Source organism: Folsomia candida, unplaced genomic scaffold (genome assembly GCF_002217175.1).
Source record: "Folsomia candida strain VU population unplaced genomic scaffold, ASM221717v1 Fcan01_Sc011, whole genome shotgun sequence".
Lineage (NCBI taxonomy): Eukaryota > Metazoa > Arthropoda > Collembola > Entomobryomorpha > Isotomidae > Folsomia > Folsomia candida.
This window is the reverse complement of record NW_019091203.1, coordinates 1,222,744-1,274,911: the sequence shown is the minus strand read 5'-3', so window position 1 is coordinate 1,274,911 and position 52,168 is coordinate 1,222,744. Positions and strand designations below refer to the sequence as shown.

Genomic DNA, 52,168 nt, shown 5'->3' with positions numbered 1-52,168 from the left:
GTTGCATTATAATAAATAACTTCCACGAGAAGTATTAATAAAAAAGACATTCGCAATTGAAAAATAAATAAAAATGCTTTTAAGGTTAGTTTCAAGTTTTACTCCTGTCAATTTTTTTGTTTCATCTGTATCGTCATCCAAATCATGTTGTGAGTTATTGTGTGACATCTGCTTGACCAGGTTTCGTTGAATGGTTATTTTATTCCTGTTCGTATACCATCTTGTCATATTCTCATACCAGATAAATTTGTTCAACAATCCAAACTGAAAAATATCTTGAATTCTTTTTGAAACACTTCTATCCAAAATATTATAAAATTTCCAACCCTTGATTTGGGTGAATAAATATTCTTTCCCAATCGTCCACTCATTCCGCAATTTGAACTCAGTTTTTAGCTTTACTTTAATACTTTCCAGCTTGCTAATCCACCCCAATATTGCTACACTTGGGCAAGTACTATCTGTCGATTTACTTATTTCATCAAAAAATTCGTAAGTATAGCTCACACCTCGATCTCTTAACTTAGAAAGCACCGCGTCATAACGCTTCACTGAGATATCTGATGCAAACGTCGTCGTTGGACCTAGAGTACCTGCTTGGAGGGCACCAAACTCTGAATCTCTATGCGGGAACGGGAAGCTTATGTCAATTAATTCACTATATATTTTATAACTCTTCTCAAATACTTGACCAAAGTACAAAAACGGTTTACTTGAGGTAGCGGCAACTATATTTTTAACGTTATCTCCTCTAAATGCGTTCGTCAGAACCATAGAGCCTAAAACTACGCCAGCTGTTACAATTTTTGTTTCTAAACTTGACTGGGTTAATATATTCGAACTTTGTTCAATTTGCAATTGAAATGCGAAAAATATATAAAAATATGAAGCTCTTTTTCTGCATATGAAGAGAAATACACCAACCAATGTGTTTAGAATTAAAATGGCTATCCAGCTTACTACATCAAAAGCGAGAAAGAATTTCAACAGTGAAATTTTCATATTATAATCTCTGCCACAGGAAATAAAGCTATATTTCTTTACATCCCTTACAATTTTATAATCTTCTGTGGACGCAGTATCCATTAGTGGACCTACGGCGTTACCAATTTCATTGCCCCACTCTCTAGTATACTGGGCACTCGCATTTACATCTCGGAGTAAGATAGACAGTATAAAATCACTCATTGTAGCGCGACCAGGAATAGCGATATATTCCGACGCAGTGATATCTGATAATCTTTCATCCTTTAAAACTGGTACAATTTTAGGTAGTTTGGGTTTATATGTTCCGAACGGCATATGTATATTAATAGTTGTCTGCTTCTGAATTCTACTAAATTTGCTTTCGATTTCATAGTTCAGACTAGTTAAGCTAGGAACTAATGAATCGTCATCAAACTTTACTAATATTCTACGAGATGGATTACAGTATCTACAGCAAAGTAATAGTCCAATTACAGCTATTCTGTTTTCAAGTGGGTCAGTTTTCGCAGAGATGATTTTGCTGTTTAGGACGATTAGGTCCAACATGTCAAGGAAATAATTCATTTTTAAATTCCATGCTGACTCCAGGTTGTCTGCGTCCATCAATTTTACAAGGATTTGATATCCATTCCTTGGATAAGAGTTTAACACGTACTGATTTGTCTTACCGTACGTCGCAAATGTTTCCTCCTTAAGTTTTGGGTAATCCCAGTATGTTGAATTTGGCAATAAATAAAATCTTGTGAAACAATTCCAATTCTTCCGTTGTGTTTTAAATATTATGGGAAATGACGGTTTGCCTGCCATTTCGGAATGACTTGCACCAGTTTCCTGATATTGGAAAGGCGTAGAGCCGTTAATTGCTAGAAAGAATTGAAACTCCACATCGCCTAATCCACCTGCCCAACTGCCAGAGTTATACTGCACAGGTTCATGCCGGGATAATATTACTGGGGTGGAAGAGGATTTAATGTGGTTGTAGTGGTAATTAATTAAGTGAACGACGCAAGGTTGAAAAATATCTATGTACAAATCCAAATTGGTGAAAGGTATTCTAGTCAAACCGTTTTCTACATGTGATGCTCCGGAAACATGGTTAATAATTTGGAATATGAAGCATAACTTCAATGTTTTAAGATTTTGTTGCACGAAGCGATTAAAATTAAACCCCATCTTAGCTTGACAGGAAACTTTCAAAGCATCTCAGTCTTAGAAATAACTTGAAAGATCTTAGAAAGCTAGCGCTTTAACTAGTTGCGTAAAGTATTTGCTTTATAGTAATTTTTGAAATTGGGGTATATTCATGCTACGTATGTACATACTAGCTAGTGAAATGGTACAAAGGCACTCAGCTAAATAATACTAATAGTTGATTAAAAAATCGTGTGATTAGGAAAATACCGATGCATTATCATGTTCCATGATAATAGATTGACAATAATGGCGTGTTGCATAAATATACCTAATGTTTTCTCGGGTAATTAACTACAATCCGGTATTTTATGTCTTGTGCAAACTATAAGTCAGGTATCCCTGCCCGGAGCCAAGCCAGAAGTTAATTTTCCAAATAGTTCTTAATTGATTAGAACTTTTAAATTCACCCAGTTCTGTGATGCCCTTTTAAAATTTTCTAATACCTATTTTAGTGAATTGAATGAGCCAAGGACACGCAATTAAATATCCTTCTTATCGATTGCCCACTCGAATTTCTAATGAAATATTCAGGAATTGTCCAATTCTTTAAATTAATTAAGTAAAACAAACTAAAACACTTTTACAAATCAGGTAATAACACAATACCGAGAGATATCCATGCGTACATATGTATATATGTACACTATCACTGTTGCTGAAATAAATATTATAATGCGGGGTTAATCGATTAAACATTGGGTTTCGCCTTGTTTCAACTGAAAAAAAAATCCCGTGCCCTTTTCGGTCAAGTGTTTCAAAGTCAGATTTCTTACGACTTTCGAACAATGTAGGGTGGGGCCGTATGTACAGTGGAAATTTGGATTATCAAATACCTCAACAAGATCTCTGAATGACATCAGTTGAAAAAATATTTCATCTTCCAAAATTCCTTTAAGTGGAAAAATTTAATAGATGAGCATGATTTATTCCTTATTCATTTACTCAAAATCGGAAATGAGTACGTGTTTATGCATTATTCATTTATTAAATTTATTATATCCTTATTACATACATATATGAATATCTCAATACATCATGCATAATGGTATCATGTCGATCAAAGTTTTTACCTTTCCATAAATAACAGATTCTCCCGTCTTGTTCATGAAAAGACTCAGGAAACGTGCAATTTTCGTATTTCCATGAGTTTTGCAGCCGGAATATTAATTAAATTGTACAAAATTGTAAATAATTTGATAAATGTTCCAACCAATTTATTGACAATTTCTGACTAAATGACCAGAATTTAGAAATTTATTTAGAAGTAGAATAGTATTCCCTTTATGACCAATATGACCTTGCATGGATCGGAACAAGTTTTGGAATATCACTGTATCACCAACACAGGAAGCAAAACCGATTGTCCGGATCCTCATCAGCAGGATTGACTTCCACCAAATTGGTATCATTTGACAGCGGCGTGTCTCCGTCAGTTATGGTCCGGCCGAGGACACCGCCCTGAAATTCGGTTAGTTTTCATGATATTAATAATTTCGTATTCAAATATTTGCAATCTTAAAGGGTAACTATTGTCGAGATAGATTTAAGGTTTTCGATATTTCCAAATTTTTTAACTTAGACCTCCCTAAAACTGTAACCAAATCGATATATGTATACTTAGATGATGTTGGTTTTCGAAATCTCTGCCTCAAAACGACCACAATTTAAAAAATCTACAATATGATTCACGTTTTAACTATCACCTAGTTAACCTCTTTTGTACTACACTTCTTTGGAAGTACTAATTTTTAAATTTAATTCCCCCCATAAACTAGATTGATTTCATAATTTCACCTGATAGAAACAAGTTTATGTTTTCAACTATATACATAGGTTCCAATTTTTATTTTTTCACCAGAAACTTGACAAATCCTCTTTTTAGCATATCCTGCCCAAGGATATGTCAATCCATAGCAAATTTTTCTCGGTATAAGGTGTGGATTTTGCATGGTTTACTTAACTTAGGATTTAGAGTAAATCTACGCTTCAAAACGGTAACATATACATATTTGAAGAGTGTACATATAAAGTGAAAAAATTTTACCAGAAAAAGGACGAAGAGGAGGACGACATGGAGCAGGAGTACCTTCATTGTTGCTTCCGAAGTATCCCAAAGGTTTTCAAAATTCGAGAAAAGGTTGTAGCTTACAATTTGATAATTGTATCAAAGATTATGTTTCGATCGCTTACTGATGACAACGTCTGAAATTGGTTCTATTTTATAGTCGACTGAAGAAAAGAATTTCATATGTATGGATTTAATTTGTAAACGAAAAATAGAACAACATGTTGTTTACCGGAAATATTACAATTCATGAGTTCTCATGACCTACATACATACACATATTGATTTGAAATGTTCTCACTACGAAAACAAATCAAAATATTGTAAGCACAAATATAAATATTTGTTATTCTCCTACATAACAAAAAATCTCAAAATGTAGCAAACACTTGATTGCAAATATATATTTATAATGCAACAACAAGATATTCATAGTCACACATAAAATTTCATAACGCGAATTACCACTTGAAGAAATAATGGTTATAGCGCCATCGACGAGTTCATGAGCTTGTCGATACTGTTATGTAAAAATATGATTTGAAAAATAAGTGCAATCTAAATACTAAGTGAATTACTTATGTTCTTAAGGATAGTTTACTTTTCTGATTTTCTTGAGTAAAATCAAGGGGGATGATAACTTGTAAGGAAGAAAGTTTGCTGCGAGGCTGGCACTTTACTTAATTTAGACTACAGACTGCATTTACTCGTCAACAGGGTTACGTTATTTTTAAGAGTTAATGACCCAACCACCATCATTCATGAGACTCTTGTGTTCAAATATTAAATTATGGATGGAATTTGTCCATTTCGATTTCGATGAAAATTTTTTGTTGATTCTGATAATTTGTTATGCAATCTAATCTAAAAATTTCCGTATTTCAGACAAAACAACGTCTGGCATCTTATTTTAAATTACATATGCAGTCCACATATGATCCTCATCAAAGTATAAAAACAGACTATTTTCCGACTACTCTATCATAGCTACATAACTCGTTAATTTCAAATTTAACTCAGAAACTTTGCTCTATCTGGGATCGAATTGAAATAAACCGTACTAACGTTAGAAGTAGCTCACCCTGCAATATAAATTAGGATGTATATAATTTTGCATCAATGGTGCCGAATAAGTGCACAAAATAAGTATAAAACTCTATAATTTGGTTCCAATGGTGCATTACAATCGGAATATGTAGGTGTAGAGTTTTAAGATTTTTTGCATCAATAGTGTAGAATAACGCCACAAAATAAGGTTCATAATGATTTAGACAAATTTGCACCAAAGGTGCGGAATAAGCCTACAAAAGAGATCATAATTTTTATATATTCTTGCACCAAGGGTGCCATATAAACGGAAAAATGATGGAAAGGCCGAATTAGTATGCATCACCTGCGCAGCATGAGCGACCAAAATTGTATGACTCGATCTCCCGGAGATTCTGCACTATTGGTGCGTAGTAGATCGCGTCCATCAATTATTTCGCATCATTTTGTGTTAGCGATTGTTAGATACCACCGGTGCTATTAATTTATTAAAAAATGGACCTGGTACATTTTAATTAGCATCAATTGATGCAAAAAGGTCGTTAACAGACAGACGGACGGACAGACGGGCAGACGGACAGACGGACGGACGGACAAGAGGAATTCAATAGCTCCCCACTCTTAAAAAAGATGACCAGATTCGGTGTTAAAACTAACAAAGTGGCGAGTTATAGTTGCTCCCACACTGAATCTAGTCACTCACAGTGTAACGTTGGAAAAGTACCTCAAGTGACTCTGGGAAAGTATGTGAGTTGCTCGGGTAGGGTTCCACATTTACTTTGAGGTATTACACTGATTTGAGTCACATTTAACACCAGAAACATTAGCAGCATACTTAGCATCGTGTTACTATTTAACTTTATGGGTGGTCAAATAAACTACACTGTATTTAGCTTACCATATTATTAGCTCACCCTGCATAGCACGAAAGCTATTGAATTCCTCTTGTCTGTCCGTCCGTCCGTCCGTCCGTTGACGAGTTTTTTGCATCAATTGATGCTGATTAAAAATCCCCTTGTCCATTATAGACTTGTTTGGTCCCACCATTGATATAGAACAATCCGAGCGCAAATGGTGCAAGTTAATTCAGCAAATAGATCGAGATAGGACTATAATTTTGGAATAAGTAGCACCGTTAGTACCGAGCAATTGGTTATTAAAAATGATGCGTAACAATTGGGCCGTCTGTTTCCCCCCAAAAATCAATGATGCGTAACAAGTGGGCCATCTATTTCCCCCCAAAAATCATGTCAGAATTCTGTTCTATTTGTTCGATTATCCTGCACCATTAATGCAAAATTATTTGAAAATTCTATTCTAATCTATTTGCTCCATTATTCTGTACCATTGACGCTAAAATATATAAATTTTATACTTGCGGTTATTCAGCACATTTGGTCTAAAGTTAAATGAAAGTAATTCCGACATTTTATATATTTTCCCGTTTGTATTGCACCATCGGTGCAAGAATGTATAAGAGTCATGATCTATTTTGTCGGCTTATTTTGCACCTTCAGTGCTAACTTCTGTCTAAATAATTATGACAGGCTGAGCTACTTCTAACGTTACTACGGTTTATTAGCTCGCCCTGCGTAGCACGAGAGCTATTGAATTCCTCGTGTCCGTCCGTCCGTCCGTTGACGAGTTTTTTGCATTAATTGATGCGATTTAAAAAGTCCCTGGTCCATTTTTTCATAAATTAATAGCACCGTTAGCATCTGACAATCGGAAAAACCAAGTGATGCGAAAGAATTGGAGGATCTGATTCATAAAGCACTAATAATGCATACTAGACGGCGGATTGTATTAGACAATTTTGACATAAATTTTTCAAAATTATCGTTGATCGTTGGTAGGTAATTCTGCACCAGTGATGCACAATTTTTGGACTTTCCTCGATGCATAATAATTATTGATCTATTTTGTTTAATTTTTCTGCACCATTGGTGAAATATTGCATAAACATTATTTATCTATTTTGTTGGATTTTTCTGCACCTTTGGGGCAAGTTATAACCAAATCATTATTACAGGGTGAGCTACTTCTAACGTTACTACGTCAGACTAGCTGAAAACCGCACTAATGTTGCAGATTAACCGATACACACAAGTTGTTGGATCTGCCATCCCTTACCCTTGAAATCATGTCAAATTGGTGTAAAAATTTCCCCATTTTTTCTGCGTCATTAATGCAAAATCTAATCAAAATTATATTTCTATTTTCTCCGCTTATCGTGTACCATCGGTGTGAAGAATCTGCCACAGAATTTTTGAAAATTCAGAAATGATAAATTCAGAATAAGTTTTCTTGGCCTGATGTTTGTTTCGTCTGCCACATGACGTGATCATAGTTACAAGTGTTTTAAATTAAATGACGTAATTTCTATGCATTTCTAAATGACACTTTTTGACATGATCCCATATACATGTAATATCGGATAAACGCGACTATATCGACGTGAATATATAAGGCGAATATGCAAATATATCGTTAGACTCATTCTGTCGTAGCATTGCAGGGTGAGCTACTTTTAACGTTACGACGGTTTATTTTAATTTGTAATATAGTGTCATAAATAAAATACACAAATAATTATGGCGAAACGTAAGTAAATATTTAAATTGATTTCTGTAAATATTTAAATATGGCTTCCTATAAATACAAATAGATAAATTTGCTCAATGTGTGTAGCTGTTAAGACCGTCAAAACCCAATAATCACTTGAGTTTGTCAATGACAAAATATCCAACGGATTGAGTTTTTATATTTTAACCAATTTTTAATATATAACAGATTACTTTGTAATTCAGGAAAATACTTTTTAATCCGATGAGAGAAGAATAGAAACTTTGTGTGACTAACTCAAAAACAATACTGGTTGCGGTGATGCAGCCCGCCCAAGTCAGAAAAGTAAAAATTGACACTCGCCATTGTTACATTGACACTAATTTAGTACACTGAATTGAGCAGCTCACTGTCTTACACCATGGTTAGTCACGCCAACACGACGACGGGATATATTCACCATTGTGACTCACTAACGTGTATTTTGATGGTTTACTCTAATACGAGTATGCAAAATGACCCGTTGCACACTCAAATTTTACACTGATAAAGTAGGTTCGATTTTTACAACTCATAAAGTAACCAAGATTTTTAACAGTGCCGTGCTACGCAGGGTGAGCTAATAAAGAATGAAGTTATTAAAGCCGTTTATGATTTTGGTTTTATTCATCGTTATGGTAAACACAGAAATTTCTTAAATTAGTAAATTTACTTTTTTTATGCTACATATTTAATCCGTACCAACGAAATACAGGGAGACGCACTTGGCCATGGAAATATGGATGGTGCCGAGACGCAGCTGCGCAGGCACGAATCTACCCAAGAATACCCACGAAATGGAAACAGGGGCCCCAACCCACCCCTAAATCTGGACATGATGAGATGCAGCAAAATGACACAGATTTTGTGGAACTGGAGAACACCTTCATGACCGAGGTAAAAAGTCGCTCGTGCTTGGGTCTTATTTGTCTCGGGTAGAAATTCAGGAACGAAACGAAATACATACATAAACACAAATCTTACTTTCGAAATGTTAATTTAACCTCTAATTTTCGTTCGACGAATTTAGTCAAGCCAATTTGATGTAAAATAAAGAACAAATTTTGAATCTTAAGTTTTTTAATTATTCATATTCTATTCAATTCTTTATTGGAGTAATACATACAGGTTGTAAAACGGAAGCTTAAAATCTTAAGGATAAATAAAAAGTTGCAATTCTGTATCGTAACATCACACAAAGTAGAATTTACATATGTATGCATCAAGGTTTCGGGTTAGGATCGAGTTCGAGTACGGGTTCGGATATGAAATTCGATTCATTAGTACTCAAAGATTTCTGGATCATGAATTTCTGATCCACCACCTTGGTCCAGATCAATGATATCGGAGTAGGGTTTCGGATTCGCAATTCGAATCGTTGCGATCACATGATACGAATTGTAGATCAAATCGTCGATAAGAACACCAGATAATTCCATTTTATGTGATCCCAAATTTTGGGTTACGAATCAAAAACATCGGTTCCTGGTTCTTGGGTAACAGCGTAATGGATCTGCAAAACTGCAGCTACTCCCTCCTAAATGCCACAAGCAACCTCGTCGTTCCTCGAATATACAACGTCGCTGCTTTCAAACATGACGATTTTTGATCTTATAAAACCCGCCGACCCGAACTGTCAAGGGTTTGAGAGACATCTTAACCCTCCTCCAAACCCGCTGTTCCATCCGGTTCGGAAACATTTGCTGATTGAAGGCAACCAATGCCCGGAAAGACGCCCGCTGCATGAGACCCGCCATGTTCAAAAGAAGCAGCCAACCTCCGCCGATTGTGAGGATGAAGAAAAGTAGAAAAACGACTTCAAAAATTGAGAATTCTTTGGCGTGGCGGACCAGCTAGAAGCTCGTGTACTGCACGGACCGCGTAATTATCATGGTCATGGGAAGAAAGAACGGTTTGGTCCAGGCGTTCAGCAAGTTGACAAGGATAGTCATCGAGTTTAGGAAATTTACCAAGTTTTCGGGCTGACGAAGACTCCCATGTGTCCAGAATTTTCGGTTCCGGAAACTATTTTGTTATTTGGAAAAAGAGTAAACATTTGATTTGTGCCTAGGGAATCCAAAATCGGACACTTTCGAGTTTGTAAAACCGGCTAAAACCAAGTTTTATATTTAACCGAAATCGGATTAAAGTTTTCCTTGTAAAAATCGGTTTTGTGACGCTAAAACCGGTTTTGGATTCTTGGTAAGAAAATGCTTTTGGATTAAGTATTTCATACATTAATGCTAACTGATTTTAGCAGGCTATAAATAAATAGTTACAAAATTTATATAAACTCGAGTGCAAAATCCATTTTAAGACCAGTTTCGAAGAAGATCGAAACCCGTTTTTAGTAAAACTTCAAAATTAGGAAAACTCAAAAACCGAGTTTTCAAGATCTTCCGGTTTTGGAAGCCCTATTTGTTTTCCTGAACCAAAATTTTAAGTAATATGAAACTTACTTGATTTCATGGAACGTTTGAAAGAAATGTATCCCGAAAACGGCAAAAGTTGCGACAAGTGAGCAGACCGCACCTCCCGCGGGAAATACGAACAATGTAATTAGCACGCTTTGTCCCAAAACAATTAAACCATGTCTAAATTCTTCGGGGAGATGTATCGCGAAAAAGATGGAAATATATGGTCTCGCGCAGCAGAAGATGAAGTTCAAGACAGCGAATATTTTTATCCCCGGGATCATAAATGCCATCGACGTACTGCATAATTTCGTCATTTCTAAGTCTTTCGGACTTCTTAGCGCGTAAACGGCTAAAAACGTAACAAAATTTCGAAAATTATGGTAAATCTTACAAAATATTGTCCCCTGATTTTCAAATCACTATCAGTTTCAGTCTAAAATCTTACAATTTTGTTAACCTAAAACTCGTTGACCTTTCGCTAAAATCATCACATACAGTGTATTAAACAATTGAGTCCACGGTACAACGGCGCTACATTCAGCATTCAATAAATTCTTTGTTGTTAAAAGTTTGACACTGAAATTTGCATATTTAACTCAGAATATAATACGGAATCTAATTTTCGTTGCAAATTTCTTGCAAACCAATTATTTCAGCGTGAACTTAAGCATACGTCCGAGAAAAACAAAACTTTGCACCAAAAAATTGAGTATACGTTAGAAGTTTAGTTTAAACATTTTCATTTTCTTGACGTCCAGTCTTCGGTAAGCTAAAAATTATAACTAACTATAGTCTATTGTTGCTGAAAAAAGAATTTTCATTAAGAATTTCAATAAGGTAGATGACAGGGCTTAGTGAAAATGGCGAGAAGTGAGGTTTGTCGTGATGAACGAATAAAATTATTCCTCTTCACCAGGAAAGACTGAACTACGACAATATTAATGCAAAAAACAAAACATCATAAGTCAATAATTGCTAAAATTATCAGCAAATGGATAGCCACTGGCTCAGTGGTAAATCGGAAAGGAAAAGATCGAAAAATGAAAAAAACTTCGCTCATTTGGACAAAAGAATTGTCAAAAAGAGATGTCAAGCAGAGGGATATCTGCGACCAAAATGTCTCCGGAAGTTAACCAAGGGTTAGATCTTTCCATTAACCCACAAACAGTGAGGAACAGACTGCAGGAACATTTTTTAAATACCCTAGGGACAAGGGGAAACCATTCATTTCAAACCGTAATCAAGGCATGGGCCCGAAATGGGCTAGGGATCACAGCGCCTGGACAATTAACGATCGGAAACATATCCTGCGGACATACGACATCAAGGTCAAGTTCTTTGGCGCACATTAATTTGTTCGTGTGTGGAGAAAGACTAAAGGTGCATTTATGCTTCACGTGATCGTTACGTCCTCCTCCAAATCCGATTTTTTGATTGGTTAAAATTTTTAATTGTCGTAGTGATAATTTGGTTCAGCCAATCAAAAAATCGGATTTGAAGGAGGACGTGACGATGACGTGAAGCATAAACACCACTTAATGGAACACTAAATCAGTAATGCATCCATAAGATACTAAAGCATGGAGGTGGTTCCGTAACGGTTTGGGGTCCATATTGTGGAAAAGGGTTGCCAAATTACATTGCATCGACCGAATTATGACTAAGGAATTCAATCTGATCATTTTGAAGTAAAAATTGACCCCAACCTTTCGAAACCTGAGAATTCGGGGCGATTACTATTATCAACAAAACTCGGACCCCTAACATATGTGAAGATAATGTCCAGGTGGTTTGAAGACAAGAAGGTTAAAACACTTCCCTGGGCACTCAAATCACCGGACTTAAGTTTCAATGAACATTTATGGTCAGAACAGCAAAACAAAATTTCTAACAGGTCTCCATCTGGCAAGGATAACTTGAACACCATTATTGCGGTTGCATTGGAGAATGTAGACCCAGATTAAAAAAAAATTGTTGGAATCCATTCCCAAACGAATTCAAGTTGTTATTATTGGTAAAAGTGGTTCACCACCCTATTAGATTAAATTTGTTAAATATAAAAACACATCATTATCATACCGTGTACTCATTTTTTTGACTTCATATTTACAGATTTTAGTGTTGTCAATTTATTTCTGGACAAACGGACTGATATATCGAAAAACGCTTTTCAGAATTGGATTCAGCATTAAATTTACTATTCTATAGTAAACTTTCTGGATATTATTAATTGCCCTGGAATAATTTGTTAGCAGGGAAATGAAGAGCCGTTGTACCGTGGACTCAATTGTTTGATACACTGTACTTTACATGCTCTCGGTTGCACGAATTTATTTTAATATTCTGGAATGCAAATTTGTTGTACAGGGTGTGGCCAACTAAAAAAATACACACTCCAGATTTTGCCAATTATTGAAGGAGGAAATGTAAAGCTTTCAGAAAAATTCGTATTCATCGAAACGTGCTTAAACAACTCATCGCGGTTCCATTGATTACAAATTGATCGTCTAGAATTTTAAAATAAATTCCCAGGAGAGAGGAATAATCACAAATGTGCTAATTTTGAAGATTTTGGTGATTCATCGATTTTTTCTGCTAATTAACTTTGCCAACTTTAAATTCGATTTTTCTCAACTTACCCCTAAACCTCTGCCCCAAGATGAAAACCGAATTCATCCAGGCTAAAATTTCTCCCTCGGCGGCAATCATTACGAAAACCGTGAGCCCAAAGATCACAGATCCGAACAGCAGCATCAAGCACCTGCTGTACTCGATGGCGTCCTTCTCCACCCAGCCCCACGTGACAGTGGCGTACCCGAAGTAGACCACATATACCATCCACCCATACAGAAAACAGGCGTACCGCAAAATACCCCAGGTCGAGCGGGTGAACCGAATTCGTTCCGTTCTATCCCTCCAAAAGAATAAGGTCCCGCCCCAGAACAAACTAAAATTTAGTATAGCCCCAAAATTGTTTCGGTCCTTCGTAGATAACAGAGACCTTAATGGAGCTCGTTTAACCTTGTTCATTTTAACGTTATAAATTTCAAAGGGCGAGTATATGAATGTACTCAGAAAATGGGCAGTTCTAGAAATGCTAAGGCCATTTTCAAATGTACGTAAATAAGAATTATTTGAGTGCGTGTTATTATTTGAATTTGGCGCTAGGATGTCGCATTGCCCCAGAATGGGTTAACCTTAGAGAAGGGTGACGAGGCGGAGTGGCAGAAATGCCGTCCTGCTTACCGTCCACCTGAGTGGGCTGAATGGAGGTGCTGGGTTCAAGTCCTAGTGCCTGCAGTGGGTTTTTCTCGTTTTTCCCCACTGCCAAGCTCAGGTACTCTTCTCCCTCCCTGGGTAATGGCCCATTCGTGGGGTCCAGTGGTTGTAATAAAGGTTTTTTTTTTTTTTTTAGCTGCTAAATCGTGTATAAATAATATATTTTTGTAAATTCGACGCTGAGCTAATTAATTACTGGGCAGAATTTCGTCGTCAATTTGGTTTAAGTTGAAAGGTTTCTTAAAGAAGTCACAATTTGTCTACTTATGTTTCAACTGGTTTCCTCTAGCTAACAAAATCTCAAAATATTTCATCTACCATCCACGTACGTAAGAATGTTCAACGTGTTTAAACCCGTTGACAAGAATGGAACAAAGTTGGTCTGGAATATACAACAAGCTTACATATTTTTCGACAAGGCATATTGTTTAGTTGTATATTTCTCCCTGGAAATAAAATTAGCTCAATAAAATCATCATGATGCCTAAATTTCGCCATATTTAATTCGGTTTTCCCCTCGACTTTGACATTCTTACATGAAAAAGGACGACCCTTAATTCGATCGAACATCTAAAGTTTGTTATCGCCGGAAATTAGATAATTACCAAAGATATATTTCTATATTGAATTAGACCTCAGACCTCGTCTACCAAAAACTATTGGCAAATAAAATCAATATTACAAGTATTTTGATAAAATCGTTATCGCCGAAAATATAAATACTTTTAATCGATTTTACCACAATTCTCCTGCGGCCTTGCCTAAAAGAAACTTTATTGATTTCAAACCCAAAATATGTATTTATTATAGCGTGAACCCCTATTAAGCTATGACTTTGTCCGTCTGTCCGTCCGCCTGACTGTCTGTCAGCAGAATAGCGGGAAAACTGGCCGATTTAATCGAGTTAGTTTTGCGCTATCATACGTATGACCCCAGTGGAATCTATCTACTTTGTGAGTCAATCTTACCCTACCCCCCAGCCTCGAGGTCGGGGGATGTGCTCAAATAATTTGTTTGTGGAATTACTTACATACTTTTTTCACCCTAATGCTACATTTGGTTAATACTTTTTATTCGATATATGTGTGTACAATCCAGACTATAGGTATTATTCATTGCAAAATAAACCCTTTAAGGCAGACATGAAAAACTTTAGTTTCGGCTTATGAAGAAGATATGTAAATGTAGCCAGGTGCTATTTGTAGCAGGTGCAGTGCCAGTGTCGGCATAACGCGTCGCAGCAACAGCCCCGGTGTCGTCGAAAACGGGTGAGTGGATGTCCCTCTCCAATATCCTGTTCAAACCCTCGATTCGCTTCGTTTCCTGTAGAAACAAATAGGTAACTTAACTTAATTAATTTGATTATTTTTACCTCATGTAAAATATTTACGATCTTGTGCTCTGTGTATTGGAGAATGTTTACGTAAATCTATTTATACATGTAGCTAGTGAAGATCTGATTTGCATATTTGAACTTCAGAGAGAGTTGATTTTATAAAATTGATTTTTCATTAAATACGCAACATACTTAAAATGCTGACTGGTCAATATTTTGGTCGAATATTTTCCACTTTTCACGTATTATTTCAACAACCTTGGAATATAAAGATTTTTGCATATATTTTTTTGCATATTTGTTTATCAGTAATGATCCGTCACCCAAATCTTGTCTGTTACATTATCATTCTTATCTTGTAAGGTATTCCAAAATTATTAAAATAATAATCCAAATATGTAAATGTATTTGTAAATTTATATTCACGAAAATCTTACCCAATGAAGATTCCTCCGCTGAAACAATTGTGGCGAAAAGTAACCCCACCAAAGCCATGATTGCCCAGTAATATCGAGACATTTAAGACCTGTTTATGTACTCTTTCTTTTGCAGTTATGTGTGTGTACGCGTCTCATGCAAAAGTGCCAGTTGACTATTTAGGTTCCATAACAGCTTGTCCTCCTCAGTTTTGCAATTAATGGAACAATAGGCATTGTCAATTACTTGTGAAATTTCTGCTCAACAATTTTTTAATCAGAATGAAGGTAATATCTACTACATAACTTATGACGTGGTGCACTTTTTATTTTGCCTTTTAAATATTTAAAAGCTCATAAGTCTAACAAAAATTTGTTGTATGTACATACATATGCTAGACATTTAAGAAACATACTTAAAATATTTAAATAACTTTGCACATTTAATAAAAATATTGCGAACAGTATGATCCTTTTTATCTGGAACCTGAATAAAATCTTATTATTCGGGTTGTTGATGAAATAATTATGCAGCAGACTATTTTGAACAGAACTAGGTACTTATAAATAATTAAGCCAATTTGTAACGGAAATTTAATTTAGCAACTTATTCGCACATTATAAAATCAGGATCAATAATTTTGTCAAATCCTAGGTATAGCTATTACATTACCGCAAGTATTTTTAAGTATTTTTATAGTTGGTTACACATGGTTTGATAATTTAAATTTAGGTAAATTACGAAGCCATATCATCCTTTTTTAATAATAAACATTTAAACAAAGTAATAACCTAAAGTTTATAATTGTTCATTTTTTAAGACAATATATGGATGCCCTATTTACTTATATTCTGAATTTGCATGATTTGCAACTTAATAAATCTGTGCGTATCCTGTATTTTGAATGGATTTCGATATAATGAATACCTGGAATAGAATAATGCATTTATAAAATAAGATGAGACTAGAAACCATCCAGACTGGTTTGTACAACCAATCTCCGTTTAATATTGGGAAGAATTTTATCAATATTTAGCTCCGTTAAGTTATACCCAAACTTATCCATTGTTTCCTCGTCACAAGGCGACTTTTCGAAATGTTCCGCCATTATTTTATTCATCTTCACAAAAAGCCATGCTATCAAATTATTAAAATCCTTAATAATTTGTTTAATAATTGTGTTCAAGGTTAAAAAACAGTCAGAAATGACACCCCATATAGCATACTGCATTAAATAAAAATTATGATAACTCTAAAAATTAGTTAATTACTTACCTTCAGAATTAATACTATCACCACTAACACTGTCACCATTACTATCAGCACCTCCACCATCACTGCTAATTAATTAGAGTGATTATTTGTCCAAATTAACGATAAATTCACGCTAAATAAATTTGATTAAAATTTACCCAAGTTTGATCACATTTTACCCAACTGTTGAGGCCGAAATGAGATGACACAACTGTTGTGTAAAAATTTCACTCAGGGGTTGAGTAATCCAATTGATCAAAAGTTGAGTAAAATTAACCCAACTAAATCGCGATACGAAAATATGGGTTGACAAGATTTTATACATTAGTTGAGTAAAATTTCACTTTTATTAAGTGAATTTTGCTGAATTATTTGGTAAATTCTGATCAATTATTGAGTAATTTTTTTCCAACAATTTGATAAATTGTGCACAATAAATGGTTGGAATTTAATAATTATTTCAGAGATGATGTTGTTTACCTTTAATAAAAAGTATTGTTTTTATTCATATAAGTCATATTTTAAAATTATTACATAATTATTTTGTACCAAGTTTAACAACTAGAACATGATTAGTACTTAATTTATAAGTCAGGTAGTTGCATATTAATAAACTTAATCTATAGTTATTTGAGATCCAAGTGAAAGAACTGCCGAGGGGGGTGAACGAATTTCTTTAGTTTGATAAATCGAGTGATCGAAGAAGCACCAGACTGGGTAACATTCATCAGGGAATTGAAGTTGAAGCACATGAAACATTTTGAAACAGATATCCACAGCATTAATTAGCGACGACGCTTTCACAAGTTTCCTCTCCACCATAACGTAGGAGTCATGTATTATAAGGGATCCCAATTCTCCGACACACAGAACAAAGGGTTGTTTTCGTCTTGACTCAATTGTCCTAAAATTTTCAATGTCATGTGTTACCTAAATAAACATAACACCGTTGAATTACCAATTATTATTACCTAACAAATCAATAAAATAAATTAGCTAACCGGTACAACTTGTATGAAAAATTCAGCTGACTCTCCCGATGTTATTTTCTTCCTCTTTTTGGATTTCTTTGAATAGGCTGAGCTAGCAGTCAAATATGGCAGTAACACAAGCGCCCCAACCGTCTTGTCATCTTCGTGTAAATAAGTCAATATTAAAAACATTTACAAATCTCAAATTCACAACTAAAATTAGATGATTAACTTTATATTTCTTAATTATTAATTTCTAACCTTTAGACCAATTCGACAAAGGTTTTTTTATGCCGATTTCGTCCAAGTTGGTTTTGATTTTCTCGGCGTAACTGCAGATTTGTACTGAAACTGCTGCCCACTTCAGAAGCATCTTATCACATTTGCCAGGAAATAAAGTCTTGAAGTCCAGCTCAATCTTTGCATAAAGTTTTTATCAAATTTAAATTTAGTCCGCTTAGAAAGTTGTGACGTTACCATTCCTGGAGTGTCGAGAAGCCTTGGCCATTGGTCCAACATTTCCGCTAAATTATTCGTGTTCCTGAATTGGGATGTTCTCAAGCAGTAGGTCTCAGACATGTATTTAGTGACCTGAGATATGGGGACGGTAGAGTTGAGAAGCCAAGACTTTTTCTCCTCTTCGTCTACAGTTGGATCTGATAAATTCACAAAATTAGTAATTTTTCCCGGAATTTTAAATAATTGTCATGCATAATATGCCTACCCAAAACTTGGCACGATTCCACATTAGGCGGTTGGACTCGACACTTCACTTCATTCTTTCGACGAATATATTTCAATCTGTCCTCAATCAAACCGGATGCTGGAATTCTTCTGTAAATAATTCCATCTGAGCCTTCTCTCTTGGAGTTTGATAACTTCGACTCACTGTAGAATAAATTCTGAAATTGAAGCAAAAAATCTGAATTCAGTGGAAAATATTTTAAATATTTTAAAGTGTTGACATTTTTCTTACAATTATATCCAATTTTTGAGAGTCTGGGAGCGAAGGAAACAATTGAACTGCAATGCATTGGGCCAAATTTTCTTTCACGTACTTAGGCGGGCTAAAATTAATCAAAAATTAGTACAACATATAAGGTAACGCATAGTTTTGTGAATGATAATTAAGTATTAATTACTAATATGAGTATTGCTTAACAAGATGATTCACGGTCCGTCGTTTTATCAGATTTTTAAGGGCAAAGTTGATCACATTTGTTTCAACGCAATCATCTAAAAGTTTCCTTCCTTTGGTTGTTCCTTTATCAGCGTCAGATGTAAGAATAATCCGCTTAACGTCCTGCTTGACAGAAATAATTTCATTAAAAAGGATAGATTATATCTTACAACTAAACTTACAAATAAGGGATCCGCGACGTTGCAATCTGGAGAAACCGGAATATTTTGTAATTCATCCACAAATATGTTTTCCTCTTGGCGAGGTGGCGTAGCGGTGGGCGGAGTTACCTAGAAGTCATTAATATTTTTAAACAGTTAGCACTTAACCAAACAAATAAAGTTATGTTAACAAATTTACGAACCACTAAGTACTGAACAATATTATCCTCCTGGCTTGACTGGTCACCGTCGGAAATCTGTTGCACGCTGGACGTCACAGATTTCGAATTGGTTCGCTATATAATTAATTATTGAGAGCATCACGATAAAGAAGGGAATTATTATTATAAGCTTATAACTAAATTAACTCAATAGGACAACAAATATTATCCACCGAATCACACTCATCGAACGACCTTACCACTACCAATGGATTTTGAAGGTCAAGTTGTAAGGGGTCAAGTATTTCAGCCTTGTCTTTTTTTCCTACTTTGAAAATGTATGAATATTGAAATTTTTCAACATATTGAATACGAGCAACGGCTAATTTTACACTCTCATCATGAACAAAACACAAAATCACCTGACAAAATTGCAGCCCCGACTCAGAACTTCCAATAAGAAAATAGTTTAGTGGAGAAATCTTTGTACCATTTATTTGAACAAAATCAAGGCAAAATATTTTATTACACTGAGCTGACGATATGGTGGAAAAATCTACATCATCTTTGATGTCCCTAATGTCAAATGTATTGCCGGGTCCAATACTAAGTTGAACTTTTGGCTCAATGTTAATGGAACCAAGTGAAAACGCCATATTTAGGGACATTCGCCTTGCGACACTTTTGGAAATATTCTTGAAGTTGCACGAGTTTTTACCAACCGTTTTAGCAAATCTGTGCTTGGCTTCGAATCTCATACACCAGTAATTTCTGAGTGGGCCTAACTGATTAATTGCGTTTGGATAATGCAATAAGTGATGAAATTTTGGAGTTAAATTATTCCCCGTTAAATCAATATACATCTGATGATGCTCTGCTATTAAGAACTGAAGAAGTAATAATTTTGATCGTGTTATGACTGGAGCCATCACGATGCGTATTATTCTCCGAAATTTAAGTATTAAGTTCCAATATTTATCGTCGGATGGAATTCGGTCACCAAAAACTGCAGGAAAGACGAGAAAGAAATTACTCATTTCTGACGCAGAAAAACAAGACTTTTTGTCGCCGTCAATAATATTTGAGCCTATTTCGGGAAATTTTGTTAAATGATGACCATTTCTCTTCAAGCAACATGACAATCTATGATTAATTTCAACTAGCGAAAAATAATTATTCTGTAAAATATGTTCGAGGACCAGCTTTAATTCAATTATACAAATTCCTTCAAATATGTCGTGCATAATATCGGGGGCAAAGTTAGAAGTAACGTGAAATCCAGCAATCTGATTAATTATGGATAGTTCTTTTATGCCAGTGAGACTAACGTTTTGAACCTCAACATCTTCAGAGTATCCCAATCTATTTCGAATCAACTCTTTTCGCTCCTCCACATCAACGTAGCTCTGTGATTTGGTTGCTTTGCAAAAACGGCAACGGAAATTGGCGTTGAAACTTTCAGAAAATCCAAGGATTGCATGAAGCGCTAGATTATCACCACAAACTTGAAGTAATTGGACATTGCTAAAGGGTGAGTTTTCAAATTCCTCGGATTTAGGCATACTTTTGTTTAATTTATTAAGCTCATTTACAATTGGTGCAAGAATGGAATTCATCCCATATGATTTTATATATTTGGATTTAACAATTAATAGTGGGAATATTGCGGAAAGCTGTGACTTTAAATGAGGAGCAAAATTCGAAATTATGAAGTAAAACATTCCTAATTTGTGGATTTTAGCTTTTGCACCCAATGGATTGCAGATTTCAATATCGTCATAGTAAATTTGGATAAAAAGAGGATTTCCTGTAAAACTACTGACAAATTCCCCTGACTGATAATCCCGTATAATATTTTTATCCTGATTCAGACGTCCTCCGGCATCAGTGACCTCTCTATATTTTTTAAGGGCTACGGGAAGAATATCAGATATCCGGAAGTAGTACATATTGTCAAATTTCTCACGCATCGCTCCTACTGAATTGTCGAATTTGAAATGCGAACCAAGTCGTAGTTCCTGTGCTTCTATAAATATTTTTGTTTTCTCTAAATATTTTTCAATTTGATATTGAGATGAAGTTTGTTTCGGAAATGGTTCCTTTAAAGAGTTTAATTTGATAATAATTTCATCGTGGGAAAGATTTGGTTGTAGGAAAGTCTTAGCAATATCAACAATGCTATTAACCAAAGAATTTGCAGCACAAAGAATTTCCCCAGATTTTACTAGGGGAATTGATCCAGACATTTGAAGTGACCTCATAAATGACAATTTATAATCATTTGTCACTTCATTAATTATTTTGGCAGAATAATCATGACTAAAAAAACTTTCTTGAGACAAAATATTCTCATCATTAAGGTTATTTGTTATTTTTGGAAAACTAAATTGTGAAAGTAATTTTGGGCATATTTTGGCTTGCACGTGTTTTCTAAGATTGTTAATATTTGTGAAGGTCATTAAACACAAGGGACAATCTATTCTGGCTGAAGGCCCTGTTATCTCGTGAAAATCCCTGATATGATTCCAAAAAGATTTGAAAGAATTTAAGGAACGATGACACAAGCTACATATATACACATTTTCTTCCTTAACTACACTAACCTTCCTAATTGCACCAATTATTTTTAGTCTGTTTCCTATTGACGGGACCAGCGTGGCAAACAGATGTTCCTCAAGTGAACCAGCAGGGCAGTCGGGAATTTGACGAAGAAGTTCGTCGTCAAAATCATTATCTAAAATTGGAAAAATAAATAATTATAATAATGACCAAGCATTGCACGATTTTTTAATAGTTCGGATGACATAAATAGTACAACACCTATATTTTTCACCAAATATATAATCTTACCTTTAAAAGTTTCCAATAATACTTCCAGTCCAACTGTCTGGAGAATTGATTCCAAAAATTTCGTCATTTCTAGAAATTTTTAACTAATTTGCAGGAACAAAAATCTCCACCTAACTAGAGCGGCGAGGTGGCAAGAAGAACTGAAGAATTTTTGTGCTCGCGGGAAGCGTCATCCAAGACCACACAACTGGTTTGTTAATTTTGATACAAGTGTTGAGTAAAATTTCCTCAACTTATGTATAAAATTTATTCTTTATTGTAGCGAGTTTTTCAACTTTTACGTTGGTTTATTTGTTGCAATTATTTGTAAAAAAAACTAACCAATAATTGAGTAAAAATTAGTCATACATGTAGAAAACCGATTTTTCACAAGTAATGACTACAAAATTTACAACGTTGGGTAAAGATCAATTTATACAACTCCGTTGATTAGTTTTTAGTCTTAGGTTGGAATAATTTGTACCAATGTTGTAGAAAAATTAACCAATTCCACTTTACTCAACCGGTTGTACACAACTTTATTTAGCGTGTTGTATGTACAACAGGTTCACTGTTAAATATATGCTGTTGCTGTGTTGGGAGAACAAGGTGTGGCAATGTATGCTGCATATTTCACTCACAATGCGATGGTGTGACGTGGTTATCGCCGATATCCACCGTACTAATTTTAAATTGTTCACGCTCAAAAATAAGTGGACCCGTATTTTTTCATTTTGCTGAATGGGGATGTTTATGCCCGTGGAGGAATTTTCAAAAAAAATTTCAGCCAAAATTCGGATTTTTAAAAACGCTGTAAATTTTCGAATTTTAGCCCGATTTAAAAAATTAAACCCAATTTGTGTTCAGAATTACATCCCTGAAAATATAAAAATTCAATTTCAAAAATTTTCAAAAATTCATTTTTTCGTGCGAGAGCGAATTTGGTTTTCGTGAAAATTAAGTGGGATTGTTCATAATTCCACCTCGTTATTCTTTTGTATCTATATTGTATATACTTAATTCGCTGGAAATGTCTGTTAGCAAAAGAAGTGAAACTTTGTCCACTTTCACTTCCGTTGCAGACAAACATTTCCAGCTTATAATATAGATTATTGTGAGTTTCCCTTGTTAGAGCTACATATATTTATACATATGTATTCATTATTAACGCAGTGCGTAAAAAAAGAAGAAGACGTCGTGGCTTGGGTGCCAAAACTTATCCTGAAATTTCTGAATTCGAGAAACGCCTCAATTATCAAAATTATCCGTCAGTCCTTGAAGCGAACGACATTGTAGAATACTTGGGAATCGCATCTACCAAAAATAAAGACATTTGACTTTTTATTATTATTTCAATATCCATGTAAAAATCAGTTCATCCTAATAAAACGAATCTTGCTTGCCTATTCAGACCCAAAATTACCATAAAAAATTTACCGATATCTAACATTATAAAAATCATGTACGTAGATATTTAGATATTTACAATAATTACATAATTTCAATCAGATAAATGTACCAGAAAAGCTTATCTCACTCATGTTATATTTATTAGAGCCGTTATTTTAGTATGTATAAATTCACTATAAAGAAAATATATAATAAATCAAAATGAATTATCACCGTACGGTAATGTTTTTTTTATAAATAAGTGACTCAATTTGGCCTGGCAATATAATTCGGTAAAGAAGTTGACACCTCGCAAAACACAGTCTTCACAAACTCTTCACAAATCTTCACAAATTCTTTAAATTTATTGAGAGTGTAAATAAAAGAGTAGCAATAATGAAAACCGGAATCTCGAGGACCACAAAAAAATTTGATTTTGTTAAGATTTGCATAGTTGATAGAGGTGATTTTTGTGAGTGCAGAGGTACCAATACTTTGGTTCAACTCCGCCCCTTTTTCCAGGGGGAGGGGCCCAAAGTCGTAAAAATTGGAAACGGGGCAGCTGATTTCTCCATGATGGATAAAGATATCGAAATGCTACTTGCGCTAAAAGATTCGCAATTTTTTTATCTACAACCCGAATCGAGCATTTATGGAAATTCGAAAAACGAAATTTCGAAAAATAACCTAGAAAAATTGTTGATGAAAATTTGAAGGCTCACAACACCCCATAAATGGGGTATCGTTGGAAAGGTCTCGGCGAGTGGATTAAGAATATATATACTTTTTGGGGTCTGGGATCATCATCATCATTTTAAAAGAAATTTCGCCATGAATTCAACGACATTAATATTTTTGACCCTATAACCTTGACGACGAGGTTAGAGGTCAAAAGAGTCATAATTTTCACATGGGGTGTCATTTTAAAGGAAATTCCACCGCAAATTCGAAGACGTTAATATTTTTGCCTCATGACAGTTAGGACGAGGTCAAAGGTCAAAAGATTCATAATTTTGATATGGGGTGTCATTTTAAAGGAGATTTGACTGCGATTTCAAGGACGTTAATATTTTTCCCTCATGACAGTTAGGACGATGTCATATACGGAGAAACGTCAAAGGAAACTTGAATCGCTCTGACGCAACTTATTTATATTCGTTTGGAGGGTTTATTTTATATGTGGGTGTTCCAATAAATTATAGAAAAGAAGTTATTATTATTTATATTTTTTGGATAAATTCACCTTAATTTCACTTTTATAATTGTTCTACCATTATTGTTAATTGAGAACTCAAAGTACAACGGAACATGCTTTCATTTCCGGCTGTATTGGAAGTGAAAGCGAATATATTAATTTGAAGTCTAGATAAATCAAGGGTTTTATTTGAATAAATATATTACGTAAAAAATAACTTCACTGGAGCCACTTTCACAACTAAAACATGTTACATGTTTTTTTAATTTGAAGTCAAGACAAGTCATGGTTTTTATTTGAATTTATTTGAATTTGATATTTATTTGAATATATAATTTGAATATTTTATTTGCATATTGCGGAAAAATAACCTTCACTGGAACCACGACTCGAAATGAATAAATAAAGGTGACTCGAAATAAAACTAAACAATTATCCACAGTGGTAAGCTTTTAGTAATCTGTAACATTTAAGTGCCTCCGGTATTCGTTAAGTGCGCTGCGTGCTAACTACTACAATTTAACAAAGCATTATTAATTTGTCGATTTCAGCACTTGTATTTGCACTCTTTCACTTCTCTTTGCACTTTCAGCACAAATCCATGACAACCTTGTAGTACCATAAAACTGTCCACGAACCAATTTAATAAGTTTGTGACACCGTGATGGATGAGATAAGATATGGAAATGGTGATAAAACCTCGCCCTACTTCACTTCTTCAATACTTGCCTGTTCACTACTACGCACTACATACATACGTCGACATCACCTCATATCATATTGCATCCATTTTGAGTAAACTGCTCAGGATTTATTTCCAAAATGAATTTTAAGCTTTTGAGACTTGCGTCGCCTCTGGTTGGGTTTCGAATTGTGAAGAATCTTTACAATGACGGGCGTCATACTGGAGAAAGAACAAGGTTTGAACGAACGTCCGTGAAAAACAAATTGAGAATGGAGGAAAATTTCATAGGAAAAACAGCATTCTCCAAAACGTATTTTGGAGAGTTGTCTAACCTCTCGAAATTCTCTGGTGGCTTGGGGAAACTCAGAGAAATTTTGGCACGACATGGATTCATCGTAATTGCAGATAAGGTATTGTTATTTTTCACTTACAATGCGATGGTGTGAAGTGTAACCCTCCGATTTGGATGAAATTTCGAAATTATGTGGTTAATGTCACAATAACCTCAGGCAGTTTGTGCGATGGTAAGAATTTGCCAAAATATTTTAGGGCAAAGTTGAAAAATATGATATTTTTAGTACGGAAAGAGGATGAAAGTTGAGTTTGCTTCTTCCACCTGGTAAAAATCGCCCATTTTTCAACTTCAACCTCAAAGATTTTGACAAATTCTGACTATTGCCTGAAGAAACCTTGATTATATTGACAACATAATTTCGAAATTCCACCAAATCGGAGCGTTACACTTCACATCATCGCATTATTAGTAGTAAATGAAAGTTGGTTAAACGAAACAATGAGATTCTTAATTCAATTTGTCATGCCTGGCAGAATCAAAGAACGAATCAAGTCAACCACGCTCTTCGGTCTGTTTCATTTTCGGATTAACCATGCCAAACTCTTCATTCGATGAGGCTAAAGTGCTAGAAATGTATCAACTTTACCTGAAGCACCGTACAAAGGGAGCCGTTGCGGTAATGTCGGGAAATGATGACCAAGAGATATCTGAAATATGTCGGCATTTCCTGATATATTTGGGCAAACAAAGTTCTTCGCCATCGTTAGTATGGTTGAACGGAGACAGCAAGACGACGCTGACACCAGCAGTTCGCTCTTTAGCTAAATCCCTAGAAATTCCTACAACAATTAACGAAACTCCAATTCCGTTGAGCCAACTCGTCTTACAAGTGGCAGATTTTATGACAAAAAATTCAATAAATGGTTGGGTAGTTGTGATAGACAATGTTAATCAAGCTTATCTGGAGCTTGGACCTATTCTTTCAATTTTGGAAAAACAAGGAGCATTTGTTGTTGTCACGACTACAGTGGAGAATTTGTGGGAGCACCTAGCGGGGACATGGAAATTAAATTAATTCGTTTCTTAAATTTTAAAGTGTGCTATGCATCAGAATAAATTTATTTTTAAAACTTCTATGCAAATCGAATATTATTAATTTGTACTGTTCCCAAAAACATACTGTAAACCGATATATTATAATACTTTTATCAAAAATATGTTACTGCTAATAATTTATGAGTTGCAGAAAAGTTTTTAAAACAAATTTATTGTGCACATCTGTAGCACATTTTAAAATTAAGGAGAGAATGCTTATATTTCCACAAATATTTACAAGTTATTTGCTACCGATAACAAAATTAATTGCCAAATTTGATTCAATACAAGATAAATAAGTACATTTAAAAATGGTCCGAGGGAAGATTAGTTTCAATAACTCAATCAATCAAAATTTATTTAAAATTTTGAAACGTGTCCCCATCAGATATACCATAGACAATTTTTTGTTCACAAAAACTTACCGAGGTCAAAATAGTCGCATATTTAGTATTGAATCCTTGGACTACCAACTTTATAACAATTCCACCCATATAAATATATTCCCTCAATCAGGTTTGAGGTTGAGAAACAAATCGAGTTTCCGGAAAAGTCCTTGTTCAAAAATTGTTGGCCGCTAAACCAGTAGTAACGGGTCCCATTGATATGTGACACGATACCAAATTTTGTAGCAGGACGAACAATTGAATTGCAATCACCAAAAACCAGAGGCTAAGCGAGTCAGGCCCGGCCCTGGGTATAAGAAAATTCCGATCAGAGTCAGAGCTCCACGACGCCGATATTCCATGGTACGCCCAAAAGATGCAGACCCGATTTTCGGTACTGCTACACCGGGAAAAATCGTTGTCGCGGCCCGCTGCAAATTTTTCGGCACGCTGCCGGGGAAAATTTATTTCACATATGTAAACGAAACTGGCTTGTACCCTCGATTTCGACGGTTTGAGTAATTTTGCAAATATTACTCTCGAGGCAAAGTGGAAGTAAAATATGTATTTAAATATTTTTTAAAGCAACATCAACTTGACCAGATGAAATTGTACCATAATCTACGATTTTATTTACTGCAACAGAACAACGATTTTGTTTGCTCAAAGATCCACTCATGAGCAGATGAAATTATGATCTCGTGTTTACATTGTACCGAAACAAATTACGAAGATAAAAGTCAAAAACGTTAAAACTTGAAGTTTGAAGGTTTATTTGTGGTTGAGAAAAGGAACATTTTTCTCTGTGGCGTATCCTGATCAAAACAATTTTGGTGGATACTTTTTCTAAGCATACTGTCACGAAGTAAAAATGCAGGGCTTGTGGTATTCATCGCAGATTTTGATCGAGACAATTTTATATTACTCATCGAAAATCAGCAAATCCGTTATTTTTTGTTAACAAGCCAAGTTCACCGTCAGTCTGGTTCAAGTGCCGGGGAATTGGAACTTAGTACCTGGGAAACGTCACCCAAAAGTTCCGATTCCCTGGTCTTTTTACTTATTCAAGTTACAGGGCAACGGAACCCACTTGCCGCAGGATTTAGCGGGTGTCGATTCCCCGGTACCCTATTCGACAAGAGTTACGATTCCCCGGAACCCAACATTTTTCTTTCATTTTTCATAAATTGGATAAAAATCTGAAGAAAATTTAAATTATCTCAAATTAACCTCCCACAGATGAAGATCATTGGATAAAAAAATTAAAATTTTTCATAGTTGCAAAGGTCCCTAAAATCACAAATATCTGACAAATTTGAGGAGCAGCAAGCTCAAAAAGGTACGGGGAATCGTCACCCAAAAATTATTTTTTGGGAAAAATACAATTATTTTTAAGGAAAAATAATTGTAACATAATAATAACGTAATAATTGCAAAAATAATTGTAAAATATTTGTATTTTTCCCTAAAAATAATTATTGGGTGACGATTCCCCGTACCTTTTTGAGCTTGCCGCTCCTCAAATTTGTCAGATATTTGTGATTTTAGGGACCTTTGCAACTATGAAAAATTCTAATTTTTTTATCCAATGATCTTCATCTGTGGGAGGTTAATTTGAGATAATTCAAATTTTCTTCAGATTTTTATCCAATTTATGAAAAATGGAAGAAAAATGTTGGGTTCCGGGGAATCGTAACTTTTGTCGAATTGGGTACCGGGGAATCGACACTCGCTAAATCCTGCGACAAGTGGGTTCCGTTTCCCTGTAACTTGTTGGATGAGATTTAAAAAAACAGTTACGCACACGCATCAGATTGCATACCTTATTTTTCGAATGAATAAATATATAATGTTTGAAAATTGTAAATTTTTGCTAAGAATGGAGGTCTCCCAACGTATGCTCACAGATTTGGACCAAACTAGTTTCAATCGATCACAAATATAATTAGTATGGAATATGCAAATGACACTATCTGCCAATGCTCAAGTTAGCGGAGATTTTTGCATAAACAGAGGAGAAAACGCACCCCAAAGGCTGGCAAATTTTTCATTTTCCGCTGCGCATTTTTCCGGCCTTGGATGCAAATATCTTTGCCAAACCTGCGCATCGGCAGATAGTATGAAGTTGATATAAGTAGCCAAAGTTTCCTCCGGCTTCTCGTACAATTTGTCAAAATATTTCAGATAAACGAGTTAAAAAATGGGCGACTTTTATCCGGCCAAACTCCAATTGTAGTCAATTATGGAAATCTGCCCAAACATCGGCAATTTTCCAACTTTAGGTCAAAGGATTTTGCAAAATTCTGACCTTCGCGCATCCCACGAATTTTATTGAACCGATTTCACCTACGCAATTCCAAAATTTTAACAAAATCGTAGAGTTACACTTCAAACCTTCGCATTGTAAGCGATTTGACAGGTACATAAGTACAGGAAGATAAGTGGATTACCCTATTTGGACGATATCACAAATCCTTATGTCCATTAGTGATAAGGTCTCGACACAACTCGTCTCACTTCTCAGTTCGAGTTACTGCCTTGTTTCGAGACATTCGACATACTTATTTCTCTCATTTTTTGCGTCACAATGCCGACTTGTATTTTGAAGTAAGCCATTATTATTTACGGGTATTTACGACTATATTCCTAAAGGCTAATTCGTAACACACTCTTCTAAATAGTGTTACCCTTTTGAAAAACAAAATTAATACACTGTGGATTCCAATTTAAGTAAACTTTACTAAATCAAGAGTAAATTTTACTCTTCACAAAATCTACGTCACCCTGGATTTAGTTTTGTTCGCAAAACTACCAACGTTTTCTCACAGATTTTGACAAAATAAGCATCAATCGACCATCGATTTAATTTGTATTAAATTTTTTGAAAGTACGATCTACTATTGTTCATGCTTACTTGATAAAAACGTCCTAAAATTTACTAATTTTACATTCTCCAAATTCTCTGCGCATTTTCTCCCCTTCGAATGCAAATATCTTCGCCCGAAGCTTGACCATTGGCAGATAAATAGTGCAATTTCAAATTTTTTTATTTATTAAATTTGTGATTAATTGGTACCAGTTTAATCAAACTTGGGGAGGATACGTTGCGAGACATTGATTGTTAGTACAGAACTCAGAGTAAATTCACTTTTTCAAATCGGGTAACATTATTTAGAGTGTATTTAGTAAAAAAACAAAATCGATTTTTAACAGGTGTTCAATAACATTAATCGGTCAACCAACCGATTATCACTGGAACATGCAAATATATGGATTAGTTGAAGAAACAAGTGCACTTTTTGTTACGTCACACCCAGAATTCGGAAATATACATAACCAAGATCCTGCCTTGAATTATCTTAGTGTCACTTATCAGCCTAAATCCAATGTCTATCCACGTCAAGAGATGATTTGGGTGCCTAGGACAATGCCCAAAGGAGTGACGGATAACATTGCAATTCAGCCTGCAGCTGGTACATATCTAGTCAAATTCATGACTTTTTGGAATAAGCATATTCAGACAAATTTTAAGTAAAACTATTTCGTGTTCAAGGTCCGGATTCCTCGCATAGAGTGCTTCACCCCGATAATATTTTGGGGGCAATCGCCATGTACCTCAATTCTTTGGAAAGGTTAAATTTTAAAATAATCGGGATTAATGAGGTTGCCGATAAAAAGAGAAGCGTACGAGTTTTGACTTACACCTTACAATCAAGGGAATAAAAAGGTACATAAATTTGCGATACATGATAAAGTAGTACATAAACTGGGCCTAAACTGTGCACATTCGCGTAGAAACGCATACCAAAATACACAAATTAACTTATGATCTTGGGAATCTAATAAAAAGCTTAAACTGGGTCGATTTGAAGCAAAATGACAACCTGGCCTCTGTTTCATTCGCCATCAGTGACAGACAAGCTGTTGCAATAATAGCGACCCACTATTATCTATTGTCTGGTGAGCATTCAAATAATTGAGCCCAGTCTTTCTCTACACTTGGAAAACCAGGTATTAATATAATCTGTAAAATCGGCTGACGCAACTCTTTCTAGCTTTGTCGTTATCAGTGCATAATTCCAAAGCTTATGATTAACCCTCCTTTTCCTCTGGCTAACTCAATTTGCTAATAAACCGTCGTAAACGCACATAAGGAAGTAGCTTCAGACTACTTCTTACGAATCACTTCCACGACATTGCGAAAACACTCAATTTCACTTAATTTTATCTATAAATTCAATTTCAGTGAAAATCTCATTTTGCCCCGACCACACCCCCTGCCGCCGGTAGGGGTGGTCCGCTTGACCCCAAAAGTTGATAGGATCCGCCCCCTGGGGTCATATGCACGATGGCGAAAACCGATTTCGATTATCTCGATCCGGTCTCCCGTTATCCTGCTGACAGACAGACAGACAGACGGACAGACAGACAGACAGACGGACAAAGTCTTCGCATAAAGTAGCTGAAGCTACTTAATAAACGAATCACATACGAAGTATCCATTTGAATATGGTTTTATAATATTTGTCCCATTAAATATAAATGATCCTGCCTGACACGAATTCTAAACAAAAGAGACGTTTCGTTAACATTAAACATACTTTTTCAAAGTTCAGTAAACCGTACTGTTAGACAAGTTAAATTCACAATTTACTGTTTACTAAGAAAAACTTAAAGGTGAGCTGCCTACTGAAATCACAAACCTAAATTACAAGGTGTGAGTATTTTTCACTGCACGAAATCTGCCTGTTTTATTATACTCCAGTGAATACTTACCATTGTGCATTATACATAAGCTGACCCGTTTTTCTACCATCGTCTCAGTCCGCTTCCCGTGTTAATCAACTGGGAATATTATTCGCGCGAGGCAAACATGGGGGCTTTAAATAAAAAACGCACAATATCTAGTTGGTACAAATTCATATTTCCACCCCCCTCGACATATGTATATTTATATCGCCCCATAACGAACATGACATTTAGAAAATAATTTTACACGGCAATTTTATAGGTCACCCTAAAATATTTAGATTATTGTCCACGCATATTAATATAAAAGTGTCAATCATTTCAATCTCAGCTATGTATTTAATAACTAATTTTCGATCAACGTCAAATTTCGCATTCACCAAATTTGCAATACACACAAAATTCACCCACAGTTCTACTTCATTTCGTTTTCAACCCACAAAAAATTATGATAAATACCTCCCCCAAAAGTTACCCCCACTCTACCCAAACTTCTTGACACTCGCCATTCTCCCGGCCTCCTTCCCCCTCTCGACCACGTGGTAATCCACTTTGGGAAAAATGGTGGAAATTTTACCACACAAATCTGTAATCCCCTCCTTCCACCGGTACCAATCCAACCACCGTTTCTTCATCTTCATCCCCCCCACATCCGAATCCTCCGGGGGAATCGAAATATTCAAGTTTGTAACCGTCACACACGGTGCGACACCTTCGGCTAAAAAAGTCTCATACATGAAGAGCATGGTAGCCTTAAAGTGCAAATTGAAACTACCCGGTTTCACCCGTTCCGGCACCAGGCGCACCCTTAACTTCTCCAAGACAGGGAACTGCTCCCTGTACACGAGTTTAATCTTATCCCGCCCCGTTTCAAATTTTAAGTAGAGATTACTTCGAGACCAATACCGTTCTAGATCAGGTCGGAAACTTCGTTGTCTCAAAATTTCGAAACCTTTTAACCTCGGGAGAACCGGAATGGTGATGCTAACTCTGGCCCCAAGAGATGGGGAAGTTTCTTTCACCCCGGAAATGCACACGTGTTCCAACCGTGGTGCGAGAAGGTGCAACAGGTCGCCTAAATAGGTTGATTCTTCAGCGTTAAACTGGAATCGGGTCACGTTACCCAAAAATGAAGGGAGCGGGGCCTTAAAGTTAAGAATATCAAGGAACGTTCTTGGGACATAGATTGACTTGAGGTAGAGCAAAGTGAGACCGCTTTCTATCAGGATCAGGCTAATAGGTATGTCCTTAAACTGGACCTGCTGCACGTGCCTGAACACCGTTAGAAACCGGGTGGTTAGCGAGACCATGTTTTCCAATCGGCCGGGCCTCAGACCGAGATGAGGTTGGGATACGTTGAGGGATAAATTGGTCAGTTTTTCGGGGATCTGGGCGTCGTCGGGCAGTAGATCAGCCCAATTTTGATTCGAGGAAAATAATTCCTTTCGATTTCTCAAGCCGAATTGAAATTCGAGAGATGTCAAATTTTTGAAAGATTCGCAAGTCTTGACCATGCGAAAAGCCACGTGGCGGAAGGCGTTATCGAGGGATATATTGAGACATAATTTTTTCACAGTGGGGAAACCAATGGCAGTAAATAGGTCTATTTTTGACAATAAATTCCCCCTATATGGACACACGATTACGTTGAGGTGTTTAGGGGACAGGTTCTTAAGGGGGTCAAGGTCTCTGTAATCGGTGACGTGGCAGAGGTGGACATTAACCGGATTTCGCATCAGGAGATGTCTTAGAGCTTCCTCCTCACACGCAGAGTTGACGAGAGAGATCGTCTCCAAGTCAGGAGTGGGCAGAAATTCCATAATTTTGTGTATTATCTGCAATTTTAATAATAATCCGGTAAAATCAGGTAGGTAATGATTTCTCGGTAATAAATTTGGTAATAATACTTTACCAGGTAGTAAAAATTCATTGCCATGAAGGTAAAACTTTATTATAAGGCCATTACCACCCGGTACAACTTATCATTACCACTTACAATGCGATGACGCCAGCGGTCTCGCTCCGATTTTGACGAAACGACGATAATTATGTAGCCTTAGATAAATAATTAGACACGTGTTTCAGGATTTTTCATAATGCTCAGGTTAAACGAAATTATGACGAAATCCGTGAGCGAGAATTCCCATTTTCACGGTGACATTTTTCTCGCAAGGGAGAAAAATTCAGATTCTCCATTACAAATTCCATCATAATTTCGTTTAAGCTTAAAATGCGTGGCCATGAAATGTTTTTTTCCGATTTTATATTGCTTGTACAAATTTTGAAACTTTGAACATTTTTGAAAATTTTGAAAATTTTGAAAATTTTTGAAAATTTCTGAAAATTTTGAAAATTTTTGAAATTTTTGAAAAATGCAACAAACGAAAATCGCATAAAACCACTTCGTGCCAACAAATTTTCAGTTTAAACGAAATTATGATGGAATTTGTAATGGAGAATCTGTATTTTTCTCCCTTGCGAGAAAAATGTCACCGTGAAAATGGGAATTCTCGCTCACGGATTTCGTCATAATTTCGTTTAACCTGAGCATTATGAAAAATCCTGAAACACGTGTCTAATTATTTATCTAAGGCTACATAATTATCGTCGTTTCGTCAAAATCGGAGCGAGACCGCTGGCGTCATCGCATTGTTAGTAGAGTCATATACTTGTGCTTTTCGGCAAGGTTTATTATCAGATTATTTACAGTGTATTGTTTAAATGTAATTTGTGAATCTTTATCAAAATTGTGAAGGAATTACCTCGGGCAAGAGCGAAATTAAGCTACACTCCCCCATATCTCATCTACAAAAACTGCTGCCACCAGCTGCCACCATTACAAATAACCAGAGAGATTTGAATCTATGTAATTGCAAATTACCATAAGCAAAATAGCTGGAGTGCTCCAATCATTGTCACGTATGAAATTTTCGAGTGTTCCAAATAACACAATCGCTTCAAAATATCTTGCCAAGTTCCTTGGGGAAGGAAATATGATAAAACAAACCCCTCTAAAAAATTTATTACGAGCGGGAAAATTTTATGAAGTGGTGACCTCCTGAAGAGGCATAACTAAATTTACAATTTTGGTCCTATTTTCTTTGTTAATTAATTTGGAGGGCAGAAATACTTAATAAAACTACAGAATATTGTCATTTAATGAAAATACATCCTCAAAATTATCGAAACAAAACTTTCAATTTTGTATTTTGACCACACCCCCTGGCAGTGGGTGGGCCGATAATGTCCCAATAATGGTCATAGTTGGTTAGAGCTTGATTAGACCTTTCAAATGAGACCCCACTTGATGGGGTAATGCGAGAAAATAAATATTGACCTGTGACCACACCCCCAAGAGGGGGTGGTGGTCAATTAAAGTTGCTTTATTTATGCCCCTTGGAATTTGATATCTCAATTCCCGAAGGCAGAATTCGATAAAATGGAATGGTTCGAGAGCAAGAGGTTTTGGCAAACAAATAAATCAATCCGGACCAGTGTGCAATGGTACAGAATAAGCGGGGGATAACAGAAATTTGATATAATGTTGCACCAATGGTGCAGCCGAAATGGTTAAAATTGGGACTAAATTTTGACACGATTTCAAGGTTAAGGCATGTCAGCCAAGGCTAACTAAAACTTTCAGTTAATCGTAACCATTGGTGCAGAATACATCGATTCCTCCAATTATTTCGCACCATTTTGCGTTAACAATTGTTTGATACCAATTGTGCTACAAATTAGGGTTAAAATGGCCGTGGGACTTATATGGTATCATACAGTATCATACAAAATAGACAACCTAGATATGTAATTTTAATAGAATTATGCAGCAATGGTGGAAAATAAGCGGACAAAATTGTTAGCCAATTTTGACATAGATTATTGCATAGCAATTGTGCTACTAATTTGGGTTCAAATGGTTTTGGGACTTATTAATTAGACACAGACAGACAGACGGACAGACAGACAGACGGACAAGAGGAATTCAATAGCTCTCATGCTATGCGGGGTGAGCTAATAATCAAATTAAAATAATAAATTAAATTAGTACACAAAAACTTGTGCAAATAATTGTAAATAAATTAATACAATAAATTTATGTTAATGCATAATTGCAAATAAATTGTTGCAAAAAATTGTTATACATAACTTAAAATAAATTTGCGCAAAAAATTTGTGCAAATAACCTTAAGCTTTGCATCTAAAAGGTCTCTTATTAAAAAAATTAAGCCTTTGTTATACATTAAAGTAAATTGTCTACATCCATGGGCGCCCCGTGTTACATGACTCATAAATCCTACGCAATGCTTTTCTTATGGCCAAGTCTACCTCCCTGAATCTCCAGCCCGTCGACTATCACACCCTGCCCAGAGTTACATAAATTTGGTCAAAGCCCGTAAGAAAAGGTTAGTTGGTTGAAAAAATTCATGAAAACTCTGGATTTCGATCGTTACAAAAATTAGCATTTCTGTTTTAGCCCGTTTGGAAAGCTACTTTTCATTATATTTGCATATGTATATATATAAATGTACATCGTTCTTCTTTATCATTTAAGTACTTGACAATCTTTATGTCGTACTGCCTTTTCATCAACTAATCCTATCTTTCATAAATTATTCATACGTAAACTGAACACGAACTGTGTTGATTCTTAGTAACAGCACAAGCTCAGCTCAATTCGGTGGAAAGTAACCCATCAATACTACCCTAAGGCTACTACTTACAATGCGACGGTGTGAGGTGGTTATCGCAGATATCCACCGGACTAATTTTAAATTATTCAGGTTCAAAAATAAGTGGACCCGTATTTTTTCGTTTTCCTGAATGGGCATGTTTACGCCCTTGGCGGAATTTTCAAAAAAAAATCAGCCAAAATTCGGAGTTTAAAAACGCTGTAACTTTTCGAATTTTAACCCGATTTCAAAAAATAAACCCAATTTGTGTTCAGAATTACATCCCTGAAAATATAAAAATTCAATTTCAAAAATTTTCAAAAATTCATTTTTAAAAAACTTTTATTTTTCAAAAAATTACCGTTTTTTGGGTTTCTAAAAATTCAGAAATAGAATGAAAATATCAATTTTTTAATTTTTTAAAAATTCATTTTTATATTTTCAGGGATGTAATTCTGAATACATATTGGGTTTATTTTTAGAAATCGGGTTAAAATTCGAAAAATTACAGCGTTTTTAAAAACCCGAAATTTGGGTGATTTTTTTTTGAAAATTCCGCCAAGGGCGTAAACATGCCCATTTAGGAAAACAAAAAATACAGGTCCACTTATTTTTGAGCCTGAACAATTAAAAATTAGTCCGGTGGATATCTGCGATAACCACCTCACACCTCCTCATTGTTAGGTATTTACAAAATCGGTGGCTGAGACCCGGCTACTATTTGGACAAAGATATCATTGACACGCGACTATGATAGTACATATTTGAGCACAGCTTCTGCTTGAGCAACGGCTACTATTTGAGTTTTTACGGTATTTATGTTTATAAACTTGATGCATTTATGCTGATTAAGACATGCACGTACACTCTTAGAAAATGGTGTTAAATTGTTACTGTCAGGAGTGCATATTTAGGTATACAAGAATGCCTCTACCGGTACTGTTATAACGGGATTTACCTTTCAGTAATGTTGCGGTAATGAAAAATTTACCATTTATTAGCAACACACTACTACAAATATGGTAAGAAATTAAGATTACCAGATTTTTAACAGTGCACATACTTACCATCTTGGTATTAATTGTACATAAGTGTTTGAGGGAGCGTGTTTTCCTAGACCTTAACTAAACCATCGTAACACAAATATGGAAGTAGCTTCAGAAGTCTCCCATCACCCCGATCACCTACCCGACCGCGCGGGAGCACAGCATTTCATCTTCAATTTCACTAACAATCTCATTTTGCCTCCACACCCTGCCGTTGAATCTCCGAACTCTCCCTACCCACTAAAATTCGATGTCGATACCCGAAAAGCAGATTTGAAAAATACTCATCAAGTTATCCTGCTGACAGACATACAGACGGACAACGTCTTCGCGTAAATTAGCTTAAACTACTTAATAAAGCTACTGCAGTAGCTTTATTAAGTAGTTTAAGGATAGCGTTGAGGATAGCGATAGCGTTGAGGATAGCGATTCAGGTAGTAATATTAGCAATAATGATAGAAGCAGTAATGTTATCCATAATAGTGACGAGCCATTAGTTTCCGATTCACTAAGCGACAATGGTGTAGTAGAAAATAATAGGAATATTTTAGATTTAACACGGGACGTGAGGGACTGGTCGCTTCGACATAACATAACGGGAGTAGCTTTAAACGATCTTCTACGCATATTTAACTTTTATCAAGCATTTAGATTTCGTATTTGTCGTGGGTTTATTTTATGGCAAGACAAAACCAGAAAGTATTGACGAATACTTGATGGATTTGATAGCAGAGTTAAAAAGTTTGCGAGTTGGGATTAGTTACAATAATTTGAAAATATTTTGTAAGGTTTCAAAAATAATAGCTGATGCGCCAGCCAGGAGTTTTTTAAAGCAATGTAAAAGTCATAATGCATACAATGGATGCGAGAAATGTATAGATCCAGGTTTCTGGAAGGGACGTGTAATTTTCAGAACATTCGATAGTCCACTTAGGACAGATCAAGATTTTTATGTTAAAAAAGATAAACACCACCATGTAGGCATTTCCCCGTTTACGGAGCTTAAAATTTTGATGATTTCTTCGGTTCCTCTTGACTACATGCACCTCATTTGCTTAGGTGTGGTTAGAAAACTATTAAGAAGTTGGGTAAAAGGTCCATTGCCATTTAAATTATCTTCTCGTGATATTTCAACTTTATCAAGTAAATTAGTATTATTTTCGCATAGTTGCCCTAAAGAATTTTGTCGTAAGCCGAGGTCAGTAAAAGAGTTAGATATGTGGAAAGCGACAGAGTTTAGAACTTTTCTTCTTTATACAGGACCCGTCGCTTTAAAAGGATTATTGTCGCCGAAAAAGTATACACATTTTTTAAATCTTTGCGTAGCAGTCACGATTCTTATAACTACCAAGGCGCAAGCAAATAATTGGAACGATTATGCACGACAGCCTTTATTGAAGTTTGTTAAAAATGTTCCCAATTTATATGAAGAAGAGTTCTTCTCATATAATATGCATTCTCTTATACATATTAGTGATGACGCTTTAAAGCATGGCCCGTTAGATTCTTTTAGTGCTTTCGATTTCGAAAATAATATGCAAGTCATAAAGCGCTCGCTACGAGCTCACTATAAACCTTTTGAGCAAACTGTGAATCGCACTGCTGAGAGAGAAAATCATAAGTACCAGTCCCCTGTGAATTTAAATAGACACTGTATTATAAAATCGAACGGAAAGGATCATTGTTTTATATTAAAAGATGGGAAAGTAGTTGTTATAAGTAGTATAAGTAAAGATAAAAAACATATAAATTGTAGAAAATTCAAACACTCGGACAACTTGTTCACTTGTCCGTGTGAAAGTAAAATTTTAGGAATAATTAAAGTTAGCAAATTATCAAATAGCGTAACCATAATAGGTATTAATGATATTGATAAGAAATGTTGGTTACTCCCGTCGGATAAAATAGATGAAAACATTTGCATTCCCTTGTATAATGTAACCATATAATTTTTGTTATGAAATAAATGATTTTGATAAAAATTAATAATTCGTGTTATTTGACTGCAGTAATTGCATAAAGTTTAACTGCAAGTTTTGCATCAAATTATTCGTTTCTTTTGCGCAATATTCTACGCTCTAAATTGCATTAATTTGACGGTTACTTCTACGCAATATTCTTGAGGCTAAATTGCATGAATATGACTGTCAATTCTATGCAATATTGACAGTTTATTTTACGTTAAATATCTAGTATCTTTTGACGGATTTTTGCAGGCCATCAGTTGCTGCAATTTAACTGTATGACTTTTGCGTAAAAGTGATAGCTTTTGTTGATCGGGTGTGGATTGGTATTCCTTTGAGCATTTCTTTGAGCACGGAGTCAAATCCGACACGATATCCACGTTCTAAATTTATATTTTTTGTACCGTACCAATAGTTAAATTCTCGTATTCCTTAGTGATACCTTTGCCGTACTTATCTTGATGTTTCGAACTTAACCTGTAAATTTCATACAAGTTATTTGAAATAAGCTATCTTATCCGCCAATAAACGACGTATTTTTTCATCTTAACGACTATCTTTTCTCATGTTGGACTCCACTTTTGTCTTGATAAGTGTTTCCTACTAACTGACAGGTTTTTATCTCTGACAAAACAATGACGAAATAAACATCACTCCACTTCGACCATCCTGGTTTTGTTGTACACTACAAATTTTATTTTTGTCGAACCCAGTATGGCATCACCCACTATAAATTTGGCATCAGTCCTAACTCCCCACACCTCATGTCGATATCACCTCGTCTTCAACGATATTTCCTCGTCAAACTTACCAACCACTCACAATGTTCCACTACCACTCACAAAACGACCCTTCGTGGAGAAGTCGACTGCTCTGTGGAACCTCCCAGAAACCAAGTTCCCCTTAGAATTCAAAATCCTCCGAAATCCAGGCTAGCTTTGTGAAATCGTCATTCTATTTGTCACCATAAATTCGCCAAATTATACAAGATACCACGAAAAATGGTTACGCTATTGGATTGCTACTCAAGGAGAACGCTATTTTAGACCTAACCGGGAAAATATTAGATCGATCGACACGATCTATTCGTGTCGATTTATATTGTAAAAACTCTCCAAATGAAGAAAAATGATGAGAAAATAGCGAAAGGAAAGATCCTTGGCACACTAATCCGCAGTTTTATTCCACCTCATCGTACCCACCTCCGCCGACGACAGCAGGGTCAATCGTTATATTGCGTCAAGATACGATAGAATCATCGTATCCTATAGCCTCATACACATCCACCATCTTGTCGCAACCACTAGCCTTCAAAACCACCAATGCTGCAAAAATAAATGCCGCCTTTACTGTCTCCTCCATCGTGCCAAGTTCACCGTCGCCCTCCTCCGAACCTTCCTCTCCTCCTCCGTCAACGGCTCCCGTCTAACTTACTACCAGTATTACCGCAAGTGACGACAGACAACGTTTCCTGCTGTGACGCAACCGCCTTCAGAATCATGTCACAAGAACCTTATGCACAAATTGTAAATGTAAATTACGAGATTGCCAACTTTACATGAACATTTACGGTTAGCTGGTGGGAAGAAAATTCAAGTGCCAGATGACACCGTTCCATCTGTAATTGTGCAAATTTGCCAAGCTGCAAAATACTAATAAGATACAACGATGGAATTTAAAGAAAGCCAATGTACGAGAAAGATGTATATTGTAATTTCTTATAAATACTGCATGAAACCAGCATTCGTGAATTAAATAGATATGTGTATTTATGAATTTAATGTCTGAATATTTAGTCGACAAATACTCTATTTACTTTAATTTTGTATGTAAGTATGTATATTCAGATTTATGTACATGATACAACAATAAATTGAATATTTATGTTAAAAAATAATAGCACTTACTTAAACAAAGACGATTTGTTTGTTCACCGATATCTTTATTACGATTCAGTGGTCTTTCATGGCGACTATGGGAAACCAATGGATGAAATCTTATCCTATGTCGTTTAACGATACATCATTTGATCCATGAATGATTTAATAAGAACTAGCACGATAGGAGAATTGAGCCTTTCCTTGTTTGGTAGGGAATATTCTATAAATAAGTTTAGTTAGCTGCGATTATTTATATTCGCAGTTCTCCAGTTTTTCAAATTCTCTCACTTGCATGTCTAATGCTGATTCAAGTTCACGACAACCCCATGTGGGATATGTAGTTACGGAGGGTAAAATCCAACGATGTATTTGTGCTTGAACTGTGAAGCCGAATGTGATATGTTCCGTTCCTATCTCTGAATTGTCGCGCGTTCAGAGTTGCTGAAGGAAAACTTGATGTGTGTTCTTCTGACAAAAAGTCTGGGTGGTCCTTGCCATCAAAACTTGCATTTTTGATTTTTTGAGGCCAGCAAAAAGCCTTTTAAGCAGGCAGAATTTCGTTGCATAAATCGCTTAATTTTATGGCTTTAAAAGAAAATATGAGCTGCGTTTTGGATCAGCATACCGGCACCTTCCGATATAGCATGCGACAGAAGAAATTCAGCAATGAGGACTTTCTACTGTTAGAATCAAAGTTGGACTCAAATTTGGAACCCGATGAACAGCTGATGTTTCGAGATGTTGTCAGGATATATCGAAGAAATTGCATGGTAAACTCCTACAGCAGACGGAAGATATATGAACTGTGTGTCCCTGTGGTCAAAATCATGCTACAGGGAAACCTAAAAAACGATTATTTCTCAAATCGCTTCAAAATTCAAGACCACCTGCGTGTGATGCTTGACGTATGATGATAATATTCAATGTTTCAGATTTCAAGTGCCACCTTCTTTAGGTGTAAAAGTGTACAAAACAAAATTATATTTTCATAAAAGACAATGTTTTTAAACTTAGAAGACATGAAATCAGAATGAAAAGTTGTTTGCATCATTGGGGTCGCTGGGTAGCAGGGATAGTAGTTTGGAGTATAAGAGTTGGTGAGAGAAGAAGGAGTTGCGATGCCAAATTGGGTTTACTTGCATATGTACCTACATAAATTATAATACTACTACCAACAATGATGAGATTTATTTATTTGCATTAACTGAATGGGTTAAATATACGCGCGCGTACGTATCCGTTAAATTTTAAATACACGTAGGCAAATGCTCAAGCCGATAAGGTGAGTTTACGGAAAGCGGACGTCGGCTTGACGCAAATTTATCACTGTATCTATTTCCTAACATGCATTTGCTGCGCTTTATTGTTATGCGATGGATTGATTTTATCTTAAGTTTTTTGTTCGCAACTTGCAAATCGCAAGTGCCCCAGAAAGCCACAGGTATGATATTATGTACATATGTAACTATGTAAGTCCGACTTGTTTGTGTGTTGCGACCATAATTACTCATAAAATAAATCCATGTATTACTTCTACATTTCAATAGTTGTATGTCTTTCATTAATTCTACGTCTTACAATAATTCTCCGTCGTACATCTATTATACATACGTCCTGCATCAATTTCACGTAACATTTTCTTATGACGCTTATATTTTTGGACAGCTTCAATAAACAGGGGGCAAACTAATCTAACCGTTTCCTCAACATTTGCCCTATTACATTTCACATATTCGATTACCGCCAAACAGAAACATGCCGCAAGACAGGCGACGAGTAGAATGAAAATGGTTTGAATGCTATCGCCTAAACTGACCACGCGAAATGAGGTCGCTGCATGGCGAAATTTCTCATGCTTTTCTAATTTGGCCTCTGTTTCGCGACCTAATGTCTCGTTCTTGGTAAATTGATCAGAAACCTGGTTGTAAATCCCTGAGCTCAGAAACAATTTCAGATATTGGAGCACCCGTGATTCCCGCCCAACCAGCAGGATAATTCCCGCCGGCACCTCAAAGATTGTTTTCTCCCCGCGATACCATTTTTTAGTGGGGTAATTTTTCCTTAGGTAGTCGTAACAGGGGTCAACTTCACTCGACAGTCCGGCATAAGCTGATCTCTCACATTGCAATAGTTCTTCCTCAATTATTCCATTAACTCCGTTATAGCCTAGGAGGTCAATTTTCTCCGGGTACCAGCGAATCCTTGGATTCATCATATCATACAGTAATCGATGTGATTGCGGCGGAATATCATAACCTATGGAATAAAAGTATTCCGTAAATTTGTAATTTCCCAATCGATTCGATCTTCCCCAAGCTTAGACATATTCGGACAAAATTGTGTAGCACAATCCGCCCAATCTCTTCAAAATTACGGGAAGTATATAACTGTTCTCGTTATTCTTCAGCGAGCTGTCCAGCTCATGAATTTTAGAAAACCTATCACGTACCATATCCTTATTTACCATCGTTCGGGGTTTCTCTTGACCATACATTTGTTCATACGTATTCCCTCGTTCCACTGGAAGCGGCGAATTCAAATTTATTATGAAGGTGCTCAGGTGGCAATTACTGATCACGACGGAGACTGGAGCCCAATAGCCATGAAATACTGATGGGTTGAAGGGGAATTAAATTATACAGTTTTTTCGGCAGCTTGTACACCTCGTCGATCAGGAGACCGAAAAGTACAAGAATGGTCTTAACGGGTATAATTCTTTGTTCAAAAGGTAAAATCCCAACGAAAGCAGGCAAGTTGATAACGAAAGCATGATAAACGTCCACACGATTGGATCGTAAGGAGCGAAATAGAGGGAAAATGAGAACCCTCTAGAAAACATGGAGCATGAGAAAAATGAGAGGCCCTGAAAACCTTTGATAACAATTTGGCCGTTATGTTGGAACCCGTCTATCCCCCGTTCAGTTTTATAGTCATACGTATGGTAGAAACGTGCTTTGTTCAATGCAAGGTAGCCATTGGATTCTTTTGGCACCCAGTAACGGCGGGTTGCATTAAATTTGTTTCATGCCAAAGCAACTAAGATATATGAGATTGTTTGAGATTGATTGAGAACTTTTAGTACGAGTTGGTATCATATAGTCCTGCGAATAAAATTATTTTATTATTATTCTTTCCATGAAATCATATAGTTAGAAATACATATGTACATAACCACCGTCTTGTAATAATTTAATATCAGTTATGTATGAGTGTGTCACACGTGCTGGACCTTGTGTTATGGATGTGATAAAAATACCCAAGTCAAGTACATATCTGAGGCATCTATATTATAAGCTGGAAATGTCTTTCTGCAACGGAAGTGAAAGTAATTTTCCGTGACGGAAGTGAAAGTGGAGAAAGTTAAGTTTCAAATGGCGCGACAATTCAAATTAAATTCTTAATTTAAAAAAATACGCCCAAGTAACCACCGTCTGACAAGCACCCCCAGATAACCACCTCATGATAACCACCCACAGATAACCACCGCCTGAAATCACCCCCAGACAACTACCTCCTGACAACCCCCCCAGATAACCACCCGCTGATAACCCCCCCCCCTTCAGATAATCACCCCTGATAACCACCCCCAGATAACCACCATCCGGCAACAGCACAGGGTCCATGAATTGTGATGCATCGGGACTGGGATGATTGTGTTGGGCTGTGCTGTGCTGTGCGCACAGCACAGGGTCGACGAGTTGTGTCAAGTCGGGACTGGGCCGAGTGTGCTGTGTGCACAGCAAAGTGGTACCAGTTGAGACGTGACACAACTCATCTGCAGTTGGCTGTCTGACAGTTGTTCTCTGTTAATGGTTGTCTGACGATGGTTCTTTAGAGATGGTTATCCTGAGTGTTTATCTAATGATAGTTATATTGTTTATCTTGGCCACCGTACCTTAAAGCGAAGTTAAATTAAATGGAAACCACTTCCATCGAGTAACATTTACTTTCACTGCCTTGCCAACAGACACTTCCAGCTAATAGTATAGATGCTCTCGCCCGGCGGGAGACGGGCTTATTCGCTAGTATTTACATATTAGCATCTTGTTGGGTTATTCCACACGAAATAATACATATGTATCTGCTATCATGGATCTACAGTAATTATTTATGGACGACCCTCCATACAAAGAAACATCGTCTTCAAATTATATATTTAATACATCCTTTTAGGAACATATAGATATATGTATATATGTATATTTGTATTACATTATTAAAATAAGCGGACTGGTGGTTTTGGGTCTCCTGTCTTATCTGTGCTCAGCTTAACATGAGTGGGATATAGAATAGGTGGCTGTGTGATTTAAAAATAAGCATTTTTATGACAAAATATATCAACGCTCCAATATGCACTTGAAATGAAAATATTTATTTTACACCGCACAAATTTAAGACTTTATTAAACCCGTTTATGTATTTTTACAATAAAATCGTCTCTTTACTGCAATCAATTTATTTTTGCGAGAGATTAGTCCAAGTCCTCGTACCTCTTATTTTTAGATGGAGGCACAAATATCCCCGAACCCACCCTGACATCGAAAGCCGCATTGTTGGTTGACAAATTGGCAGGTGCCTCCGCTTTTAAAAATTGGCAGCCCCAAGGGACCCACGGTTTGACAGGTGTACGTATCGGTGTAATTGTTACACTTGGGAGCTATACAAGCACAAATTATGGTGGTGTCCACTTTTCCAAGAAAAAAACAAGCGAATAAAGTAAGAAGTAAGAGGACACGAACAAGTCGGAAAAAGAATTCCATTTTCCGTGGGAATCTGGAATCAGAAAAGAATTAGGTTAATTTTCCAATTTAGAGGTGCATAACGTGATTTATTGCAAAATAAGCTTTACAATTTTCCACTAAAAAAATTTGCAGATCTCTGTTTGAAAAATTCTGTTTTACTGGATATTACTTTACGCCTTTTTCAAATTTAAAACGGTTTACTCAAATTTGACCAAATTTATTGTTATTTAATTCTAGTGATCAATAATAATTAATCGATTCCGGAACGTTCACATAGTACGTCACCAAAAAAGTGGGTGTGTAATTGTGGTGGACAGTTCACAAATTGGTGTTTGTTAGATGACGTACTTAATATATTGACGTACCCGTCCGATTTAGCTATGTTTTAAAAATTGTGTTAAAAACAATAACTCTTTTTCTGAAAATTAAAAAATTTAAACTTTTTTACAAATTAAGCGTAGTTTAAATAATATAGAATAATAATAATTATTTACTAAATCTGGTAAAATTTTATAATATATATTGCATTTAGATATTTATTTTTCCAAATATAATTTTTATTCACTTTTTTAATTCTACTTAGTAATTAAAAATAAGTATTTAATTAGTAATCATTTTTTTAGTAAAAAGGATTTAAGTTTTAACGCGTCTCATAATTTTTAAAATGGATTGAAGAAAATTTGTCTGAATGATAAAATGCATTTGGGAAACGAAAAATTTGAAAAAAAACTGTGACTGGGAACTATTCATAATTAGTCTGGATAAAATCAGACTAATTATTCCAAACATTTTACGAAATCTTTACCTTCGAAAAAATATCTTTATTTCTTACTTTTTCGAAATCTGGAAACTTTGGAATTTTTTAAATTGATTTTTTTCTACCCGTAGGTCTGAACAATCTGCTCGAAACTGAGAGAAATTGAGACACAAGTCACTCATTTTATACGAATTTTATGTAACTGAAGTTAATAAAATTAACCTCTTGAATAATAACTATTTTTTATAGAGGGGCCATTCATAAATTGTGTGGTAAATAAGAGTAAATAAGTGTATGTCCAAAATCACTATGAAATGGAGCTAAAAAATAAATAGGTGTCTGGAAAATCGGGGAACACAACTTATGAACGCCCCCTAAGTACATAGGTACATAGCGGTCACACTACAAATTCATCGAAAATGTGTACCACGCTTAGAATAACTTCATGCGTACACAAATACGGGCACTCACTCATTAAACATCTCGCCATGCCAGGACGAAGTTCAGAACAAACTTGATAACACACTCTAAAAAATAATGTCACTCTTTTAAAAGGTGAAGGCAGTCCGATTTCGAAATTAATTAAACGAGGCTAAATCCAGCGTAAACTTTATTCCTGGTCAAATTTACGCTACTCTAGATTTAGTATACTTTACTTCATGTAGAATTCAAGTCAATCTGTCTTTTTGAAAGATCAACCTTATTTTTAAGAGTGTGTCTAATATGTAGTAAAGTTTAACAAGTTATGTTCTTCCAAAGCATTTTTATTCGCAAGTATGTAAACTATATAAATATGTTCTCGTAAATAATCTTTGATCTCACACTAGTGATTATACCTACTTATTTATATAAACGGGAGCTGTTCTATTGATTGGTTTGGTTCTTTTCTGCAGTACAAAGTACGAAATCCCAACGAATTCAAACATACATATTCCTATTCATCGCATAGCATTAAGAAGTTCATGGTTGAGTCAATCATATCACAAAAACTTGCGAATGTCAATAAGTGGTTGAACTCTCCAACTTCGCAAAATCAACTTTATTGCGTTGAAAAGTACACTTTACATAAGCCACAATGTAGCATATTTAGTCAAAGAAGTCACGTGTGGGACGATTCAATAAGGATGTGCGTAATTTTGCCAAAATCAGTTCCTCACATTGCATCGGGTGTATATGTAAATATGCATTAATCATGTCAGGTTTGTATGCACCTGTCCCAATAAAAATATGGTTTCTCACACATCTGTAGAAATTCTTTATGTACGACCCTCCTATGTTAATACCGCCAACTCAATCAATTTACATAGGACGGATTAATTTCCCCCACGCTGTCGGCGGCCAATGACTTACAGACTCTGAATGTGATTTAATTTCGTTTATAAAAACTACATGATTTGAAACCTTGATAAGGCTAAGGTTTAGATTTTTTTGTGCACAGTAACCCACCCATCACACAGGCAGGCACGACACCCAGTTCATGAACGTCCTCGATACCCAAGTATGCAATGAATACCAGAATATGTGTGCAAAACATAAATTTATTTTAGATAGGGAAAATTTGTCTTTATTAAGCGGTTTGTACTTTTACAACCAAATTGCTAAAATTATAGTAATTTTCAACCAGACATTTTTTTCAAATGGATGCGCAAACATCCAGAAAACCTCCTTGACATCGATATCCGCATTGTTGGTTGACAAACTGGCAAGTGCCCCCGCTCTTAATTAGGTCCTGGCCAAGGAACCCCTTATTTTGGCAGGTCCAAGTATCGCTGGCATTGTCGCACTTGGCAGCCGCACAAACGCAAATTATGGTGGCGTCCACTATTCCAGGGAGAAAGTAGGCGAGTAGAGTAACAATTGAGAGAAGATGAAAAATCCGGACCAAGATCGCCATTTTATACGGGAATCTGGAACTTAGAAAAATATATAGTTCAAGTTTGTTTTAAAATATCCCGCAATAAAATTAATTTATGATTAATAAATAAATTAGTTAATAAATTAATGACTTATGACAAAGTAATTTTGCATTGTTTGCGCCAAAAAAAATATTAGAGAAAAAACTAGCCCTTTATGTAGATTCGCGTGGGGTGTGAAAAATATTGTTCAAAAATATTACGAAAATGGAAAACTTGTATTTTAACTCGAAATAATTTAAATAATTAAGATTAATTAATTATTTCATTTGTATTACTCGATATTTCTATATTGCATAATATTTTATAATATGTATAAAAATTATAAATTTGTTGTTATTTTTATAATGAATTATTAGAATTTAATTCTAATAATTTTGATTAATATTTCACAAATTTTTGACGTGCTTCCGAATTTTAAAAATGTATTGAAAATTCGGTTTTATGAAAAAACACGTTTACGAAGACTAAAACGAAATTGTGTGTGGGCAAAAAATGCAAAAATCTTTTGGATAAAATTATACCAAATTATTTACATAACCTTACCCTTTTTCATGAATTTTTACACAACAAGGTTCGTAATTTTCATCCCTTTGTTTTTTTAAAGGGACGCGCAAACATCCAGGAAGCCTCCTTGGCACCGAAAACCGCACTGTTGGTTGACAAATTGGCAAGTGCCCCCACTCTTGATAATGTCCTGGCCCAGTAACCCCCTATTTTGGCAGGTCCACGTGTCCTGGTTACTGTTGCACTTGGCCGCCGTGCAAAGGCAAATCGTAGCGGAATCCACTATTCCAGGAAAAATGCAGACGAATAAGGTATAAATTAAGATGAGTTGAATTATCCGGAACAAAATTGCCATTTTTGAGGAGAATCTGGAATTGAGAAAAATATTTTAGGTTTTTAAAACTTCTCGCAATTTAATTGCATGATGTAAATATTTTAAATATAAAAATTATTTTCGATTTTTTGCGCATGAAGTAATACTGAATAAGTGGCACCCTTGGTTACTTATGTAAATTTTCTTCAGTTTAAAAAAAATAGAAATTTGAAAAACTTATATTTTCCGAACATTGAAATTAAAACTTTTTTTTGATTCAGGATACATAATTTAAATAAATGAGCTTAATTAATTAAACAATATTGTTAGAAATATTAAATGTTATGAAATATTTTATTTTATGTTATTATTAGTTTATAATTTACTAATTTAATTGTTATGATTCCTAAAGCCAAATTATTATTCGTAATTTTTAGTATGTAATACTTGACTGATTTTTGACTTGTTTCTCAGCTCTAAAACTTAATTGAAAAATCAATCTTCTATTGAAATATGTTTAGGAAATGAAAAAATAAAGTTTTTTTTTGGGGGGGGGGGGCGGGTGAAAAGTAGGCTGAAAAAATTATCTGGATAAATTAATTCGCATTAAATCACGGCATTTAAAATGATTCAAGAAATTTTTACCTCCAATTTTGTATTCTTATATTTCTTAAAAAAATTGAAATTGAAGATTTTAAAAAAAATTATATTTCTGAAAATTATTAATTAAATCGTGTTTTGAAAGTATTGCCACCAGTCACTCGAAACAGTCTTCTTTACACTGTGAGAACTTGGCAGAAAAATTAAGATTTTATAAATTCGAGATAAGCTCTTACAAAAACCTTTTTTTTATTCAAAAGCTAGCCATTCCGATTTCTGAGTGAAGATTTTGATTCACATCTTCAGCCATTTTTCTTCAAACTAATTTTATTTCACTTCACTTCACTTCACTTCATCCGTCTTCATTTCTAACTTTGTCCCTTGTGTGTATTGAGCATAGTGTGAAAAATGAAAGGAGTAAGAATTCTTTCCACTCACTTTCTCATTCATCTGAAATCTTTCAGTCATTTTGAATCAAATGAAGGGAAATTTATCACAATCAGTCAAAAGAATGAAAGTGAACAGGTGTGCCAGCTGTATGTATGTGACTCGTGTATACATACATACATACGTGTGTAATTATCCTGGGATTAATAACGATTTCTAACGGACTCGCCGAAATTCTTTATGCACGACCTCCACACGATTTTGCAATCGTATTCATAATGGATCAATTTTCACTTCAATGTGCACGATTGCAGAATTTGTTAACAGTTCATATTCATGTAAGGAAATGAATAAATTATGCATTCAGCCCTTGTTCAATAAATTAATGAATAATGAGTAAATATTTTTTCGAAATTTTTGAATGAATGAATGTTGAACTAATATTTATGCATTACATATTCAAGAAAAGTCAGGAAATAATTTTGTATATATGTAATTAATTTTCTACGCTATGCATAATATATTGGGTATATTGAGAAATCCATGTCATATATATGGCGAATTTGAGATGACATTATGATTAAAAAATGAGTAACGAATACTGACTAAATATTTATTTTCGAATCTGTATTAAATAAATAATGAATAATACATATTTGTCTTCCCATTTTTAAATTGATTGGATTTTGAACAAAAAATATTTCTGTTCAGGCACACGATTAAAATTAAGTGGTACACAAATTTATAGTTTTTTTAATCTATGTGTACCATAGTGGCGATGGAGAACCTTGACCTAAAAATGGTCAACAAATTATTCTAGAAATCTCAAATTTTGGTATAATATGTAAAATGTGTCTGACCACGTGTCCCCAAAATTTCATCAGTTTTCCTTGAAAAATAAATTTCTCACACCATTTCAAAGCGAGAAAGTCGGGAAACGAGTTTTTCGTAAGTTCCAAAACCTGAGTGATAATGACTCGAAGAAGGCTTGACCACATTTCAACAGGGAAGGCTGTAGCCGTGCAAAAATTAAGGCATACATAAAAAAGTATTGAGAATCAGAAAATGACAACGTCAGGAAGGCACCATATGAAAAACCATCATATCGACCCCGCGAAAGTTAAAAACGATTGAATTTATTTTTTGAAAGTGTCGCTCCACGTCCGTGCCTGATGCGACCATGAAGTCGAAGATTAATCCAAACTACTTGTATCATATTAAGGCCCATAAATTTTGGGTCAAAGCGTTTACAAAAAAATCTGCACCAAAATAAACGGAAGTTCAAGAAAAATGGTAAACACAATACCTCCCAAGCTTTGCACCAAAATTTTACCCAAACAGCTGGTAATTGGCGATGTCTCGTACGCTTTCATAAACTTGAGAGAAACTCCAGGAAGTCAATTTTTTCAGAGGAAAAATAATTGTCAACTAAAAACCGAAGAGAAATTAAAATGTTTTTCAAAATTTCTCAAGAAATATCGGGTTTGGCAGGCGTTGGGTAAGTTTGGGGATGTTTCGGCCCCCAAGGTCAAAATCGCTGTGTGAAGATACAGGTTTATTTTCAGAAATGGGAGATCCTTTCATTAAGGAGTATCAGAAAATATAAAATGCAATTTTTTGGATCGACCTTAGGCCAATCGATAATGCAATGACTATCAAGGAAGAAATCTAAAAAAAATTCAGTTTGTCG

General features: G+C 35.4%; 2 protein-coding genes and 2 long non-coding RNA genes across 9 annotated transcripts; 2 read left to right on the top strand and 2 right to left on the bottom strand.

Annotated features, from left to right (window-relative positions):
- Nucleotides 1-17,081: 17,081 nt before the first annotated feature.
- LOC110855140 lies at nt 17,082-23,270 on the bottom strand. 2 transcript variants are annotated; one of them, XM_022103561.2, is made up of 11 exons: nt 21,924-23,262; nt 21,677-21,807; nt 19,116-19,208; nt 18,934-19,041; nt 18,714-18,874; nt 18,548-18,638; nt 18,296-18,473; nt 18,049-18,227; nt 17,833-17,989; nt 17,602-17,732; nt 17,082-17,530 (listed from the first exon to the last, which is right to left on the bottom strand). In XM_022103561.2, the coding sequence occupies exons 1-11, from the start codon at nt 21,988-21,990 to the stop codon at nt 17,216-17,218; spliced, it is 1,611 nt and encodes a 536-aa protein (XP_021959253.1). In that variant the 5' UTR covers nt 21,991-23,262; the 3' UTR covers nt 17,082-17,215. The 2 variants fall into 2 exon arrangements, 1 of the variants encoding a protein (XP_021959253.1); XR_004835868.1 differs by lacking the exons at nt 17,082-17,530; nt 17,602-17,732; nt 17,833-17,989; ... (2 more) ...; nt 18,548-18,638; nt 18,714-18,874 and having other exon boundaries at nt 18,987-19,041; nt 19,116-21,807; nt 21,924-23,270.
- A 1,967-nt stretch (nt 23,271-25,237) lies between these two features.
- LOC118436908 lies at nt 25,238-26,602 on the top strand. Its single transcript, XR_004835768.1, has 2 exons — nt 25,238-25,581; nt 26,000-26,602. It is a non-coding gene; the product is annotated as an uncharacterized LOC118436908 (long non-coding RNA).
- Nucleotides 26,603-28,958: 2,356 nt separating this feature from the next.
- On the top strand, nt 28,959-33,584 carry LOC110855069. Of its 5 annotated transcripts, none has more exons than XR_004835866.1 (5): nt 28,959-29,554; nt 30,027-30,067; nt 30,161-30,420; nt 30,501-30,958; nt 31,194-33,584. XR_004835866.1 is itself a non-coding variant. In XM_022103500.2 (3 exons), exons 1-3 carry the CDS (start codon nt 29,535-29,537, stop codon nt 30,668-30,670), a joined length of 450 nt encoding a protein of 149 aa, XP_021959192.1. In that variant the 5' UTR covers nt 28,964-29,534; the 3' UTR covers nt 30,671-30,824. The 5 variants fall into 5 exon arrangements, 1 of the variants encoding a protein (XP_021959192.1); XR_002548412.2 differs by having other exon boundaries at nt 30,027-30,085; XR_004835865.1 differs by lacking the exon at nt 28,959-29,554 and having other exon boundaries at nt 29,585-30,067.
- A 12,026-nt stretch (nt 33,585-45,610) lies between these two features.
- Nucleotides 45,611-46,954, bottom strand: LOC110855040. The gene is made up of 2 exons (XR_002548406.2): nt 46,834-46,954; nt 45,611-46,032 (listed from the first exon to the last, which is right to left on the bottom strand). It is a non-coding gene; the product is annotated as an uncharacterized LOC110855040 (long non-coding RNA).
- Between the last annotated feature and the right edge of the window lie 5,214 nt (nt 46,955-52,168).

What these genes read in the sequence shown, in the direction of transcription:
- LOC110855140 (XM_022103561.2), bottom strand. Translation starts at nt 21,990, where the DNA reads ATGACGAAATTTTTGGAATCAATTCTCCAGACAGTTGGACTGGAAGTA. An exon ending in TAATTGGTGCAATTAGGAAG is followed by an intron (nt 19,209 to 21,676) that starts GTTAGTGTAGTT and finishes TTAATTATATAG; the next exon opens with CGAACCAATTCGAAATCTGT. An exon ending in GGAATCGTGCCAAGTTTTGG is followed by an intron (nt 18,228 to 18,295) that starts GTAGGCATATTA and finishes TGAATTTATCAG; the next exon opens with ATCCAACTGTAGACGAAGAG.
- LOC110855069 (XM_022103500.2), top strand. Translation starts at nt 29,535, where the DNA reads ATGCCGACTTGTATTTTGAA. An exon ending in ATGCCGACTTGTATTTTGAA is followed by an intron (nt 29,555 to 30,160) that starts GTAAGCCATTAT and finishes GATTTTTAACAG; the next exon opens with GTGTTCAATAACATTAATCG. An exon ending in TGCAATTCAGCCTGCAGCTG is followed by an intron (nt 30,421 to 30,500) that starts GTACATATCTAG and finishes TTCGTGTTCAAG; the next exon opens with GTCCGGATTCCTCGCATAGA.